General features: G+C 37.9%; 1 protein-coding gene and 1 long non-coding RNA gene across 3 annotated transcripts; one reads left to right on the top strand and one right to left on the bottom strand.

Moving 5' to 3' along the window:
• Positions 1-22,783: 22,783 nt before the first annotated feature.
• LOC140533290 (uncharacterized) lies at positions 22,784-45,590 on the bottom strand. 2 transcript variants are annotated; one of them, XR_011976866.1, is made up of 3 exons: positions 45,494-45,590; positions 38,619-38,778; positions 22,784-23,402 (listed from the first exon to the last, which is right to left on the bottom strand). It is a non-coding gene; the product is annotated as an uncharacterized lncRNA (long non-coding RNA). The 2 variants fall into 2 exon arrangements; XR_011976867.1 differs by lacking the exons at positions 38,619-38,778; positions 45,494-45,590 and adding an exon at positions 23,680-29,592 and having other exon boundaries at positions 22,784-22,944; positions 23,314-23,402.
• Positions 35,128-47,480, top strand: TMEM229A (transmembrane protein 229A). Its single transcript, XM_072652845.1, has 2 exons — positions 35,128-35,550; positions 45,106-47,480. Exon 2 carries the CDS (start codon positions 45,398-45,400, stop codon positions 46,772-46,774), a length of 1,377 nt encoding a protein of 458 aa, XP_072508946.1. The 5' UTR covers positions 35,128-35,550; positions 45,106-45,397; the 3' UTR covers positions 46,775-47,480.
• Positions 47,481-72,089: the final 24,609 nt, after the last annotated feature.

The raw sequence follows: 72,089 nt of genomic DNA on the forward strand, positions 1-72,089 counted from the left end.
AATGGCATATCACATTTTTGGTTATTAAACAAAGCACTTATTCTTTGAGTACTATCATGTTTATAGACGGTTCATGTTCATAGTTTAAAAACTGTGTCACACAGTATCTTCTACCTCCTTTTCTGCCACTCCACCATCATCACCAGTGAAAAAGGAGGAGTACACGCAGAATTGAGGTTCATTTTGTATTTTGTTTTGTTGCGTGGGTTATTCCCATTACAAAAGTCCAAAAGTAAAGGTTGGATCTGGATGGGGTAGCTTTGCCACTATAGAACTTCTAACAGGATAATAACTCATCCAGGATAATAGAGAGGTGGTTTATCCTTAGATCTAGACTAGAATATCATAATCTATAGGGAATCAAAGTTATAGGTGATTCAAACACCAGTAGAGAGAAATTTGGTGGATTCAGACATGTCAGACACTCAGAGCAACACTCACCAGCCTGTCCTGAAACAGATTAAAATATAACTGAGAAATATTTAACAAAATAAATGAAAAGGCAATAGAACACATATAATGTGTTAATATGTGGCTTTCTAAATTGATATTCAGCCCACAGGAATCCTCAAGTATTTGATACAAGTGGGCTAGTTCCAATGATGACCTTTAATCAATAACTGACATAAAGAATACCATGAAGGAAATTATAATCAGAAAAAAGAAGTGGCATGTGGTTGTTAACAAATGGTAGCCAGGTATAATACTGATGTCTTCTAAACATAAAAAGGTCTTTAAGAAAAGACTCCAGCACATTGGATGGGTCTTCTGAAAGGAATATTTAGGAGAACAAGGTCAAGAATCATACACTACGATTTCAAAAGACTGAGGGGGCTTGGTTAACAAGAGAAAAGTTGGGCTGAAAAAAGCTTGACCTTTAGTGAAATTCAAGTCTAATATTAATTAGCAATGTTATATGATTCTCAAAAAGTAATGCGATCTTGCAGTGCATTAAGTGAAGCAGAGTTTTCGGGAATAAAGAGGTGATAGCTTCACTGTACACTGCCCTCATCAGATGACATCTAGAGTATTGGGTTCCATTTTGGATACCACAGTTTGGGAGGGCATTGAGAAACTGATAAATATCCACAGTCATGAGCCCAGATCAGCAAGGGGCCATGACTCCATGCCACGAAAGGACTGGGGGAAGGAACCAAGAAGAGAAGACTCAGAAGGAATATGTTAGTTGGCTTCAAGGATTTCACAGACTATCCTATGAAAAAGGGATTCAACTTCTGCTTGGTCCTAGAGGAGAGAACTGAGAGCAATGTATGGAACTTACAAAGAGCCAAAATTAGGTTTAATACAATTTTTAAAAATCTTTACTATAATTTCAGTTATCTGCAAATAGAATGAGCTAGCTTAGGTTTCCTCCTCTATGGGGTCCTCAAACAAAAGTTGAACGGTTCATTTCTTGATATGTTACAAGGAAGATTTAGAGAATAGGGAAATGAACTGAAGTAAATGACTTTTAATGTCCCTTCCAACTCTGAAATTCTATAATTCCACAAAATCATGAATAGGGTTTTATTCTGCATTAACAGAGGACACGAGATCACAGAGCCTTTGAAGTATTGAGACATAGGTGGGACTAGATGGCCTTTGGATCCCTTCATACTGATATTCTATAATTAGGATTCTAGAAGACTTGGCAAAAATTATAAATACCTTGATCCACTTCTTTCAAAAGAGGGTGTCATTTGTTATTCCGATGCCACTAAACAGACTGGCTTACGCAGTCCCTTCCAAAGCCTAAAGCCACAACTGCTCAATGAATATAACACCTTCTCAAGTAGCTCCATTCTAATTCGTGTTCGTACTGATATAGAAAGTTTCCCATTAAAACGCCTGCTCCAGTTCTCTTTCAACACCTTCTCCCCACATATATCTTTCCAGAAGGGCCTATCAAAAATTTCTTTAGTGACCTTCCCTTTTGCAAGGTAACTGTTATTTGGTGTATCATATGTTTAGGGATTAAAACAAATAGTTCTTTCCGTCTGATATGTTTTTGGAAACCAGAAGGGATTCCTAAAACAAACTGTATATAAATTATCAAGGTGGTAAGAAATGCATGTGGAAGTTTTTACACACAACAGGTTGATAGTCAGCATTTTACTTGGCAAATGTCTTATTGCTTGCAAGGTGGTGGGCAGTGCAGAAGAGGCCGCCTCCTTCACTCTGTGTATTCACTCCATTGCTACTTTTTGGCACAATAATAATTCACATCTACATAGTGCTTCAAGGTTTGCAAAGTGCTTTACGTAACATTATCTCCTCCAACGATATTGAGGGCCAGGGTGGAGCGCTGTTGACAAGATCAGGAAAGACCTTTGGGGAAACTGTTCTTTGGGACTGTGCTTATTATCATCCGGAATGGCTCTCCATGCCCCCCAGAAGTTGCTATCTCCTGAGACAAATGAGAGAATTACTGAAAACAAGGAATATGTAAAATAGATGCCCTCTAGGCTAACGGTCTTTAAAGACAATAAGACTGGCCAAATCACTGGGACAGGAGATTAGCAGAATCTCATGTAGACTTGCAGTTTCTGTCTATGTATACCCTAACCCTCAGATCAATAAATGGAATTGGTCTATCTTTTCCCGCCTCCCATGTCTCTTTTTTCCACATCACCAACCTGTGTAGGGACGCAGGCCGTCCTCTATGCAACAACTCAGTAAGTTAGGTGTTTCATCTCCACTTTACAGATGAGAAAAATGAGTCTCACAGGAGATGACATTCACAATGACACAGCTATTAAGGTGTCAGATGGGATTTGAATACAGATCTTCCCCACTTGAGGGTCAATTTTCTCACCACCCACCATACTGTACTGTCTCCATAAATGGAAATGGACATAGGGGTAATTTCGGGGGGGGGGGGTTGTCTTCTCTTTCCATGGGTCTAAATAAATGTATCACAGCCTCTAAAAATAACATGAGAATAAACATAAATTCTCATTATTTCTGTAAATATTCCCAAAAAGTCTATATTTGGTTGATCATATAATAGAGATAAACATGTTATATAATGCAGGGTAACTTGTTAAAATAAGCCCCAAAATAGACTTTTTAAAAAGTGAGCCCATTGGTCTTTATTTATATTTTCCAAACTTCAATTATCTCATTAAATGGATTGTTTTATATTCTAGGCAGCATACCACTATAGCATTTAGACTCTCTTAGTATCAATTTTGGCTCTATTTTAATGGACTTATTTTTAACAAAATTCATAATGCAACATTTTAGGGAGAATCCTATTTCCCAGAAATAAGAAGCATTTTATTCGACTCCTTGAAGAGAACTTGTATTCTACTGAGTCATTTTTGTTTCCTTCAAGATTTAAAAATCAGTGATGTTTTGGAGACAAAAATGATGAAGTAGGCAGATAAGAGAACAAATGGATCCATTTCTCCTGGCAACATTTTATTTTTTGCTTGTTGATATCAAGTTATCTAGACTTTCATTTTGGATAACATAGCAAGGTCAAAGCTTCTGCTAAGCACTCCACTTTACAAGGGCGTGTTTTCCATTTCCTTAAAACAATCCTATGCTTTTCAGAGTATGTGAACTCACCTTCCTTTGTTTTACCAAAAGTCAATGACAATCCAAGACTCTTGGCAATTAAGAAGTCTGCTTTTGATGACAAGAAGATGAAAGAAACAGAATTTGATTGGCTAAGAGCTAGAAGAGACTGGGTCATCTTTGGAAAGGGAAGCTTTAGGGCTTGGTTTGGTTGTGAATATAAGATTTTACTTGTCTCAATATGTCTCTACCACATCCCAGAAAAAGGAAGAGGGACAGGGAGGAAGAGGAGGAGAAGGGAAGAGAACTAGAACAAGATCTAAAAGAGAAAGACAAGAACAAAGGAACAAAAATATGATGATGATAATGATGGTTGTGATGATGATGATGACGACGATGATGATTTGAATCCAATTTTGTCACTTCGGGGAAAAAAAAATCATCTTTCTAAAACTGAACTCACTAATCAAGTCATTTAGTACAGTTTCTCAGTTGCCCCCAAAAGACATAGTTCTTGAAATGTCTTAGTACATCAAACACTCAAATTCTGTTTAGTTTGTAACAAATGAATGACTAGAATACATTGCCCCTGCTTCTTCCAACCATACAAATCTTTCACTTCTTTAGTACCTAGTCAAGCCTTTCCTCCTCTCTGAAGGGAATTTTCCTATATTGCTTACCTTGTACAGATGCTTTCAGGGTTAGTTGCTTTTCAGTTGTGTCCAATTCTTTATGACCCCATTTAGGGTTCTCTTGGCAGAGATACTGGAGTGGTTTGCCATTTCTTTCTCCAACTAATTTTACAGATGAGAAAACTGAAACAGGGATAAGTGACTTTCCTAGGGTCACACAACTAATAAGTATTTGAGGCTGGATTTGAATTCAGGTCTTCCTGACTCCAAGCCCAGTATTCTATCTACTGTGCCACATATCAGTAAATCAAACAAGCAACGTCCTTAAGAAATTACACAAAAGAACATTCTGGTCTTCATCTTCACAGAAGTACACCACAAAAATTCTAGCCACAAAGTCTGAAGGCCACTTTCTTCACTAAGTCTGTAGGTAATCCTATTTGGAATAGTTTGACAGATTAAGCAGTAATAGGACACAGCCAACAGCAGTGCAGCAGAGCTATAAGTAGTCCACCAAGGGGAAGCCAAACAAAATATTCTACAAGGCAGAAAGCAGAGCACTAGGCTCAAAGACCATTTTACAACAAACCTTTTAAGACAAATTCATTTGAGGGTCTTAAGGAGAAACTTTTGACCTTTAGAATAAAAGACTCCATGTAGGAGAGGAAATCCCACTATTGCCAGAGGATGGAGTAGGTTAAACCTGGAAGGAACTCACTTAAGGAACAGTTATATAGGAGAAGGAACTGCTTCATCTAAAGTTCAGAACCCTGGGACAAAATCCATTGTAGCCCACCCTACTTACAATTCTGCAGCAATCTGTGTTTAAATTATTCTCTTTATCTCAAAATTCTTCCCCTTTTTCCCTTCCCCCAATTTAAAATCATCTGTGTGGGCCCACCCCCCTCCTTAGTCAGCCATTTAAGACTCTTCCATCAGCTCACCCACCCTACTTGTTGATCCTTATTTAATACCACTATTCAACACAAAACCTCTAACCAGACTTTTCTCCTTATAAGCTCACATGTACCCATGTTCATTCTCAAGTACACAATGCTGTTCATCCTATCACCCACTCCCATCCCACTGGCAGTTTTATTTACATGCATATGCAATTGACCTCCCTCCTTTGACTGTGATCTTTTGAGGTCAGGGACTATGACTTATCATTTTATCCTTTATAGTTCCTAACATAATCTCTTATACACACTAGATGCTACATATTTATGAAATGAAGGAATGATTGGAATACTATCCCCACCTTCTCCTAATACAAATCTTTCACTTCTTTCAAGAATTGTAGATCACATTGACATCTCCCTTTTCTAAATTCCTATGAAACTTCAAATTTGAAGCAAATGTGACCACGTGTAGCTTCTTAATGCATGATCTTCTCAAGTTGTTTTATATATGCATCTTAGCACATCAGTTGAATTGTGTGCTCTTACCCTTGGCCAAACTGGCCTCACTGTTGCTTGAATATTCAAGAATTGCAATATTAAAGAGTTTAAGAATTGTATTGTGGACTTTATATAAACAAAGATTCATACATCCCCCAGTCTGGAATTCCATAGTTTCTCCTTTCTACTTATCTAAATCCTATATTTTGTTGAATGCAAGATTTAGACCTACTGATTTTTTAATTCCTTTCTCAGCTTCCCAAACCATTGGTGATCTCTTCCTTTGACTTCCTCTGACTTCCTATACAACTATGTACAGATCTAGTCTCAAAGGTGGAAGAATATTCAGGACAAGAGGATTAACTCTAGCATGATGTTCACCTCCAATACCCTTGGAATGATGATGATGATCCATTTATGTAGTATCTACTATATGATAATATCTCATTTGATCCTCACAACCCTGTGGTACAAGGACTATTATTAGCCCTATTTTACAGCTGGGCAAACTGAGACAGGTTAAGTGACTTGTCCAGCTAGTAAATTTAATATAATCGAAATTATCCATTTTATACCTCATTGTTCTCTATCTCTTAGTCATTTCATAAATCGTTCATCTATCCATAAGTCTGATGAGTAATATATTCCATATTCTTCAAATTTTCTTGTAATATCTCTTTACATCTAGTTCATGAGTCCATTCTGATCTTATCTTGGTAAATGGTGTAAGACAGGTGGGGAACTTGAGGTCTCCAAGTCTTATGTGGCTTTCTAAGTCCTTGGGTGTGGTCTTTTGACTGAGTTCAAGTTTTACAGAATAAATCTTTTTATCAAGGGGATTTGTTTTGTAAAGTTTGAATTCAAAGGGCCACACTTGAGGACCTAGAAGGTCACATGTGACCTCCAGGCCAAGGCCAGGTTCTTCACCCCTGGTGGAAGATATTGGTCTATGTTCAGTTTCTACCAGACTGCTTTCCAGTTTTCCCAACAACTTTTACCAAGTAATGAATGAATTCTTATCTCAAAAATTTATATATTTACATTTGTAAAATGCAATGTTACTGTATTTATTTGCTGCTGTAAATTGTATGTCTACTCTGTTCCACTGATCTACTTTTCTATTTCTTAGCCAGTATCAGGTAGTTTTGATATTTACTGTCTCATAATATAGTTTAATCTGGTGACACTAAACCTCCTTCCTTTACTTTTTTTATTAGTTCCTTTGATATTCTTGACTTTTTATTCTTCTCAATGAATCTTATTAGTTTTTTTTTTCCAATTCAGCAAAATGATTTTTGGAAATTTCATTGGGATGGTATTGAATATATAAATTAGTTTAGGTAAAATTGTTATTTTTATTATATTGACTACCCAAGAACAATGAATATTTCTCCAATTATTTAAATCTGATTTTATTTGTAGAGTTTGGGTTTGGTTTTTTTTATAATTTTGTTCATATGGTTCTTAGCTTTGTTTTGTCAAGTATACTTCCAGGTATTTTATACTGAGAGAGTAATTTTAAATGAGTATCCCTTATTCTTTCTTCTTGTAGGGTTTTGTTTGTGATATATAGGAATGTTGGTGATTTATATGGATTTATTTTATATCACGCCATTTTGCTAAAATTATTGTTTCACCTAACTTTTTAGTTGAGACTTTGGGATTTTCCAAGTATACCATCATATCATCTGCAAAAAAAAAGTGGGGAGGGGGGTAGTTTTATTACTTCATTTCCTATTCTGATTCCTTCTATTTGTTTTTCTTCTCATTGCTATTGCTAGGATTTCCAGTACAATACTGAATAATATTGGTGACAGTGGGCATTCTTGTTTCATACCTGCTTTTCCTAGGGAGGCTTTTAGTTTAGCCTTATGACAAATAATGATTGCTGATGGCTTTAGATAAATGCTTTTTATCAATTTAAGGAAAAATCCATTTATACCTATACTTTCAAGTGTTTTCAATAGAAATGAGTGCTGTACTTCATCAAAAGCTCTTTCTTTATCTATTGATCTAACCTTTTTAATTTTATTATTGATATAATCAGTTATAGTAATACTTTTCCTTCTGTTAAACCATTCCTGCATTCCTGGTATAAATTCCACTTGTTCAAAATGTAAGCTTAGTAATATATTGTTGTAATCTTTTAGCTAGCATTTTATTTTGGATTTTTGCATCCATATTTATTAATAAAATTGACTTTTAATTTTCTTTCTTTGTTTTTATTCTTCCTGGTTTAGATATCAGTATCATATGTGTTTCATAAAAAAAGTTTGGTAGGATCACTTCCTTGCCTGTTATTCCAAATAATTTATTTAATAATAGAATTAGTTGATTGTTAATTGTTTAAGAGAATTCACCTCTAAATCTATCTACTCTCCTCTGCTCAGCCCTCTGATCCCCACACTGTTCCTTAGATGAAAGTTTTTGAGGTGAAAATTCTTCAAGTGAAAGTTCCTGAGGCCCTAAGGTGAAAGTTTGTGAGATGAAAGTTTTTGAGGCTTAGTCTTCTTCCCAATGGAGCTGTCCCCAGAGCCTAATATTTCTTGATTCATCTGAGTCAGCCTGGAGGCATTTACACTTCTATCAGTCCAAACCTCAGTCCCTAGAGTTTCATCCTTCCATAGGAATCTCTCAAGTTGTCTCAGAAAGACAAGTGCTTTACCCTTTTATTTTTGCTGGTCTATGTTCATTTTAAGGCAATGTACTGTCTGTTATGAAGGAAATTTGGAGAGCCTGGAATTTTCTGACTATACTGCCATCTTCCCAGAATTCCTCTGACTTCACAATCAATTCCTATCTGATACCTCCCTGGCCTGCTGCCTTTAAATCTGTTTGTAGTAATGGCTAGAGGCAATTTGGGGTATAAGCACTGGTCTTGGAATCAGGAAGACCTGAGTTTAGATCCAGTCTTGGGCATTTACTAGCTGTATGACTCTGGGCAAGTCAATTAGACCCATCTGTCTCAATTTCTTCATCTGTAGAATGAAGGTAATAGTACATAACCACCCCCTCCAAGATTTTTAGGAGAATAAATTGAGATAATATTTGCATATTCAATTACAGGATTCTCCTTAAAAAAATGAAGAATAACTTAAACAGCTGGAGGAATATTCAGAACTTGTGACTGGTCCTTTCAATAAAATAAAAATGATAATACTTTGAAAATTGGTTTACAGTTTTAATTCTATACCAACCAAATTTTATCTGTTATACTTTGCAGAATTCAATAAAATGATAACAAAGTCCACTTGGAAAATTGAAAGAGGGGACGGAGCCAAGATGGCGAAGTAGAAAGACGCACGTACACATAGCTCCAAACCCACAAACCACAGAACGGCAGAGGGGACTAACCCAGGGCGAATTCTGCACCCAGAGACCACGGAATATTGGAGCGAGGGAGATTTCTGTTCCGGAGAGACCTGCAAACCTCTCACGGGGGGTCCTTTGCGCCGTGGACTGGGCGCCAGGGCGGGTAGCAGAGAGCAACCATACCGCGGCAGCGACACCGTGAGAAAAAGATCTGAGAGGGCTACGGGACGGGATCTCCAGCGGCCACACAGGTCCTCCCACCAACAGAGGGACCAGAAAACCTCTCGCAAAAGGTCCGTCTCGCTGCAGACGCGGTGCCCAGCCCGGACCTGCGGCGGCAGCGGCGGCGGCGGCCACGTCTCCGAGAGGCACAGATCTGAAAGGGCTCTGGAGGCGGGATCTTCAGCGGCAGCACAGGCCCCCCCACCAACAGGTGACTGACGGGGGTAGGTGAGAGAGTCTCTTTGCCGGGTTGAGAGGGGAGTGAGGTGCCCCCAAGGCTCGGGCCCCCCCCCCCGGGAGGTGGGGGCTGAGAGGCGGCTGCGGACGGGGTCTCCCCAAGCGAGCGGGAGCCTGGATCCATTGTGGAAGGTCTGTGCATAAACCCCCTGAGGGAATTGAGCCAGAGAGGCGGCCCTGCCCCTGACCTCAGCACCTGAGCCTAATTTAACACTGAATAACAGCCCTGCCCCCACCAAAAATCCTAAGGCGGGAAGCAGCATTTGAATCTCAGTCCCCAAACGCTGGCTGGGAGGACCAGGAGGCGAGGTGGGTGTGAGAAGAACATTCAGAGGTCAGGCCACTAGGTGGAGAAAATGCCAAGAAAAGGGAAAAGAAATAAAACTATTGAAGGGTACTTTATCGGAGAAAAAACACTTCCTCCCTTCCTTTCTGATGGGGAGGAAGAAGGCTTGCCATCAGGCAAAGACACAGAAATCGAGGATTCTGTGTCCCAACCCACCCAATGGGCTTGGGCCATGGAAGAGCTCAAGAGGAATTTTGAAAATCAAGTTAGAGAGGTGGAGGAAAGACTGGGAAGGGAAATGAGAAGGATAAGGGAGAAGCATGAAAAACAGATCAGCTCCCTGCTAAAGGATAACCAAAAAAATCTTGAAGAAATTGGCACCTTGAGAACTAGCCTAACTCAGCTTGCAAAGGAGGTGCAAGGGGCCAATGAGGAGAAGAATGCTTTCAAAAGCAGAATTAACCAAATGGAAAAGGAGATTCAAAAGCTCACTGAAGAAAATAGATCTTTCAAATCTGGAATGGTACAAATAGAAGCTTTGGACTTTTTGAGAAAGACAGATATCTCAGAACATACCGCACAGATTCGGAAAATGGAAGATAATGTGAAATATCTTATTGGAAAAACAACTGACCTGGAAAATAGAATCAGGAGAGACAATGTAAAAATTCTGGGACTACCTGAAAACCATGATCAAAAGAAGAGCCTAGACATCATCTTCCATGAAATTATCAAGGAAAACTGCCCTGAGATTCTAGAACCAGAAGGCAAAATAAATATTCAAGGAATCCGCAGAACACCGCATGAAAGAGATCCAATAAGAGAAACTCCTAGGAGCATTGTGGCCAAATTCCAGAATTCCCAGGTGAAAGAGAAAATATTGCAAGCAGCTAGAAAGAAACAATTCAAGTATTGTGGAAATACAATCAGGATAGTACAAGACCTGGCACCTTCTACATTGAGGGATAGAAGGGAATGGAATAGGATATTCCAGAAGTCAAAGGATCTAGGACTGAAGCCAAAAGTCACCTACCCAGCAAAACTGACTATAATACTTCAGGAGAAAAAATGGTCTTTCAATGAAATAGAAGACTTTCAAATTTTCCTGATGAAAAGACCAGAGCTGGAAAGAAAATTTGACTTTCTAACACAAGAATGAAGAGAACCATGAAAAGGCGAACAGCAAAGAGAAATCATAAGGGACTTACTAAAGTTGAACTGTTTACATTCCTACATGGAAAGACAATATTTATAACTCTTGAAACATTTCAGTATCTGGGCACTGGGTGGGAGTACACACACACACACATGCACACACGTACACATACATAGAGACAGAGTGCACAGTGTGAATTGAAGAGGATGGGATCATATACTAAAAAAAAAAAAAAAAAAAAACGAAATCAAGCAGTGAGAGAGAAATATTGGGAGGAGAAAGGGAAAAGTTATATGGGGCAAATTATCTCTCATAAAAGAGGCAAGCAAAAGACTTATTAGTGGTGGGATAAAGAGGGGAGGCAAGAGAAAAACACGAGGTCTACTCTCATCACATTCCACTAAAGGAAAGAATATAATGCACACTCATTTTGATAGGAAAACCTATCTCATAATACAGGAGAGTGGGGAACAGGGGCACAAGCAGGATGGGGGGGAGGATAAAGGGGAGGGCATGGGGAGGAGAATGCAATACGAGGTCGACACTCATGGGGAGGGAAAGGACCATAAGAAAGTAGAAGTAATGGGGGACAGGACAGGACGGAGGAAAATATAGTTAGGCCTATACAACACAACTAGTATGGAAATCATTTGCAAAACTAAACAGATATGGCCTATATTGAACTGCCTGTCTTCCAAGGGGAAGGGGTAGAGAGGGAGGGAGCTAAAGAAGTCGGAACTCAAAGTGTTAGGACCAAATGTAATGTTCTTACCACTGGGTAACAAGAAATACAGGTTAAGGGGTCAAGAAAGCTATCCGGCCCTACAGGACAAAAGAGAAGATGGAGACAAGGGCAGGGAGGGAGGATAGAGGAGAGAGCAGATAGGTCACAGGGGCAATTAGAAAGCTTGGGGGGGGGGAAAGGGGAGAAAATTTGTAACCCAAAATTGTGTGAAAATAAATGTTAAAAGTTTAATAAAAAAAAAAAAATGAAAAAAGAGAAAGCAGTGTGGTATGGTAGAAAGAGCATTAGCTCTGGAGTCAAAGGACCTGTATTCAAATCCCACCTTTTCTATTTACTTTGTGACCTCGGGCAAGTCACAATTTCCTTGGTCCTCAATTTCCTAATCTAGAAAATGATGGTGTGGGAGTAGATGGCTTCTAAAGTCCCATTCAGCTTTGAATCTGTGATCCCTCCAGCTGCTACCTCCCTCCCAATAAATCATTTTTTATTTTGAATATATTTCTATGTACATATTGCTTCCCCACTTAGATTGGAAGCTCCTTGAGGGCAGAGAATGTTGCTACTTTGTCTTTGAATTCCCACCTTCTAGCACTGCAGCTGTTTCATTAATTAATAGGTGTTTCATTAATAATGATATATAGGAAGTCCTACCCTAACCAGCCCCTTCAGAAATGAAGTTCTTCCTTCCCTGAACTACCTTAGCAATCACAATTCAAAATATCCATCCAGCAACTAGATGTGACATTCATAAAAACACAAGAGTCGTCAGGCTGGAAGGGTCTTGGTCCAACCCCTCCCACTTTATAAATGGGAACACTGAAGCTCTGGAAAGATTAAGTGACTTACCCGAAAGTTACACAACTGTTAGTGGCAAAACCTTGAATCTGAGACTCCTGCTTACTAGTCCAGTGTGCTTTCCTCTATATTATGATATTTGTACTTGCTTGTACCATCTTTTCTACCATGGTTTTTAATTATAACTTAAACTTTGAAAAAAATAAAAATAAAAAAATAAAAATAAAAAAAAAATTTTAAAAAAAGAAAATTGAAAGATCTAGGATATTAAGAGAAATAATTAAAAGAGTTAAGGAAGGGAGAATAGTGCTTTGAGGCTTCATAAAATAGTATAAAACAGACTTCATAAAACTTTATAACAGCAGCTTACCCAAACCTAAGATGTTAAACACACAAACACTCCAGAGTGCTCACCAAGTCAGACTAAAATATAATTGGGAACTTTTTTAAAGAATACAGTAGAACATAATGTTAATATGTGGTTTTCTAAGTCAATATCAACAGGGATCCTTATGCATGGTCTGGTGGCCCCCTTTTCTACTTGAGTTTGATGCCATTTATCCAGAGTATCTGGTATTGATTTTAAAAATCTAGAAAATAGAGAGCTAAGTCAATGAAAAAGACTGGACAATGGAGAATCAAAAACAATGGAACTAAGAAACCTAGGGGAAAACTCCTTATTTGATAAATTCTACTAGGAAAACTGGAAAGCAACTTGACAGAAATTAGACTTAGGATACCTTACACCATATTCAACAATACATTTTAAATGGATGTGCAACCTTAATATTAAAGATCATAACATAAATGTAATTAGAAGAAAAGCAGATTATACCTTTCACAGGTAGGAGATATATCCTTAACCAAATAAGGGATGGAGGCAATTATAAAAAATAAATTAAAATAGATAGCTTTAATTACCCAAAACTGAACTATATATGGATTAATACATTTAAGATAAGATGGGAAATGAAGGAAAATCTTTGTATCAAAGTTTTCTGATAAAAGTTTGCATCAAAGATACATAAAGTTAACATATATGTGTAAGTATGTATGTAGAGATAGCTATATAGAGATATAAAACAAGCCATTTCCCAATAGATAAATGTTCAAAGGATATGATAAAACAGTTCTCAAAAGAAGAATTGTAAACTATAAACAATCATATTAAAGAATGTTCTAAATAACTAACATTAAGAAAAATGCAAATCCAAACAACTCCAAGGTTTCACTTTGTATGCTGCAAATAGGCAAAGATTACAAAAGATGGAAATAGTCACTATAGGAGGAGTTGTGGGAAGATAGAAGCACTAGTGCATTGTTGGTGAAACTGTGAATCAGTACCACCATTTTGGAAAGCAATTTAGAATTATACAAATAAAGTGACTAAAATATACATACCCTTTGATCCAGAAAAATCCACTCTAGGCTTACATAAGAAAATTCAGCAAAGTATTTTAGCAGCATTTTTTGTGATAGCAAAGAATAGCAAACAAAGTAGATGTCTACAGTTGGGGAAATGACAAAACAAACTAGTATACTAATGAAATGGAATATTATTGTGCTGTAACAAGTGAATATGATGATCTGATGAATATGGCAAAGCATATTCTGGAATTGATATAGAGTGAAATGGGTAGAGCCAAGAAAACAATATACATTATGACTACAACAGCTCAAGTGGGGGGAAAAAAATCACAAAAAAATAATCAAAAGTGAAAGTTTCAAAATCATATAGGAAAAACAAAGCTCCAAAAAAGACATATGAAAAGAAACTTCCACCCCATCCCTCAGCAGAAGTAGAAGATCCACTGACTTTGTCAATTGTATTGACTATGTTGATATTTTATTCTTTAAATATATGCATATTTAGCCATATGGACATATATACGTATTTGTACAAGTATCCATATTTGTGGTATGGAATGGCTGTCTGAAAAGCGATCAGGAGGTTTACTAGCAAAATTATGACAGCATAAATAAACAGAAATCAATAAAAATGTATTTTTAGAAAGATAACATTTGTAAATCATTTTGCAAACCTTAACGTACTATGTAAATGCTGGCTATTGCAAGTATCATCTTCCTAATCATTATAATTCATCTTTCTGCCAAAGCCTTGGAAGGGAAACTCCTTATTCTTTGACAACCCAGCTAAAACCCATCCTCTGAAACACAGTGGTCCAGACACAGCGTTGAGTTACCATGACTATCCGGTCCAATCAGAATAAAAAATCTTCTTCAGAGACCTTGACAATGACCTTCTGTGTCCCTCTTTTGAAGCTCTTACTAATATGAAAGCTATAATCACATAGGATTACCTATTAACTAAGCTAGTTCCTTTCATCTCCCTCTAAGCCTCTTCTTGAAAAAAATGGACTTTTCTTCTATTCCAAATCTTTCAGAACTATTTTGGATAAAACAATGTTCAAACACATTATCTTTTCACAACAGAAAAGAAGAAAGAAATGATTCATAGCAGGAAGGAGGGCAGAAGTTCGTGGGAACCAGCTTGGCCTCTGGGCCTGACTCTGATTGTAGAACCCAGATAGGAAAAGGAAACCAGTTAAAGAGCTCCAGATATTTGCTAGGACTCAGGAAAAAGAAAAAAGAAAAAAACTTGTTACAGGGCTAATAGAGAATACCTAACCAGCTTGGAGATAACATTGATCTTTAAAACTGAAAATTGGTCTTTAAAATTGTGGCATGGTGGAATCAGAGCAATTGGTCCCAATCCTGTTCTGCTACTTACTACCTTGGTAACCTTGAGCAAATAATTTTCTCTCTGTGCCCTATGTTCTCCATCTGTTAAATGGAATTATTTCTAGGATCTTTTATGGCTCCAAGTCTCCTGTTTCTGGAGACCATCATGATAAGAAGCAGTATGGTATAATGGATAGCACGCAAAAGTAAAGAGATAAAAATAAAAACTTTCTGAATCCCATATGAAGCATAGGTAGGTGGTGCAGTGGATAGAGTGCCAGGCCTGAAGTCAATAAGACTCATCTTCATGAGTCCAAATCTGGCCTTAGACACTTAGTAGCTGTGTGACCCCCTGGGAAAGTCACTTAATCCTGTTTTCCTCAGTATCCTCATCTGTAAAATGAGCTGGAGATGCCCAAATGGCATCACAAAGAGTCAGATATGATTGAAATTATTGAATATCCCCCAGGTAACTCCCTAAGATTTGTCTGTATCCCATCAGAGGGAATCAAAGAGCCTTGTGTATTTTTATTGTATGTCTATTATCATTTCAGACTGGACTCTAGGGCTAAGCTGTATGTCTACAATATAACTGTTTGTATATAGGTTTATGTTGAGATTTCCCATTCTGGGACAAAATAGTTTGCATTTTAAAAGGTTGGCTATCCTTTGGAAAACTCACTTTGGAAAAAGAGTGTAGAGAAAGAATATGAGGCTAGTCTGTTGTCCCAAGGTCACAGTATTAGAGAAAAAGATTTCCCTCCCTTGCGTCTTCTAGCAGGTACCAGGGATTTTTCTTTTTGTCTTTGCTTCCTCAGCTTCTGCCAGAGCACCTTGCCCATAACAGGAGGTTAATAAATGTTTGTTGAATTTAATTGAATAGAACTGCTGAGTGAGATGCTGTCTAAGAATGCCCTAAATGCTTTCATCAAATATGATCAAAAAGAACACACAGAAAATCATTTTCTACTAGTTAGAAATACATTATATCTTGTTTTATTTTGTTTTCTGAAGCATGCCGTCCTTACACTAAAAGCAAAACAAGTCCACTATGTTCTGACATTAAGGAGGATTCTAACAAGGAAATGGTTTTTAGGATCACTAAGTGTACTCTTGCTTTGTAAATATTCACGAGTTGAATTTGTATCATTTCTCATCAAATCACAAGTACATCACAGACCATAGCTGGATTCCATTTATTTCATTTTCTTTTAAAGGCTAGTTTCTAAAATAACAACAGATTTTGAATGTCTCATAAGTCTTCTTTTAAAAATGGCTTTGAATTTTCCAGTTCCTAAATAATTATATTAGCTGTACTTGGAAGAATAATGAGGCAAGGTTAATAACTGAATTCTCATTTCTAAGAAAAGCAGGTAAATAGGTTTAGTTCTAATATAATCCAATGGAACTAAGCTAATGACTCTGTACAATTATCAGTATTAAATAGATCTCTGAGCTTGATTATGTTAATTCTTTTATTAATAATCTAAAGATGCCAGGAGAGTCCTCTTGATTGGAACTCCAGGGGAAAAATTGGATTTCCTCTGCTGGTATGAAAAGAGGTGCTACAAACTAGAGAGAACACCACATAAAACATGGTCTCCTTGAAAAGGAAACATAGCATGTGGCTTTATATTGAAATATAGGACTTATTATGTCTAACCCTCAGGTTTTATTCAAGCCAAATTGGTAAGGAGCATACCATCATATTGGATAAGTACAGTGTAGTCAGCTTTACACACTTTTTAACAATAACTACAAAAAAGTCACATTATCCTAGCTATTATTGATTCCACTGAGTAAAGGTACTTTAGAGTAATCTAAGAGCATATATTTTGCTCAATATCTGTGCCATGACAATGGACAGATTTCATCCTCCAATAAATTTTCCCCTGGAGAGATATAGAATACAGTGAGGTCAATACAAAGAAAGGAGCCCAGGACTTACGAATGATTTTTGTGGTTTTAAATAAATGTATTTTGTTTCAGTATCCTAAATTTTAATTCTCAGTCTTCAATAAATATGCAAGAAATGGAAAATTCCTCCATTAATTCTCATATAAGAAAGATGAAGGTCTATCAACTGGTAGTGTATAAAACAAGTGAGTGACTATGAAACTCATTCATCTTGATCGTAGTTAGTCTTCTTACTCAATAAAGATATATGTCTATGTGTGTTTATTTATAAGAAATATGTTGGAAAGAGAAACTGGAAGACCAGATGGATTAGGCAGACTCAAATAAATTAAATCCAAACTTTTATTTTCCATTCATTTGTTATCAATGGGTGGTAGAGTTTGTTCCATGCAAATATTACATATCTATCTTAATGGAGATAAATAGTTTAGTTTATTCTAACCTTTCTTTTTCTGAAAGGAATACAAGACTATAGTGTAGTTCATGCGTGTTGTTCAATTCAGTGTCATTTCTATCTACAGACAAATTTTTTTCTCTTAGAAACAAATCCAAGGAGCCAACTCTTTTAACAGACCAAGAAAAAATTAGTTATTAGGAGATTCAAAGAGCAGAAGCAACCAGAAAGCCATCTGCTTACAAAGCAAGCTTATTTTTATTACCAGAGATTAATTCATTCATAGGTCATTTACAAATTCTTTAACTGAATCTATTAAAGAACATAAGCACAGAGGGTAGAAATTAAGTGATCCCCTTATTGCCTCAAAACTATAGGACACCATTTTATCTATTCATGGGGCATCACTTGCGGAAGGAAGAGGAAAGGGAAGCGTGGAAATGAAATAGAGCATCCATGTCCCAAATCACCAATGAACCCATTTTTCTGCATCAGACAAAATAGATAACTCTCTTTGATGATCTCTTGGAACCTTGATACACCAATAAACACAAAATGTATGAAAATTATGCACCGCCCCCAGTGGTACCTATGTAGTTTTTCATCATTTTCAGTTGTGTCCTACGCTTTATGATCCCATGTGGGTTTATTTGTTTGAATTTTTTTTTTTTTTTTTTTGGCAAAGATGCTGGAGAGGTGGAGCCAAGACAGCAAAGACAAGGACTTGCTATGAAACCATGTATATCCTTTGATCCAGCAATAGCACTATTAGGTCTGTACGCCAAAGAGATTAAAAAACAAAAAAGGAAAGAGATCCATAATGTACAAAAACATTTATAGCAGTTCCTTTCTAGGGGCAAAGAATTAGAAATTGAGCAGGTGCCCATCAATTGGAACAGGTTGTAGTATATGACTGTGATAGAATTCTGTTGTATTATATGAAGTGATGAGTAGGATGTTCTAAGAAAAACCTGGAAAGGCTTGCATGGGCTGATGCAAAGTAAAATGTACTGTGTACAAAGTAACAGCAATATTGTGAGATGATCGGCTGTGAGTGACTATGAACAGCTTAACTCTTCTTTAGCAACATAACAATCCAAGATAACTCTGAAGGACTTACGATGAAAAATGCTATCCATCCCCAGAGAAAGGACTGGTGTGGTATCTGAATACAAATTGAAGCATATCCATCCCCAGAGAAAGGACTGATGGTAGCTGAATACAAATTGAAGCATACTTGTTTTTCCCTAATTTTTCTTGAGTTTTTTGTCTGTTTTCTTTCACAACATGACTATTATGGATCTGTGTTTACACGACTATATATGTATTACCTATATTGAATTACTTGCCTTCTTAATTGGGGAGGGAGGAAGAGAATTTGGAACTCAAATGTTTAAAAATGAACATGAAAAATTGCTTTTACATGTAACTGGAGGAAAACAAAACACTAAATTGAAAAAAAAACAAAGATACTGGAGTGATTTGGCATTTCTTTCTCCAGATCGTTTACAGATAAGAAAACTGAGGCAAACAGGATTAAGTGACTTGCACAAGTTCATACAGCTAGTAAGTGTCTGAACCCACTACCTATATTGGTTTGGTTACATGACAGTCACTCTAGTATGATGTTGTAGTATTTTTGCTTATTAGTTTCTGGAAGATGTTACTTGGGTAGACGCAAAAGTCATTTGTTGTTTACTGAGAAAACAATCCTACCACATAACAGTTTTTTTATTGTCCAAATGGTTTTCCTTTATTTACTTTACAGTTTCCATTCTTCCTTTTCTGACTAAGATACAACTTAACAAATATTTATCCAGCCCTTCTTTTGTTTAATACCTTCTATATGGAGACCAAGGTGGCTGTTGGATAACTGAGGGAAGTTCCCATTTTAGATGAAAACACAATTCCTGTCCTCAAAACTTACCCCTCTGAAAGGAGTTAAGACACTATCCTTGAAAGCAGAGTTACAAAGCAAAGTGCTCAGTGAGATCTGAGGCAGAACCTACTAATCAATTCTCAAAAACCAAGCTGGTCCAATGAAGGATACAACGTACGAGGCATGGTATCTGCCCTAGGGAATCTTGTAGTCTCACTATGGAAATAAGAAACATGAATAAACCAACTGAAAATTAACAGTGTTAACATATTAACAAACATATTAATTAACAAACTAACATATGCTCAAATGAGAAATTATTTCTTCAAAAACTAAATATGCTTTAGGACTTTAGAGATCAGTATGGGCTACAATAGCCATGGAAGTTTCCTGAAGAGGTAAGCTATGTGTCAGGAGGATGGCAATGATTATACTCCTTGACATTTGTAGTTTTTGCCCCTGCCTACAAGGGAGCTGCAAGGTGGTACAGTAGGTAGAGCACTGAGTCAGGAAGACCTGAGTTCTAAGCCGGCCTCAGATACTTGTTTAATAGTTGTGTGACCCTGGGCAAACTATTTAACCTCTGTTTACCTTAATCCACTGGAAGAAATGGCAAATCACTGCAGTATCTTTGCCAAGAAAACCCCACAGACAGTATGGCTCATGCAGTCATAAAGAGTTAGACACAGCTAAATGACAACTTGCCTACAAAGGTTCCATTCCTCTAACTATAACTTCCTATGATTCCACTTCTTTCTATGTTTCAACTTTGCACTATACACTGTTCTTAAAATCCGTTTCCCCTGTCCTATCACTGCTTTGCTCTTGCTAAACCTCAGTCATGAATTATTCCCACCTTTTTCATGCCTATTTAGAGCAAATGAAGATGTTAGAGGTTGTCCCAAAACTTTGCTGAGTGGGTACGTTGCAAATTCATATTAACAAATCTCAACTGAGCTCTCATTGCAGCAAGGCTACTCTTTTTATTCCTCCCTAATTGAGTCCTTCCTTCATGAAGCCCTGTCCCCTCCCACCACTCTTCTTTCTCCATCTCCCTTATCTGAGAACTTTTCTTCTTACTTTACTGAAAATTACACTAAGACCATCCAATGTGAATTCCCTCTTCTTGTCTCCTATTTATCTCAAAACCCATTAGCATCATCTATTGCTCTCTCCTCCTTTTCCCCAGTCCAACAAAAAGACAGCCCCCTTCTGTTTGCCAAGGCAAAATCTAGACACTTGATCCTACCCCTTCTTGTCTTCTCCAGCAGATTGTATCCTCAATAATTCTCCTTCTCCCATGAACTGTCAACATATTCCTATCATCTGTTTCCTTCTCTACTACTTTGAGACATAGCCAAGTCTTCTCCATTCTTAAAAAAAAAATGACAAGGTCTCTATCAACCCCTCAAGCTATCATCCTATGTCTCTCTTTCCTTTCTCAAACATACTCCTTGAAAAAGTTATGCACACTTGCTTGCCTCTACTTCCCCTCCTCTCACTCTTTCCTTAAACCTTTGCAATCTGGCTTTAGATTTCATCACTAGACAATTCCCTCCAAAGTTAAGAATGATTTCATAATATCTAAATGTAATGGTCTTTTCTCATTCCTAATACTTCTTGACCCATCTGCTGCATTTGGTACTGCTAATGTCCCCATTCTCCCAAATACACTGTTCTCTCTTGGTTTTGGTTATTGTTCTTTTAAGGGAGAGGGACCATTGTCTCTTGGTTTTCCTCGGTATCTACATGATACTACCTAACTATGGATATTCTCCAAGGACCTATCCAGCCTCTCTACACCATCTCAGTAACCCCCAGCTGCTCAAAGGAATCTAACATTTTTGCATATGACTCCCACTTCTATGTATTCAACCCAACACTCTTCTGAGCTCTAAGCCTATATCATGAATTGACTATTGGACATTTTATATTGGATGTCTCAGAGACAACTTAAGTTCAGTATGTGTAAAATTGAACTCAACTCAAACTCTCTCCCTCTTCAAAGCTTCCCTGTTTCTGTAGAAGTAAGGAATGCTATCAGTATCTCAGGTACATAATCCTGGCATTATCCTGGACTCTTCATGTTCTCTCACCCCCTGAGGACAATAAGTTAACAAATCTTATGTTTATCTTCACAACTATTTTCACATCTGAACCCTTCTTTCTATTCATGCAGATACTGCGATACTTCATATCCTTATCACTCCTCACCTAGATATCGCAACACCTCCTAGCTAGTTTCCCTCCCACAAGTCTCTCCCCACTGAGGTCCATCTTACAAATTGTTGCCAAAGTACAGATCTCACCATATCACTTCCCAACTCAACCAACTCCAGTGACTCCCTATTATCTATGCCTATTCCTATCAAAATATAAAATTTCCCCATAATGCTTAAGGATTTGTGCAGCACTGACATTGACTAAGATAAAATACAAACTCTTTTGTCTTCTAAAGTCCTATGCAACCTAGCCCTAAACTACTTTTCCAGGCTTATTAGTTATCATTCCCTTCCTTGTGGTCTACAATCCAGTCAAACTGACCTTCCCTCTGTTCCTCACACATGATACTTTATCTCCCATTTTTGTACCTTTGCACTGGCCATCCATCATAAAATACATTCCTTCCCTATCTCTTCCTTGATAATCTGTAATGAGAATTCTTAGATGACACCAATTATCCTGTCAATATCATGACTGTAAAGATGTGGTCTACTACAAATATCTCTTTCAAAAACCTCCCTATCTTAAACAATTCTCAAGTCTTACAAATTATTAACAACCATATTAAAGAATGCTCCAAACTCTTAATAAGAGAAATACAAATCAAAATAACTCTGAGATTTGACCTCCTACCCAGCAAATTGGTACACACGACTAATTATGAGAACAGTGAGTGCCAGGGTGGTTGTAAAAAGATGGACATATGAATGCATTATTAGTACAGCTATAAATGGGCCTCAGTATTCTGGAAAGCAATTGGAAATTGTATAAAGCAGGTTATGAAAATGTCCATACCCTTTGACCCAGATACTATAAGAAATACCCCAAAGGGGTCAATGACAAAAAAGAAGTTTCTATACACACCAAAATATTTATAGTGACATTTTTGTGGTCATAAAGAACTGAAAGTAAAGTAGATGCCCATCGATTGGAGAATGTCTAAACAGATGGTTCGTTAATAACACGGTACACTACTGTGCTGTAAGAAACACTGAATATGCAAAGAGGAATGGAAAGATGTATGTGGACTGATGGAATGTGAACTAAACAAAACCATGAAAACAATGTGCACTATGACTACAAAAATGTAAACAGAAAGAACCACCAAATGACCAAAACTGAATACTGAAAAATTATAATGGACAAGGTGGGCCCCAAAGAGAGATATAAACATACACCTCCTCTCCTTCTTTGCAAAGATGTGCAGCTAGGAATGTGGAACTCTGTATAGAATGGCAGGCAGAATTTTTTTGACATATAGGGTAATTTTGCATAACTCATTTTTTCTTTCCTCCTTTTGTTATTCATTATGATAATGGGTGGCTGGGGGTCATGGCAGGAAGTATAGATAACACAAAAATAAAACATCAATAGAATTTTATTTTTTAAAAGCCATTTGTTTTATACTGATATCAAGTAAATCAAAGTATATCAAAACATACGTAAACTATTTTCAGAAAAAATTTTAACAATGGAAAAGTAATCATATGAGTTAGTGGTTGTTAATATTCTCCTTGTCACCTGTAACAAAGAAAAAACAATAAGATTCAAGACTTTCCGACTTCTGATATCCTCCCAAGACATTCTTTTGGATAGCCCAAAAGACATAACTTTCAGATAGTTTCTAATACCAATGTTCTTCCAGTGGTACTATATGGCTATAAATCAGAATACCAGAGTCTCTGAAGAATTAAAGGTAAAGGTCACCCCTCCCCATAATGTAAAGGCCCATGGTGAGATTGAGTGGACTGCCACACACTGTTGTTCTTAAGTCTTGTCTGACTATTCATGATCCCATTTTGGATTTTTTTAGCAATGATATTTGCCATTTCCTTCTCCAGCTCATTTTACAGATGAGAAAACTGAGGCAAACAGGGTTAAGTGACTTACCCAGGGTCACACAGCTGGCAAATGTATGAAGCTGGATTTGAACTCAGAACTTCTTAACTCCAAGCCCAGTACTCTATCCACTGTGCAATCTAGCAGCAACACACCAGCAAAGAATTATGCAAGAGAAATAATTTTTTAAAATGTCACCAGACAGATAAATGACTGGAAAATACTGGTCCTGTGGCAAGAATGAGGAGGTCTTGTATTACCTTATGGTCATGTTCTCCAAGATTAATGTGTATATCAATAGAATGTATATGTATATATGGAGTTCAGTGCCTAAAAATATTAACTTTTAAAAATATATGTCAAACATGCCAAGAAAAATACGGAAAGTGAATCTGCCCATAGAGCAGAAGTACTTACCCATTTTTGTGACCTTGACTTCTTTGTCAATCTGGTGAAACCTATAAACCTTTCTGTTTAATTAATGTTTCCAAATATACAAAATAAAATATACTGAACTACAAAGGAAATGAATTGTTTTGAAATAGTTACCAAGACATTTTTAAACTCATATACCCCAGGTGAAGAATCCTTGTAAGTGAGAATGATGAAAATGAATCACGTTAAATTTTAGCCCTGTGATTCACCCCAAAAGGCAAGCAGCCAAGCTCACATTGAGAAAGAGCACTGAACTTGGAGTCAGGAAAAATAGGTCCTGATTCCAACTCTGTCATTAATTAGTTTGGGACTTTAAATAAATTATTTACTTTCACCAGGCTTTAGTTTCTGCATCAAAATGAGAGGTTTGGGCTGAATTTTTAAGGTCTCATCCAAATCTGAATGCTATAACTTTCTCTGATAGCACACTTCCTTCTAACCCTTTACCCAATTCCATGAATTTCCTTGTCTTAGTTCTTACAGCATTAAGAACTCCTTAAGAAGATTTATGGGAAGACTTGGATAGAGTCACTGAGGATGAGAGAGCAAGGATGGAATTGGATCCACATTACTGGAAGGAACATTTACATTAATGAGATCACATCCCAGTATATGGACCTTCCTTCCTAATACCTCAGTGGGCAGCTTGTCTACTCCAACACTCTTTTTTACCATAAAAAAGGTTCCCTTCCTGGACCCTTTCTATATTCAAAATGTAATATTAATCTTTCCCCAAACTAACCCCTTTCATCCTTGGAAATCCATACTGATTATGTATCTCTTCTGAGTTGGATATTAATTCATCTCTGAACATCAACTGATCCTGCTTAACGCTTGCTCTGAGGGGATTCTGGGCTTTCTGACTCCACAGGATTTATCAAGGTCTCAGAACACAACAATATCTCCAATCTCCTTGCAAGGCTTCTTGAGGTTCCAAGGACAAAACACATTCAGTTCTTATACCTGGGCTTCTAGAGGTACTGGGGACACTGCAACACTGCCTTTGACCATGGAAAGAAAAACCTGAGTCATCTAATTATCTGCTGTCCTCATTGGGCCTCTCCCATTCCCCTGATACTGCCTAAACCCTAGGGATTAGCATACTCCCACCCTTTTTACTCCCAGCCTCCCAACCCAGTGACACCAAAATCCCAAAGAATAAAATCCTCCTCTTCCTGAGCTCAGCTCTCCATTTCCTCACTCCCATTCACCTCAATGATAAATAGCCCTGCAGCATTAGACTCCACATGTGTCCATCTCTTCCACTATGCCTACTGGAAGACCCACTCTATAATTAACAGAATCATTTTTATTTTAGACCTCTTCCTCTCCTGTTCTTTCCTTTCTTTGTTATTCACTGAGACCACATTCCGTGAAAGAACATTGAATCCCTGACCATCCTTTCTAGGACCATTATACCTTCTCTCTTACCTCTGACTCACTGGTCCCAGGAGAGAAATCAGAATACTCCTTACCATTCATTGCCACTTCCGAATTCTCTTTGAAACACCATTACTCAATAACCTCTCCTCCTTTGAGGTTCATTCCAGAATGAACAACCAAACCAGATCCTGGTGGCTGTTATTTACCAATCCCCAAGACAACACCCCTCTTTTCTCAATGATTTCAGGCCCTGGCTCCCAGTTTCCTTCTCTACCCCAAGAACTGTTCCTGTACTAAAGAACTTCAACACATGTTGATATTCCCTTAAACATCCTAACTTCTCAATTTCTCAGTCTATTGAATTCCCATGACCTCCTTTTTCTCAGCTGTACACTGAGATGGTCATACTCTTTTAATGTTTCATCACTCACAACTCCTACACTTCTGTGTTCAAAAACCCCAAAATTCATATCTGATCATAATCTTTTCTCATTTCATCTTTTTATGCCTTAATCCTCTTAAACTTATTTGTTTATCCTTACCATGATGGTGAATCTCTCTATTCCTAGAGACTTTTCCCAAGCCATAACTCCAGTTCTAGGTAAATTCTTTTCCCTTCGTTTCTTGGTGCAGATGGCCAACTACCCATATGTAATTTAATAAATAAATCTAAGAGAATTTCCTGAGGTTTGAGGTAGAATGACTATACCAAGATCACATATATAGTTGGTCTCAGGGATGGAATTTAAACTCAGGCCTCCCTGATTCCAAGACTATCTATAATGTCATGATGCTTCTCCTGACCTTGGATATATCAGAATGGTTTCTGTTCTTCTCTCCCAAACAAATTCTTTGCTGAAGCAACTGTTTCTACATCCACACCCATCCCCAGACACAGCAATCTTGATGGATTCTCCCTTAAATATCACAGCTCTTTGCCCCTCTGTCCCTAGACCTAAAACCTGTTGAATTCCTTTCCTATGTCCCATCCTGTGTCCCCTTCTTATCCTTAGATAGATTTCAGTAGATTGTAGCTAACAGAATACAAAATGTAACAAGAGATAAAGAACATATTGTAATTGAAAAATCCTTTGTTTTCTAATTATCCACATGATCTTTCAAAAGTAGCACAAAGATGGCTTTATGCTTGAAAGCCCAAAAGGGCCTCTCAACTCAAAAAGCATTTAAATCTCCCAGAGTAGGTGGACTAATGCTTCAGGCCTGGCCTTGTGCAAGAGAAATACATTTAGAAATTCACTCCCAGGCCCTGTCTGCTGGTAAATGGGCAGGCAGGGATAGCATTAGAAAACCAAATGAAAGGATCTAGAACCTGTTCAGAGAAAATCAACAAGCAGAATGGAAAACGTTGGAGAAGAGGCCCCAGGAAAATAGAACCCTAATGATGGGTCTGGAGAAAAGCTGACTCCAGAGAATGCAAATGACACATTTCTAATAGATGTTTTTAAAAGGTTACAGAAGGAATAGCAGTAAGTTATTTGTGATATGCACTGAGGTTGGGAGAAAATGTCAGCACATTATGATATAAAAGACTACAGTCTAGATTCAAAAAAAGAAGAGGAAAATGGGCCAAATTCAAACTCAGGTCTTCCTGACTCCAGGCCCAGTGCTGAGCTACCTGATTTTTTTTTTTACAGTGAATATAAAGAATCTTAACCAATGGGAAAAAGCTTATCAATTTTAAATCAGATCGCATGTTCACCTGCCTCATTTACATCCAATTCATAAGCAAGTCAAAACATCACCCTTGTGATGTCGTTGGTCCTCCTCCAAAACAAATGAACAATTGTTCACCTGTGGGTGAGTGAGTAGATTAGACATTTGCTTAAGATCCCTCCTAGTCCTTTGATTGAGCCTAATCCTTGAAAATGAACAAAATAACCCACTGGATAGTATGTATTTCTATATCCAATAAAAACATCAATGTTTTTTTTGCATCCTTGTAGAATAAACAAGTGGAAAGACTGCAGGCTTTGCAATTGGAAGACCTGGGCTCTAATTTCACTTCTGTGGCTTACTAGCTATGTGATCTTGGGCAAATCACCTGATCTCCCCAGATTTCAGAAGTTTCCTCATCTATAAAGTGAGAGGGTTGCACTACATGGTCTATGAAGTTGTTTTTTTCCATCTCTAAATCTAGACATTGTTTCTTCCACTCCTAATCTGTTTGCATACAAAGGTGACATAGTAAACTGTATGTTTTGAGTTCCTTTTCCTGCAAGAATGTTGGGTTTGAACTCATCAATCCACATCCTCTCATCTCTCTCCTTCTGATGGTTTACAAGGATTAGGATTTTGTAAAATATGGGACAGAATTCATTTTCCCAGATGCTAACTATGACAACATTAGCAGAATGCTCTAAGGAAAACCAGGATTGATGGCTTCTGGTTTCCAATGTAGCACTCAACCCATGAACCTTGGCTCACCTTCCCAATATTTCAGTCTGAGAGGATAGAAGATAGTGTCAGTCTGAGAAATAGAGGACATTTGGATGAAACTAAAATTAAAAAGGACCTTATGGGCTTCAAGTCCAATCCCCTCATTTCACAGATGGGGAAACTTAGCTTCAGAAAGTGACTCATCTGAGATTACCCAACTGAAAACCAGAGGGCAAGGGGACTAGAAATCTGAGGACCGTATTGTGTAAGATATTGATCTATGCCTAGTTTCTGCCATACTATTTTCCAGCTTTCCCAGAAGTTTTTGTCAAATAGTGAGTTCTTATCCCAGAAGCTGAAAGTATTTAGGTTTATCAAACAATAAGGTACTATAGTCATTGATTACTGTGTGTTGTGTACCTACCCTATTCCACTGATCCACCACTCTATTTCTTAGCTATTACCAAATAGTTTTAATGATTGCTGCTTTATAATATAATCTTAGATCTGGTATGGATAGGCCACCTTCCTCTGCATTTTTTTCATTAATTCCCTTGGTATTATTATTTTTTCTAGATCTATAAAATAATATTGGATTGGTATGGCATTGAATAAGTAAATTAATTTATTGTAGAATTATCATTTGTATTGCATTAGCTCAGCCTACCTATGAGCAACTGATCTCTTTCTAATGATTTAGATCTGACTTTATTTGTATGAAGTGTTTTGTGATTGTGTTCATATAGCTCCTGGTTTTGTCTTGGCAGGTAGACTTCCAAATATTTTATGTTGTCTACAGTTATCTTAAATGGAATTTCTCTTTCTATCTCTTGCTGCTGGCCTTTGTTAGTAATATATAAAAATGTCAGCGACTTATGTGGGTTTATTTTATATCCTGCAACTTTGAATAGCAACTGCACTGTAAGGACAAACAACTTTAAAAGACTTAAGTACTTTGTTCAAAACAAGACTGAATGCAATTTCAGAGGACCAAGGATGAAGTTTGTTATCATGCACCTCCTTATAGTGAGATGATGGATGTACAATGAGTAAGAAAACATAAGACATACTTTTTTTTTATTTAACCAATGTGGGAACTTATTTTGCTTGATTATATATGTTTGTCACAAGAGTTTTGTTTTTTCTTTTCTTTTCCTCTTACATTTGGGGAGAAGATGGGAGAGGAGAAAAGGATAGAGTAAGCCAAAAAAAAGAATTAAAATAGGGTCATTGGAGTATGTTTTAATGCACAGAAGAGAACAGAGGTAAGGTCAGAATGAATCACAAGTAGGACAGCTTTGAAAATGCATGTGGAATTAAGCTTTGCATAATAAAGACTCAGTTTCACTCACAATTCTCTTTTTCTCTTGGTCAGCTATAATATGGAAATGAACATTTTATTTGGTGGTTGTTTAGAATAAAAAATTTTAATAATGTAAACTCCTTGAGGATGGAGATTGTCTTGCTTTTTGTATTTATATTTTCATAGCACAGTACCCAGTACACAGTAAGTGCTTAATACAAGCACTTTCTTCATTCATTCATTCGCCTTTGTATAATACCTCTTTCTAAACAAAGCTGTGCCTTAGCAAATTAATCTGGCAGTAGTATAGACAATACATTGGAAAAGCAAGGGGGAGAAAAGGAAGCCAGTGCAACAATTCAAAAGTAACCTGCCAAAGTGATTTTTTGAAAGTGTTGGTCTGACCATGTCACATACATACTCTAGTGATTAAATACAAAATCTTCTCTTTGGTGTTCGAAACCATCCATAATGAGAACCTGAGGCCTCAAGGCCACATGTGACCTTGTAGGTCCTTGGGTGTAGTCTTTTGATGGAGTCCAAGTTTTACAGAATAAATACTTTTATTAAGGGGATTTGTTCTGTGAAGTTTGGAGTCAGTCAAAGGACCTCACTTGAGGACCTAGAGGGCCACATGTGGCCTTGAAGTTGTAGGTTCCCCACCCCTGATCTAGTCTTTCTCCTCACCTTTCTGGTTTTCTTATACTTGGCACCAGACCACCACCACGACTCCAGGCACTTTAATACAAAGACACTGGCTTCCTGATTGTGCCACATATAAGACCTTACACCTGTCTTAACTCTGGGCATTTTCCATACCTGGAATGGTCTTCTTCCTCCTTGTTTTCCTGGCTTCCTTCAAGTCACAATTAAAATTCTACCTTCTACAGTAAGTCTCTCCTAATTCCCCTTAATTCTAGTTCCCTCCTTCTGTTAATTATTTCCTATTTATCCTGTATATAGCTTGTTTGTACATTTTTGCTGGTTTATCATTTCCCCCATTAGATTGTCAGCTCCTCTAGGGCAAGAACTGCATTCTTCATGATGGAGGATCCTTGGAACAATTAGCATTTCATTTCTAGATTTCAAAAATAATTTTTAAGAGTCTTTTGGTTCTAGTCTAGGTGAAAATATCTTAAGACATCAAGCATTTCAAATCTAATTCTACTACTGCACAGCTAGGTATATGGCCTTATGAGAATTACTTAACCTCTGTTTCTGATCTTATCTATAAAATGGGGATAAGAAGGCCCTGAATACCTTCCTAAAAGAATTCATTAAAGATTAAAGTAAACAATAGCTGTGGAGGGAAAAAACTCTGAAAAGTACTGTAGTAAATGCAATAAACATAGCACTATCATCTGAGCATTGCTCCACTTCTTAAAGTGCCCGACGTTCAGACAAGTCCAAGGATGTTCTCGAACCATCTTTAACTGGCTGGGGCAGATTATCAAATTTTCAATGTGAGCATTTACACCTCTGAAATCTGGCAGTGCTATAGATCAGGGCTTGATTTGTTGATTTGTTGATTTCTGGACTTTAGAAAGAGATGGAGATATTATTAAGAATGAAAATTAAAGTTAAAGTGTGTCCCACATACATTTCCCTACATACATAAAAGCTGGTTGTTAAACATTTACCAGCATACCTGGAAAAGGAATGAGAATGTGATTTTGCAGTTGTTCTCCATAGGAAAGAGTTTTCTTTATGACAATGATAACCCCATTAGCACCTCTACCTGAATTCAATTTAAGTAAACAAACATTTATCAAGTCCCTAACATATATAAGGTACTATGCTAAACCCTAGTGATACAGAGATTTAAAAAGTCATGATCTAATAGGGTAAATAGATGTGTACAAGAAAAAGTAGGATAAAGATAGATAGTAATAGGGGTAAAATACCCTAGAAAAATCTGAGGAGGGGTAAGCCCCTTTCAGCTGGGGTGGGGAAGTGACTAGTCAAGAAAGATTCGTGAGAAAGCATTAACTAAATGGAAAATATCCATCCAGCTACATATGTGTATGTGTATATGCACAATACACACACACACACACACATATATAGTGTATATACATACACTCACACATACATATATACATACCTACCTAACAGGCAAAGATAAGAAGGTATTGAAATGTGGAACAATACCTACATACCAGAAGCTGGAGAATACAGCCCAGGGTCATGGAATAATCAGACATTTATTTTACCTGAAACATGGGTAATGAACAAAAGGTAGTATGAATAGTGAACAAAGTTAAATAAAGTTGAAAAAGTGGTTGGAGCCAAATTATAGAAGGCTTTAAATGCCAAGCCAAGAAATTTGTATTCTATGTTGTTGGCAGTAGAGAGGCACTGGAGGCTTTTAGCAGGAGAGTGACATGGCTAGACTGCACATTAGAAAAATTATTTTGGCAGCTTTATGAAGGAAGGACTGAAGAGGAGAAAAAATGGAGGCAGGCTCACTAGTTAAAAAAAAAATTATTCCAGTAATTGAGAACAGAGAGGATGAAGGCCTTAACATAGGTACCGGCTGTATGACTTGAGCAGAGGACAGAAGTTCAAAGCATATTTTGGTGGTAGAAGTGACAAGGCTTGGTAACTAATTGGATGTAAGGGGGAAGGGGTGGGAGAGAGAAAACTCCAAGATGACATTCCAGGATTTCTAAACTAGGTGAGTAGGAATTTTATGATGATGTCACAATCAGGAAGACAATATAATTGACCTATGGATAAATAAACAGCAAATATTGTAATTAACCCTGATAAAGGCACCAGCCTCTGCCCGTATGGCATTCCTGATATTTGGCCTCTGTAAAGTAGATTAATTCAGGACTGGTATGTCTAGACTGGCCCCTACACTCCAGAGTTGACTATGTTGTCATAAAAGAGAATGCCAGAGTGCCAGATGACTGTGAGCCCCAGCAATTCAACTCCAGGCAGTCTGCTTACATGGATGTTTTTCTCTGTGTGGCTATACTTTCATTTTCCTGTATTGGGTGCCAAGGGAAGTAAGTTCTATAAACTACTAGAAGTCTTAAGGCACAGCTGTACACTAAGATCCCTTAGTCAGGAATGACAAAATGTGACAAGGTCAGTGGTGACTATGCCTTTCACAACACCTTCAGGACTTCTCCCTAGTCCTCTTGGGTGTGGATGAGCCAGAGACCATGGGACTAGCATTCAAAAGTGGAAAGAATGAAGTAATAAAGCTATATGAAGGAAACTCCTCCTCCTCCTCCAGTCACAGAGGGTATGATGTGACAATCAAACATGGGGCTGAGTGAACTACAAGAATGATGTGATTAGCTTGTGGTACAGTAAAAACATGCCACCAGAATGACAGTAGCAATTCTATAAAACACACCTTCCTCATGGTAATATGATTGCTGCCTAACTACTGTTCTTTCCCCATCCACGCTCCAGGAACAAACCTTCCTAGGTTCATGGGAGTTGATCTTTAAGATCTAAGGATGGACCTTCTCAAGAGCCCTATCAATGATAGGGGATGCATTCTATATAGGTGGGAATAGAAGTACCTTTGCTTGAGAGATATCAGCACTTCTAGGAAGTTATTGTAATATAATATAATAATAAATAGCTAGCATTTAATATAGAACTTCAAGATTTGCAACACTCATGATATGTGGTTATATTCCCTTAACAAATAAGACAAATAAGATGTGACCATTAGGAAATGCAGTGTGATACGGCAGGAAGAATACTGAAGGTTAAATCGGAAGGTCTAGTTCAAGATTTGACCTTGTTCTTGTGTGACCTTAGACAAGTTTCTTCCTCTCTGGGTTGGAAATCTTTAAAATGATGGCATTGATCTAAATAGCACATCCAACTCTGCTGCTGAGAGCCTATTTGGGGATTATGATGCAAGGCAAGGGAGGAGACTGTTGGCCTATATCAATTAGTTCTACCAAGTGCCATCCTGAGCCAGAAAGAGATGACACTACTAGAAACATTTCATGTTGGCATAAATAAGGTTTTAAAAGACCATTTAGAAGCATATCCCCTTCCTGGAAATAGTTGACATTGCTGATATGGCCACGAAATGATCTAAAAGGTGATCTGGACTTGGGGTAAGGAAAAAAATGCTGAGCCATTGAGATGAATACAAAATCCCAAGTACATGAAATGGGGATCAGTCAGAGATTAAGACTTCTCGAGAGATAGCTAGAGTGGGTTCACTGTGCTTCCTGTGCAGGGTCCTTAAGAGCTCAATCAACAACGCCAATGCCCCCCCCCCCCCCCCCCAGAGACTATAAGAGGAGGCACTTAGGAAGGCAAGGAAGTCCTAAGAATGAATAAGGAGATACCATCCATACACCTTAGTCTTACAAAGTACAGCCTTATTGAGGCTGCTAAAGATTGATGTCTATAAGGTGGAGGTTTCAGAGGGGAAGGAAGCAAACAACTGAGTGAAGATCCTAATGATAGGATAAAATTCATATAGTACAGCTTCTCTCTTAATTACAAGTAAAGTACATTTTTCTTAAGGTGCAGGAGCTAAGGCCCACTGCATGGACAGGCTTGATAGGCTCTAGGCCTCAAAACTCAGTAGAACAATAGGATGTGCCATACTAAGAAAAGATCCCCCTGGGGAAGTAGTTACAGGGCAAAGGAAACTTGCTCTACAGGTCTGCTATGGCAGAACACCATTTCACAGGGCCAGGTCATTCAGGTCAAGTAACTATGGGTCTAGTCAGCATGGGCTCTACACTGGAAGCATAGCAAAATCTCTGCCTTGATCAAAGACAGGGACAATAAATGGTACAGTACAAGTTGGGATGGCTCTGGAGCCAGGGAACATTGGTTCAAATTCCACTTACTATCTGTTTGGCTTACTATCTGTTTGATCTTGGGCAAGTCAATTTCCTATGCCTCAATTCCCACCCTGCAAAATGAGTTAGATTAGATCAAGGGTGGGGAGCTTGTGACCTCAAGGTCACATGTGGTCCCCTAGGCTGTCAAGTGTGACCCTCTGACTGAATCTAAGCTTCACAGAACAAATACTTTTACTAAGGGAATTCGATGATCTATCTCCAAGGTTGCTTCCAACTATATGATCTGTGATCTTTCCCTGAAGCTGGTTCACATCATAGAAGTTGAAGCTTCATGTCTCCCAGGACAAACGGATAAAAATAACATGGAGCAGAGACATGTTCCACTCTGGAAGGGGAGAAATCATACATCTAACCACCTGGGGGAAAAGGGTAGGATTGTTCCTCTAGATCATATGCAAGTGATAAGGAGGATTACCCCAATTTGCATTAGCAACAGGAGACCCTGTGGTACCCAAGGAAAGGGTGATGCTCCCAAATAAACACCTGAAACTAAGCAAGTTCACCAAGATGAAGAGTCAACCTGGGAACTTACCATAAAGAAGTCTATTCCTGGAAACTTTTTTTTTTTTTAATGTAAGAAAATAAGGCTTTTGAACTCAGGTTTCTCAGACAGGTAGGGCATGAAAATAAAGGCACACAAAAACCCCAGAAATCTGCCCCCATCAGGACCCAATCACCTGTAAGGAAAGGAACAGAGGGAATAATTACAGCAGACATTAGTATTAACAAACCCTTTAAGTGGACAAGAAGAAATTCACAAGAGAGTTTTGTATATGAATGCACTGTTACCCAAAACTTCAAAGTGGGGAATGACCAATAACTGGCAGTTGTAAAGACCTTGGCAACCCCATGGAGTGTCAGTGAACAGAGGGAAAATACCCATACCCTTGTGGTGTGAACCAATTTCCCCCAAGTCCACATAAGTAGGTTGAATCGTGTGTCCTCACAAACTAGATAAAAGAATGGGGAAAAACAGATCTTAGAGGGGAGATACTATTACCACAATCAAGAAACTAGGACAGTGGAACTGTGAAAACAAAGGCTGGAGTTTTTGCCAATAACATTGGCAAGGTTGGACTAAATGAACACTGAGGTCTGTTCCAACTCTCAATTCTGTAAAGGACACCAGTCCTTTTCCCCATCAACCTATATAAAGCAAATTAAGTCAAGCTTCTGGGCTAGTATTTTCAACTTGAAGTTCATTCTGTAGGGCTAACTGTTGTCAAGAGAGAGAGCAAGGTGAGACCTCTCTGAGATAAAGAAATGAAGCTCACAAAGTCTGGCTACCTTGGGTGGCTTTCCCTCAGTTGTGGATGCCTCTAGGAAGATTCCTACGCACTGAGCAACAGTGAAAACTGATGGAAGTCACAAAGTACAATGTACATTAAATAGCTGCAGTACTGATGACTTCACGTCATGAGGTCATATCACAATGGCTACATCCTTAACAACACCTCTTCCTAATTCCCTATTCCTGAATTCACAGGATACTAACAGATGGTGCCATTTAAAAATAAGTAGATAGTTGAGAGAGAGACAAACAGAGAGAGGCAGAGAGACAGAGAGAGAGAGGAAGAGAGAGAGAAGGAATCTAAAAGGAAGGACAGCTTTTAATGAGAGATTGATGTTAGCCTTAAATATGCCAAGTTTAAGATGCTGGCAGGACATCTTAATGGAGATATTTACCAGAAAGTTAGAAATCTGAGACTGGAGTTCTGGGAAGAAATTGTGATGGGTATATAGATTTGGTAATCATATGCATAAAGCTGATATGACAGTGAAAGGGGTGCAAAGAAAAAAGAGCAGAAAGAAGAAAATCCTACATTTAGGAATCAGCAGTAAGATGAACAAACCAACAGAGAAAAGGAGAACCAGATGACAGTTATGTCACCAAGTCAAAGGAGGAAAAAAGTAAGTAGCCAGATGGGATTCTCATGTCAAGGACATTTGACATGAGAAATGAGAAAAAGCCATTGGCTTTATCGATTGACATTTGATTTGGACAGTAGCTCTAGCCTGGTAGATTTGTTGAGAGATGATCACTGAGTGTTAACAAAGTGGACCATCAAGTTCTTGTTTACAATAACTAAGCTTTAAGGCTTTCCTCATGGAAATTAAGACATAGTTGGGCACTCCTAAACTCATCAGACATGATTATCATTTTATGAACTCATTGGATTAATTGAGATGTTTTGCCTCCTCAAATAACTGAGAATACAGCACTGGGTGTCATACAACACCAATTCCTGATTCTGCCACTTATTGTCTATGTGATCTTAGAAAAGTTCCTTAACCCTCTAGACTACTGCCACAAGGATTCTTACTGAGCAACCTTGAATATGGCCAGCCAACACACACACACACCACACACCACACACACACCACACACATACACACACACTGAGAGAGACAGTATATACTACTATATAACTGCCACAGAAAAACTAGAGGTAGCTGTACTGGGAAGGGAGGGTAACAGAAAGGAATAAGTATTTATATAGCTTCTACTATGGGCCAGGCACCATCCTAAGTGCTTTACAAATTCTATTTATTTGATCCTCACAAAAATCTTGAATGGTAGGTGCAATTACTATCCCCATCTTATGCTTTAGGAAACTGAAGCAAACAGACTTGGCCAGAGTTACACAGCTAGTGTCTGAGACACATTTGAACTCAAATGTCCCTGTCTCTAAGGCCAGCATTCCATTATGCCATCTAGCTGCCTATCAGTGGTTAATTCATCCTTACAGGCTTAGTTTTGCATGCTACCCACTTAAATTTTCCCCATCTTCCCCTTATTAGATCCCTACGTATGCCTCTTTCCCAAAACATACATCATTCACCATTCCCTGACCCTTCTTCCAAATACCCTCTTCAACAACCAGCCTCCAAATTCCTCTACCCTTTCCCTAGGCATAGCTACCATAATGAAAATGATCAACTATTCCACTACTCTCATCTTCCATCTCCCCCCAGGAAATACCTATCTATTTACATCTACCCCTAGATATATTTCCACATTCTTACATTCCTATTTATGTATGAAACAAGAAGGGAAGATTAGAGGCAAGCAATGAAGATATGACTAATGAAGACTGATTGGATAGGTTTAAGAAGCAAGTGGTTGGAGTGGGAATAGTTGGTCAGTGATGCACATAGAAGATATGCAAATAAGCCAATAAGTGAAGGATATGTGATTTTTCAGATGTAGAACTCCCAGCATGGAAACTCTCCCTGTGATAGGGAGCTTCCAGGGTTAAAAAGTTAGTGTTAAATGTGGAGTTTCCATCCCATTCTATCTTTTTTTATTTTCTCTTTATTTATATTTTTATTTATTTATATGTTTTATTTATATTTTATCTGCTGTACTAAAGGTGCCTCTCAACCACTCGATATTAGTAAGCAATATAAAATGTACCCTTTACAAAAAATATTTCTTTGATTTTCCTTGAATTAAATGTCTTGAAAATACAATGTTCTTCTAACCCTGTTATGGACACACATGAGAGAATAATGAAAGACTCATAAGATGTTTTCAAGGGCATGATTGTCATTGACCTTATGATACAGTAGCATTATTTTGGTATCATTAGCACAGTGCCTAGCATAAAATGCTCGTATCCTCATCCTTTTCTGTGCCTGTGGTCTTAGCCCAATGCGCAAAGTTTTTCTCAGGAAAATATAATGCAAAGAAAGAAAAATACAGTCTAAGACATGGGTGAGGAACCTTCAGCCTCAAGGCCACATGTAGCCCTCTAGGTCCTCAAATGAAGCCCTTTGAACTGTGACATTGGGGTTTGGTCAAAGGGTCACACTTGAGGACCTCCAGGGCCACATGTGGCCTCAAAGCCACAGGTTACCCACCCCTGGTCTAGGAAAACCATACAAGTTACCAAGCATCTCAGAGTCACACCAAGTTCTCTCCTGGCCCTGGTGCTCTCCCTCTTCCCAAACCATCAGCTTTGTAGCCATAGACTATGGGCTAATTTAGGAGTGCGTGTTCATCCTTCAGTGCTGAAGACCATGCCATCAGAGAAATAATGGCATGACTTGCACTTGACTTTTGTTTTGAGTGAGAGAGGGCTATGTAGGTCACCAATCTCACTTCTCCTCCAGAGTCATCTGAATTCAGTGACCAGGTATTCATAAGGATGACTGGAAATGACCCAGTTGGGGTTAAATGACTTGCCCAAGGTCACACAGCTAGTGAGTGTCAAGTGTCTGAGGTGAGATTTGAACTCAGGTCCTCCTGACTCCTGCTCTAGTGCTCTATCCACTGTACCACCTAGCTGCCCCACTAATTTGGAAAAACAGGACCAGAAGTTTGGACTCTTTCTGCTTTTATTAGTTTATGTATGTCCCTCTCAGAGTGGGACAGAATTGGTTCCCTCATCAGAACCTTTAGCAACAGCTACTACTTTCTACCTCTCCAAATCAACTACCCAATACACTCCTTAATTCACAAGCAGATAGATTTCCTGTTTCATATTATGCTACTAAAAGTCAAAGCTGTTGATTTCTTCATTTATTGGCAGTCAATAAGCATTTATAGAGGACCTACTATGTGCTAGATACTTTTCTAAGTGCTAGGAATAAAAGAAAGACAAAAGACAGTCTCTGTTCTCAAGGAGCTCAGAGTCCTGAAAGTTAACTTAGAAGGATATTGCTTCCAAAACTTATAGGCTCACAGTCAAAATCTTATCTTGAATCAAACTACAGAGAAAGCAGCTCAACTGAAAAGTAGCTGCTGTTATTTCTTTAATAAAATAAAGTACTACAATGGACATCCTGCCTCTTAGAAGTCCAGAGTAATGAAGAGTTGCTAGGCATACTCCAAGGAAGTGGTTTTATTCTGAAAACCTCCCAGTATCTGAGAGAAGAGTTTGGTAAATATTACCAGTGATAGAACATGGTGGTGTTAAATTCATTGGATCATAGATTCAGAGCTGAAGGGATCTTTAGAGGTCATATAGTCCTACCTTCTTATCTTAGAGATGAAGAAAATGGGGCAGGTCACACAGGTAGCGAGCGAGTGGTAGAAGGATCCAAACACAGGCCTTCTTACTCCGATTCCAGCATTTTCTCCACTGTGCCAGCACCAAAGGTGCAGTATTCCCATTGACCTTCAGTACCATCCTCCTGAAATATCAATTCAGAGGTGAACTCAACAGTCTCTGATTCAGAAAAAAATCAATTAGACAAAATGTGACCTTAGGGTTTTCCATTATCTCTCGTGAATTGTGTATGCTCTGCACACATGTTGCTTCCCCTGAGAAAATATCAGCTCCTTGAAGACAGAAATTATTTCGTTTTTCTTTGTGTCTTCAGCACTTAATATACTCCCTGGCACCAAATAGGAACTTAAATTCTTGTTGAATAAGTGACTGGGAGTGAAAAGGGGTAGCAACCAGCAGCCAGATCCTAAATCCTCTGTGGACTCACCACCTCTTATTCCACTCTACTTCTTTCTTTCTGAATCCTCCCAAGACATACCACAGCTGTTCAAGTTCTCAGTCTCATCCTCACTCTTAGGCTCTCTCCACACTCATATCAAATCCCAAAATACATTGCTGAGCTCAGTACCCCATGGCTGTCAAAGTCTCTCAGCTGCTTTGGCTCTCCACCTCACACTAGGCCTCCTTTGTCTGAAAATCACTTAACACAACCACTTTCTCAACACTTTTCCTACTCACTCCAGAATGTACTCACTGAAACTGCCAACTCTCTTTCCATACTGCTATATTCATAGCATTCAGGCAACCCCCAGATCACCAGTGTTTTGGCTGCTTCCCAACACCCCTAAATACTGCCCCTTAAAAATGGTCATCACTTGTTTCCTCTCCAGCTGTCTACACAATGGTAAGGGATTAGGTCCTTGCTTGTGCCTTCCCCTTTCCATCATGTCTGCCAAGACTCTTAACACTGAAGGGATCTAGAAGTCATGGAGTTAACGCTCAAGAGGGCAGGAAAAAAGTACAACCAAAAGGAGACAAGTAAAGAGAATCTTTGGAAATTTTTCCAGGTATTACCCATAGTGTAATTCCCCAACAGTGCAGAAAAAAAGAAGGAAAGTGCTCTGTAAAACCATAGAGGGAGTATGAAGAGGAAGGATAAAGCAGATTTCTGAGCCATTTGAAGAATGATTCAAACCATTTTTTTAGAAATGACATAAGCTTTAAATGTGGTAAACCTCTTTGGAAATTTAGGGAGGAGGCATAAGTAATGAAAAATTTTCATTTGACAAGGAAGGCTCAAGAAAGCATTAAGGCAGATAAATAAAGGTTTGGAAGCACTTTTCTCAAGATCTGAGGGATATTGATTAAGAGAGAGAGAAGAAGAGAAGAGAAGACAGAGAAAGGGAGGGCAGCAAGGCCTAGGGAGAATGTTAAGACAATGAGATCTGTGACTGAAGGGAGAAGCCCTGAAAGGAAATTGACAAAAAATAACACATCAACAAGGAATAATTAAGGTTTGTGTTTAGGAGTTTTTATATGTTTCTTTAAATGTTGCTCCTATTTAACAAAATGAACATCCATTATATCTCATCCTAATCAAGATGTAAAACAAGCAAGTATTCTGGGGGGAAAAAAACAGACCAGGAAATGTTAACCTAATATACTACATTAAACACTTCACTGGTTATATAGAATTAGAATTCTCATGGCTTCCTTTGACTTGTCTTGGCAACATTTTGAAAAATGAATGAACAGAAGACTAAAGTACTTTTGCTTTGAGTTGGTATTTGAGGAAAAAATCTACTCTGTTCTACTCTAGTGCTTTACTGCAAAATGCAGATCACCTTAATTTAACACTCAGATCACTTCACTAATCTACTCTGTCAATGTCTTACCATGGCCTGGAAGTCAACTGGGTACCTATGTCAACAGAGTACAAGCTCTGACAGAACCTATGTCAACAGAGTACAAGCTCTGACAGAACCTACCAAACTAGAAAGGCTCCCAAGTATGATCATTAAAGAGAAGCTATATGTGAGTCATGTAGAAAGACTTATTACCATAGTTGTGTACAGAGCCTGTGCCAGGACACCTGAGCCATTCTCACTGCATGCTTATTAACAGAAGGTCAAGGGATTCTTTCTTGTTATTTTTCTAGTCCTTTTTGTTGCCTCTTTTTCCTTCTTTCCTCTTTTTTTTTGGCCAAAACACTCATCAAGACTATCTACTAAGGTTTGAAGAAAGTATAGTCTGCATTGATAAGGGAACTCCCCTGCCAATGAAGTTATAGCTACTAACAGCATTAAAATAAATGCATGCAATTTAATATGTGGACATCTAACTGACTACATTTATGACAAGTTTTTCCATGCTAAAATAATAATTTTGTACTTTGAAAGCCTGTGTTATGTGAATTTTTTCTTGTTTTCTTGATTAAAGTTAAAGAGATTGGCAATCAGTACCTGTTGTGCCTAGAAACTTAATTTGACTAATGGAGAAATAATTCCTGAAAAGGTTTCATCTAGCACTGCATTGTACATCTGCTAGGAAGTTTCATGTTTGAATTACCTAAAGAGTTTGTCCATATTTCTATGGGAAAGTGGGGCCTAGAACTGAAAAGAGATCTTAGAGGTCATATAGTCAAACACCCTCAGTTTCCAGAGGAAATTATATTATTTACTCAAGCTCAATAAAGTAGCAAAGGTGGATTTCAAACACAGCAATACCAAGAGTCTTCAATTTTCCTACTTAACTCAGAGTCATGGGACCTGATTTCAGATCTCTTGTCTCTGCCATTTTCTACTTGTGTGACCTTGGGCTAGTCACTTAATTTCTCCAGGCCTCAGTTCCTTCATTTATAAAATCAGAGGATTGAACTAGATAGACTCAAATCCTTTCCAGCTCTCTTGATGTATAGGCTTCTTTCCATACTGCCTCCATATCATTTCAATTAGATAATAAACTTCTTTAAAACAAAGATGATAGCATATATTTCTGAGAATCAGCATATGGCATATATCATCATATACTTAATTCAAGGATCTGTGACATTTTTTGGCATAGCTAGTACCTCCACTACTAGTGATCTCAACCTTCCCTTAATTTAGCAGATAGCTTTTAAGAGCTGCTAAGGTAGGAAGGCTATGGAGACTGGCATAGAATGATGATGGGGAAGTTAAGAGTTAACCTTGGCTACCCCTTACCATCCAAGTCAACAACAAAGATGCCCAGTAATGCAATAAAAACAGTTACAGAAAAGAAAAGAAAAGAAGTCACCACAGAATGATTCTTACAGAAAAAGAAAGAATTACAGAACAGTTTCTGTGGCAGAAAAATTGACTATCCTGGAGTCTTCCAAGTTTCTTTAAGTTGATCTCCAGACAATGGATGAACAGTCCATGCCCTGGATCCTACCCAAAACCTTCCCACCTTGATAGGACCTGACAAAGGCTTCTTTCTGCTGGCCCAGCCTTCAAGAATACAGAGTCATAAACCTGTCAAGTAGAGGTATCAGTACAGGAAGTTAGTGGCAGCTGGCACATAGTTGTGTTCAATAAATAGTTTTTGTTGCTTTTTTTTTTTTTTTATGATGATGATCAATTTTTTTTTATTGTTATTTGCTTCAGGTGTTTTGACAGCTTGGCCTGTCTACACAATGCAGCTGTTCTAATGTGTGTGCTAACAGGAAACTTTTGCCCCTGACACCTGAATGTCATATGCATGCACCAGTGTCTGTCAATAGGCAGGAAGGGGGTATTTTAACCATTTTTGAGAGGACAGAGGGGTTGAAAGAGTTGCATCTATGATTTCACTGGCAGTAGTAAATTCCCAGTGATGATACTCTACCAGCGCAAACAAGTGTGTTCTTTGCAACTTAGAGAGCATTAGATAGTTGAGTACTGGAGGATTTCAGGGAGTAACCATTTTTAAAAGTAATAATAATAATAGTTTCTCAAGTCAGTAAACTGACACTTTTTAAAACTACTTTTATATCATATAAATATTGACAACATAGAAAACATATTTTTCTCATATTTTTACTTCCAAATTTCAAGGAAATTCAACTACAAGGGGAAAGGGAAGAAAAGGAGAGTAAGGGGAGCAAGAATGAATGGTCTGGAAGAACATACTTCTAAGAATATGATTTCTCCAGATGCAAACTACCAAGACATTCTCAGTCCAAATGGTTGCTTAGAGATTAATAGCTGATCCTGGGACTCTGGTTTGATCTAGGGTTACAACTCAGTAAAAGACACTAGTCTTTTACTAAAATGCTCAAGAATCAGAATGGGTTAGAAAAGGATTTTTAATGTAGAAGCTGTAAAAAATCTGATCAAGACTCCTATTTTATAAATATGAAAACTGAGGCTCTGGGTAGCAAGTGGCTTGTCCATGGTCACACAGCTATGTAAATTGTGGAACTGAAGCACTAGACTGGCAATCAGGAAATCCATACTTTGCCAGGAACTAGCAATGTGACCTCTTTGGACATTTGTTTCTTTATATGTAAAATAGAGATTGGATTAAGATTCCCAAGGTCTTCTTGAGTTCCAAAATTCTATGATTCTAGTTTGGAGAAGTCAGTGAAGCAGAAACAATCAACAAGCATTTATGAAATGCTTAGTAAATATTAGGTGAAGAGGCAGGAGATTTTAGGTGATAAGTTTAAATTCCCAGCAACAGAGAGAGTGCTGAGCCTGGAATCAGCAATACCTGAGTTCCAATCCATATCTAGGGTTCATCCTTTGTTTTCAAAGACGATCATGACATCAGAGAAATGATGACATAAGTTACACTTGACTCTGTTTTGAGTGAGGGAGGGCTGTGCAACATCACCAACTTCACTTTCTTCTCCTGTGCCATCTGGATCCAGTGACCAGAGAGTCATCAGAATGACTGAAGATGGCTCAGGATGCTATGGGAGACCTTGGCCTCCTAACATACTACTTTATGACCTGAGGCAAGTCACAAACCTCTGCCTTGCCTCAGTTTCCTCATCTATAAAATGGGGATAATAATAGCATCTACCTCACAGAGCTGTTCTGAAGACAAAGTGAGATAGATTTTGTAAATGGTCTTGGACATAATAGTCACCTTGATCACAGTGGTCAATACTTTTTTCCTTCCTTTAACACATAACCACTTCCAAATTAATCACCCTCATTATCTATTCTACTTCTACCCTTTTTTCTCTAGTCCTGAAGGTAGGGCAAATAGCTACACATGTGGACATAGGCATTCAGGAAAGATTGCCCAGGTGGAGTGGGATACTATGCAATTCACTCTGAGAGGGTAAAAATCTCATAACAACTTCTTCAATTTTTCCTTTCCCCCTCACTGACCAACTAGGAAGAACAACAAAATTATTCAAGTTTGAGATCCAAAATCTAAAGGTGTCTTGGGTTTAGAAGAAGGAAGGAAAGGAGCTAAAGTGTCATACCTCCCAGTTCTAAAATCCATGTAGGAAGAAACTTAAAGGCTTAAAAGACTCATCCAAGCTCACCAAGCTAATACATGGCAGAGCTAGAATAAAGTCTAGATTCCCAAATGATCCATCTCCACAATTTAGGAACTGGGTGACCTTGGACAAGCCACAGATTCTCTGGGCCTGACTTTCCTGAGTGAAATAAAGAGACTTGGTTTAAAAAAAAAAAAAAGAAAGATTAGCCTAAAGACTAATTTTTCTCTGCCCCCTTTATTGCTGTAGGAAATTGGCTCAAGATAATAGAAGAAAAAAAAGAGAGCAATAGGAAGGGTTCCACCACCATCCCCTCATCAAAGAGTTATTCCAAGGCAAATTGATAATATGTTAAGAATGTGAATTAACAACTGGGAGAAAGGTTATCAGAAATTAGGGTATGTGGATGGGGTGCTACTCTATATGCCCTCTTAGTAGGACAGGACTGGTGGCTCATTTGCTAGGACAAATATTTAGGACAGAGTTGGCCTTCAGAAGGTACATTAAAAATAAAGTACTGTAGTTTGGTCTCCAGCCCAAAGCTTTGGTCTGTGGCACTCAGCCATTTGCCTCTGCCAACCAGGCCCTGGCCCCATTTCCCCCATTCCAGGAAATAGCTAGCCATATACACCTGTTAGGAAGTCTACATCTCAGGCATCACCTGTGCCTCTACATCCTTTGCTTTGGGTCTGTGTGTGTCTGCCTGAAGTAGGGGAGAAGAGACAGGGCAGAGCTAGGACCCTAAGAAGGAAGGGGCAAGACAAGGAAAGGAAGCCAGAAGCCAGAGTTCTCAGTAAAGAGACTCAGTCTCAGAAGCTGAAAGTAGGGGGTGGAGGTTGGGGGCGGGTCAGAAGGAAATGTGAACCTAGAGGGAAGGATGATGCTGGAGGAGGGGTAAGAGGGATGAAAAGGAAGGGATGTGAAGAAGGCATAGGGAGAGCAGGGGAGCGTGTAGCAGCTCACATTACGCTCCCAGTGTCTTGAGGGAACGTGGCGACGGCTGTGGAGTTGAAGCTGAAGGGTTTGTGAAATTCTCTGTATTTCTCCCCGCAGCCTGCGCGCCGCCTTCTGATTAGCTCGGGCCGAGCTCCCTCAGCCGACCAGCCGGCGGCATTAGGCCTCGTACTGTGAGCCCCGGGGAGAGGAGATCTTGCCCTGAGCCTGCTGCTTGAACCTTGTCCCGAGCCTGCTGCTTGGACCTGAGAGGGAAAGGGTGAACTGAAGCCCAGAGTCAACCCCAGCCCCGGGGGTTGGAAAGAGGAGCAGAGAGAAGGGAAGGAGGAGTGCACCTAGGCAGCAGGCAGCGCGAAGCCCCTCCGGGAGGAGCCAACTACAAGCCCCGGTGATGCAGCCGCTCCCGCCGCACCAGCCGCACGAAGGAGGAGGAGAAGAAGAAGCAAGAGGAGACTCGGGGGAGCGAGGAGGAGATGGAGCTTTCTACCTTAACCCCTGCAGGCAGCGGCCAGGAGCTGGCCGGGAGCTCTCCGCCTCGGCCCAACGGCTCCATTCACCCGATGGCGAGAGAGGCTCTGGGCCAGGCACTTCTTCGGAACTGATGACCCGCGGCGACAGAGATGCAGTGGGAGCTCCTCCGTGGCTCGGGGCGCCCCCAGCACCGGCCTGGAGCCCCGCTGGAGTCCACGGCAGCAAGACTGTCGCGGCCGAGAAAGCGGGGATCGGGCCCCCGGCTGCTTCAGCTTGCTCGGGGGCGCTGTCCACTGCTGAAGCCCCAGTGGCTCCTGGGGCCGAAGACTCCACACTGCCAGCCTGGATGCGCCTCTACTTCTACGGGATGCACGGCATCACCTTGGACGTGCTCATTTCCTCGGCTCGGGGTTTCCTCCACAGCCCCGACCTGAAGATGCTGGGCTTCTCCACCCCCTACCACTGTCTGCTGCACTCGCTCACCCAGTTCGCCCTGGAGAAAGTCTACCTGCAGCGGCGCCGCTGTCCCAGTACCTTCGCCTTTAATTTCCTCTTGTACCCCTCGGCCCACTTGGGGCTGCAGACCTTGGTGGGCAAGGCGCTGCTGCTGATAAGCCACGGGGGGCGGCAGTTGGGCGAAGCGGCGCCGGGAGCGCTGGATCTGGCTCTCCAGTATGTGCTGGCAGTCTATTACTCCCAAGTGTTTCTCAAGAGGTTCCTGCGCTTGCGGTACCGCCGCCCGCAGCCGCAGCCACAGTGGCGCGGCCCCCCTCCGCTGTCCGGCTCTCGGACAGCTGCGGCGCCCAGCACCGGGCGGCCGCGGCCCCGGGGCGCCGGGGTGATCGGAGGAGCTCCCAGCCAGGGTCTCCCCGACCTTCTCCGCTTTCTCTTCTTCGGGATGCACGGTTTCCTAGATGAGATCTTTTTCACTTTCTTCTTCAACCTTCTGGAACAGGAGGACGGGGCCATCAACGGCCACACTTCGCTCTGGTCTTTTTTAATGTACGGCAGCTGCAGCTTCGTGGTGGAAAAGCTATACTTCTACCTTCACTACCGCCGAGGCTGGGGGACCTGTAAGAGGATTCCCATCTACGTTCTCTTCATCTACACGTGGGAATTGTCTTGGGGACTGGGACTTCGCATGTGTGGGGGCTGCTCGTGGGACTACTCTCACTATCCATTGAATTTCATGGGACTCATCACCCTGATGTATTTGCCGGGTTGGATATTTCTTAGCTTCTACCAGGACTTGCTGTCCAATGTGTTGTGGCGTGTACAATATATACCAACTAAATGAAACAGGAAATAACAAGTGGAAGCCCCAGGACATTTTTAAAGGAAGTTTAAAAGGGGGAGAGGGGAGTGGTTTTTTAATCTTTTACTTTTTATACATTTTACTAAAGTCTCTTTAAACATGTTTTCTTTACCATCTTGATTTTCTGGGTGTTTTGAACCTATGGGTAATATACTACCTTGAAATATGGCACTTTGAAGATGAATTCTAACTCAAAGTATTTAATTCTTCTTTGAAAAATTTTACTACACACACACACACACTCTAAACCTTCCTACCTTAAAGACTGAAAGCTGTGATATACACACTTACTTGTGTATATCAGTGACAGTCACTAACCTTTCCTAAATGGGAAGTGCTTCAATGAAAGACCAATAACTTTCAAAAGATTTAGTGAAGTTTTCTAATTCTCCTTTACATATTAATCCAGACTGCTACTTTACATGTCATTAATGCCTGCTGAAATTCACTAACCTGTACACCTGAAATTGCAGCTCATAACTCTCAAAGTGCATCTGTCTAGCATTTAAGTGGAAGGAAACTGATAAATGTAGGAATACACCCTAAGAACAGGATCTGGTCTTTCCCAGCAGCTCAGACAGTTGACACTGTGTTAAGATATTTGATCTCCATCTTGGAAATGACTGCTTTCCAGTGTTGGTTAGCCTTAAACACCAAGTGTATTAAAGTTGATAAAAATCTTATTTTATTTATGCTTGATTTTTCCTTTTATAAAAAATGTGCCTATAAAACAAATGTATACCTCCAACAATGAGAATCTCCTTCAAAAGTACTCTTGCTCTAAGGTCCTGTTTCTAAGTTCATCTCAAATCCATGACACTATGATTCTCCTAAGGAGAAACAAATACCCAGAAGAATAAAGTACATATCATAAAATCATTGGATTCAAAATTGAAAAGAACCAGAGAGATCATCTATTCCAGCTCCTTGATTTTACAGATGAAGATACTGGGGCCCAGGAAAGGTTAAGTGAATTTCCCAAGGTCACATAGACCTACACGGTTATATAGACACAGATCTATCATTCTGGCCTATTCCTGCTCCATAACATCTTTGGAAGTATATAATTTTATCTGGGACCCCTAGGGTACATAGGTTAGGCTTGATGCATCAATGCTTAGAATAAATCAGTGATGAATTTTTGTGACTCAACTGCCCTAAATTAAATGGAGAGGGGAAAAAACATTGTATATAAACCAAGATAACTTGTTTAATTAAAACTTACCTTTCTGAGGGCTGTTAAAACCAGGGGGAAATAGACTAAAGTTTAACACAGGCCACATAAGAATAATCAAAACCATCCCACTGTTCATTACAGAGACAGGAAAATCTGAAAGTGTTTTTAATATGAATATTCCTTTATTTAAGCATATTTGTTTACATATAAATTCTTTGACTTTTCTTGAGTTTTCCTCATCCAGCCTCTGTAATACATTGAGTCAATAGGTAAAGTAAAATTTGCCATATTTGATTAAACCCAGTAAGATGTCCATGGCTCATTTTTGTCTTTGTACCCCTAGTACCTTTCATGCAAGTACTTGGTTAATATTTGTTTACTTGAAATGAACTGACCTACAAGTAAAAGGCATGAAAGCAAACTACTGAACCCTAGTCACCACCAATAGATATCACTGGGAGGCAGAAGGCTTCTGGTTAACAAAAAAAAAAAAGTTTTTAGTATAGGCAGCTAAAAGTCACAGTGGATAGAGTGCTAGACCTGGAATCAGAAAGACCTTTTAACACAACCTTATATGAGGAAGCATCTGTGATCACTAAAAGTTCAGGGAACTCATCCTGAAATCACTGTTTGCCTCTATATCTAGGGACAGGACAAGTGTTATAAATGTATGCCAGCTTCACTACTAGTCCTCTTTCATGACTGAACTACATAAACAACTTTAGCTTATTCACAAAGTCAATTATCCTCTTTATACCTCAGTTTCCTTATCTGTAATATGGGGCTAATAATAGCTCTTACCTCCCAGAATGGTTGTGAGGATCAAATGAGATAATATTTGTTAAAAGTGTTTTGTGAGCCTTAAATCTCTATATAAATACTAGTTATTATTATTGTTATATAGAAAAGTGAAGTTCATAGAGCCTACTCATTAGACTTCCTAGTTAAAATATCAGCTGGAGTATCCATCTATAAACAAAGCACCTGTGAATACAGTGTTATTTTGTTGTTGTTGGCAGAAGACCTGGATTCAGATTCCAAATCTGCTACTTACTAAGTGCCAAAATTTAAGGTTTAGTCACTTAACCTCTCCAGATTTCTACTTCTTCATCTGCAAAATAGAAGGGGCTAGACCCTTTCAGCTATCTGATCCAATGAGGTAATAATTCACTATCAGTGATAATCTTAGCAAATCTGGAGACAGTTCTTATGCAGGAAGTGGTCATCAGAATTGTGTGTTATCAGAGAGTCCTTGATCCAATGCTGTTTATCTTTGAATATGTTCAAATTTATGCTTGAATGCCATTTCACTGCTACTTTCTACCTACCCACACCTCAAGTAAAGCTAGAGAAAGGAAGTGATAAACTAGACAAATCTATTACTTGTTTGCAGCAGTAATGTTAGAAGTGTGATAAGGAAATATAGTGATCAAAAATATTTGCAATTCCTTGTGAATTTCAATTGTCCATATTATCTTTATCTCCTGTTACCAGTGGTTATAAGTTGTCTGTGTTACAGCAAGACTGTTTACAACATTCTCCTTGTTAAATAAATTGATAAGTGTAAGGAAATTGAATCTGGCACTGAGATCAGAAATATGTGCTAGTTCTGTTTTCCCAAATGCTGTGGCTTTCCATTTGAGTGATATGCTCTGATACAGTTGTACAGAGCTAGAGAATGTTGGTTCTGGGAAGGATATTAGAGATCATGCAGGATAACCCCTTCATTTTACAAATGGAAAAACTGAAATGCAGCTGGATAAAAACAACTCGCTTCGGGTCAAGAATCAAGTAAGTGATGCAGGTGAGGTTAAAACCCAGTTCTTCTGTCTCTCAATGGTGCTCATTTGTTGGTCTAAACTCTGCATTGTACTTCACAGTCCTAAACCAAAGAGCCTTCTGTCAGTCAATCAATAAACGTTAAGTGCCTGCTATGTACCAGACACTGTGCCAAGTACTGAGGATACAAAGACAAAACACAGTTCCTTCTTTCAAGGAGTTCACAGTCTAAAGGGGGAGACAACATGCAAACCACTATGTCTAAACAAGGATCAGGATAAATTGGAAATAATCAAGAGAAGAAAGTCACTTGAATGATGGTGGATTGGGAAAGGCTTTAATATTAGCTCAAGATTACAAGATAATAACTCACATTCATATAAAGCATTAAGGTTTTCAAAGGGATTTCCATATAACACCATGAGGTTGTTAGCATAATCATTATTTTTCTCATTTTGCAGATGAGACTCTGAGAGGTTAAATAATTTAACTGTGATCATACACCAAATAAGTGGTTCAGGTAACAAACAGGTTTTCTGACTTCTTTTCTATTATTCTTTAGGCTGTACCAAACTATTCCCCCTAAAAACCTAATAGAAATATTTGAGAAAATATTATCCCAGTGGCTTAGTTTGGCATGGAGATAATTGTCAGGGGTGTACTGGAGCTATCTCCTACTGTACTGTTATGTTTTCAGTGTGAGCATTTATATGTTGGAAGTTTGGCAAAGCTACGAATCAGGGCTTGAATTATTGTGTGTCTAGACTCAATAAAGTAATGGAAAAATGGTAATAATGCAGATTAAACAGAAAAAAATGTACCTTGTATACTTTTGTTTTTGGTTGGGGGAGAACTAGTTGTTAACCATTTACTTATATGTTTCTGGAGGTAACCCAACTTTCTCAAAGGTTATGCCAGCAGAACTTAAGTTTCGGATGATTCTACTAAGCTACAAAGATTTCAAGTATGCACTGACTGGTGACTGTATCTAGTTTCCAAAGACCAGGCTAGCTAAAGAAAGAGAGATATTGTTACCAGAGAGTAGGTCAATAATTGATCAGTTTTTGGCACTGATGGCCCCTTTCAATACTCAGAATAAGTAGCTCTTGTGAAAAATAAAACATATTAAAACAATATATGTGTATGCGGTTTTAATGAATATTTGTTTAAATTCAATAGGCTGGGTAAAGTTTGGAGGAGAAAAAGATGCAATGATGAATATCCTATTCTTAGCTGATAGCATGGACATCAAAACATGAACATATAAAGTGATATAAATAGCACTCAATCCCTTTCAAATTCATTTTAAATCTCACATTTCTTAAAAGGATTTCAGGATTATAAATTTGGAACTGAAAGTGACCTCAAAGGTAACATTCACATTTGGGTGTGATTACTCACTGTCATAAGTAGCTAGGTGGCACAGTGAATAGACTGCTGGAACTGGGGTCAGGAAGACCTGAGTTTCAATGTGGCCTCAGAAACTTACTAGCTGTGTGACCCTGGGCAAATCACTTAACCTTGTTTTGCTTGATTTCCTCATCTGTAAAAATGAGGAGAAGGAAATGGCAAAGCACTCCAGTATCTTTGCCAAGACAACCCCACGTGGGGTCAACAAAGAGTCCAACATGACCGAAACCACTGAACTACTAACTCTCAGAAATTATGTCACCATGAAATGTCATTTGTAGTAATATGTGCAAATACAAAACTCACAAATAACATGATCATAGCTTGACTAAGACTGACAATAATGTGGTTAATTCAACTTCTAATATTTTATGTCAATATTTAACAGTTCTCATACTTGACCATTCACTGAGTGAATACAGCTTAGGAAGTCTCTTGCTTTGTAGGAAATATAACTAAATGAATAAACTTGGCATTTTAATAATGCAATCTTAACTATTTTTGAAATGATATGCAGAATCTGCCTGTTTCTACTTCAGGGGATAGGAGAAAGAAGTTCAAATAAACAATTGGCTTCATTTTCTTTTTCAGTAATATATATATGAAATTGATAAAAATGGAAAGGAAGTTAATCTTGATTTGGAATGACAAACAAGCCACCACAGTGTCATATCTGAAAGTAGTTTTTAAAACCTATTTTTGCCTTTGTAGAAAGGCAGTAGCATAAAAATACACTGAGTTTTAAATTAATTTTACATATCTTATGCATTAAAGCACTGATATGTGCTATGCATTATATATTCCATTAAGTTGTTTTTTCTGAGTTTGCTTTGTTTTCAGAAATGGTAAGACTTCTTGCCATTCTGCAAAATACACGTGGTGCTATGCTGGGAATTTTTTTGAATATTTTATTTTTTTCCCAATTACATGTAAAAATAATTTTAACATGCTTTTTTTTTTAAAAAAAAATTGCATTCCAAATTCCTACCTACCTCCCTTTCCCAGAACCTGAGAAGGTAAGAAATTTTATATAGGTTATACATGTTCAATCATGAAAAATATATAGAAATCTGTATTAGTCATGTCATAAAAGAAAACACAGACAAAAAAATACCCCACAAAAATAAAGTGAAAAAAGCATACTTCATTCTGTATTCACACTCTATCAGTTCTTTCTCTGTTGGTAGATAGCATTTTTCATGATGACTCTTTTGTAATTGTCTTGGATCATTGGATCATTGGATCATTGTATTGCTAAGAATAGCTAAGTCATTCACAGTTGATTATCATATAATGTTGCTGTTACTGTATACAGTGTTTTGGTTCTGCTCACTTCACTTTGTGTCAGTTTGTATAAGTCTTTCCTGGTTTTTCTGAAATCATCCTACTCATCATTTCTTATACCACAATAGTATTCCTTTACAATTACATACCACAGCTAGTTCAGTCATCCCCCGATTTATGAGCATCCCCTCAATTTCCAATTCTTTGATACCACAAAAAGAGCTGCCATAAATACTTTGGTACAAACAGGTTCTTCCCTCCTCCTTTTTAAAAAATCTCTTTGGTGTATAGACCTAGTAGTGGTATTGCTGGATCAAAGGCTATGCATACTTTTATAACTATGCTGGGAATTTTTTAAAGTCTGAGCTGGCCCTCAAGGAATTACAGGGAATAGACATGTTAGGTACACAGATATGTATAACATAAGGTATGATGAGAGCAAAGGAGAGATCCAGAGAAAGTGCCTTAGAAAAATGAGAGGACAAAGAAAATGCTTTCAGCTGAAGGTATCAAGAAAGAATTCACAGAGGAGATGGTGCTTGAATAGACCCTTAGAGGAAGATATTGGATCCTGAAAGACAGAGATGAGAAGGGAATTCTTTCCAGGAATGGAAATGTGGCTGTCCTACATGGATGCTTGGAGGCAAAAGGGATGTAATATCAACTGAATAGCTTGATTCCAGTTTTTCATAGAATATTTGAAGTTAGCAGTAAAGGAATAAAGGCATAAAGACAAATAGAATCCATATTGCGGATGATCTTAAATGTCAGGCTAAAGATTCTGCATTTTTCTGTAAGAATAGGGAATCATTGGAGGCTTTGGGGAGAGTGACATGGGCAGATCAATAATTTGGAAAACTACTTTGGTAGCTGTATAAAGAATAAATTAGAGATAATAGAGACACAGAATCAAAGAGACCAGTAAGGAAGCTATTAATAATAATCTGGATGAAAGGTGATGAGGGTTTGAACTCAAGGATAGCATCATGAAAAGAGGAAAGACATGCATAGAATTTATAGATCTTGGCAACTGATTAAATGTGGGAAATAAAGAAAAGGGAAGAATCAAAGATGATCCAGTGTTTTCAGCCTGACTATATAGGAGGATAGTAGTGCCATCAACAGGATGAATAAGTTTGAGGGTGAGAGTAATTGATATACCAAATTTGAGTTGCCCAGAAGACATCCAGATGGAAATGTTTAGCAGATAATTCCTGTAAGAGTGAAGTTCAGAGGAAGGTGAAAAAGACTGACTACATAGATTTGGATAAATAAAGGCAATAAATAATTAAAACCACAAGAGTAAATGAACTCACCAAGGGAGAGAATGCAGAGAGAAAAAAGAGCTGAAGACAGGCATAGGGTACACCTACACTTATCGACAGAAGAAGGAAGATAAATAAGCAAAGAACAAAGATAAAAAAGCAATTAATAACAGGGGGATAAAAGAAATCAATATCACAGAGATCACAGAAAGAGCATCCAGAAAGGGGGCGTTAGCAGTACAAAATGCAGGAAGTTCAAAGAGGATAAGACCTGAGAAAAGGCCATGGACTTTGGCAATCCAAGTTTGACTTGGACAGAGTTGTGAGCCTGAGTGTCCACTAAGATGCAATCATAAAAGTGCTGAGAAAGCGGACTTTGGGGTATTTGGGATCAATACTGTGCCCTTGAGAAAAGATTTGAAGTAGCCACTGTGGAGGGGGTGAGAGCACATCAGAGACATAAGAAAAGATGATCATATAGCGATAAGGATCTGATGTTTTTGTACCTCCATTTGTTCATTCAAGTCTCTTGTTGTGACTGGAATGCCCTCACCCTCTGCCAGTTGAAATCTCACTCATTCTTTAGGTTCAAATACTACTTCTTACATGAAACTTTGCTTGTACCCCCAACCAGAAGGAAGCTACCCCATCCACCTCTCATAATACCTCATTTTTACTTCTCCCAGATATTTATATTCTATTTTGCGTTATATATAAGTTATCACCTATACTAGACTATCAGCTTCTTGATAAGAACTATATCTCATTCACCTTTGTATCTTCCCTTGAGAAATCTCTTGAACAAAACAGGGACTTAATAAAACCATGTCAAGTCAATGGTTAAATACTGAATGGAGTATCCTTTGTCTCTTTCCCTTAACATCCTGCCCTGGTAAGAAGTATTTCTACTGCCAACTTTCTCTCTTCTTAGCCTTAGTGCTAAGAGCCAACAAAAAAGTGGTAGTTTTCCTTGTGGTCATTTATTCAGTAGAATTGGTATTAATCCAATTTTATTTAGAATCAGGGAACTGCCCATCATTAAAAGTAATGACCTTGCAGGCACAAGCCACCAGTGAGGAGTGCTTTCTATTTCTGATGGAAATTCTTTATTGGTTTTATGCAAAAACATTCTAATATTATCAGTCAATCTACTTCTGGGGTAGAACTGGCTATACAAAAGCATTTAACTTTCTTCTTTGCCCTTTCACATTTTAGCTTCATAGAAGTTTTCTTTTTTGCTAAGACTTCATGAGGATAAAATGAGCCAGAAATTATAAAATATATGACTGTTTAAATTCACTATTTATTAAGATGTACTGTGGCTTAGTATATTACTAGGATAGTGGAAAAACTAGACTTGAATCCTGATCCTAACGCTTTATAATTTTTATGATCATGGACAGGTCATTTAATCTCTCTAATTCTCAACTTTTTCATCTGTAAAATTGTAATAAGAAAATCTATAATACCTATCTGATAGGGTTACTAAAAGACTTTAATGAGATGTTGCTATATGTAAAATATTTTAAGTACTATGTGACAGTTATGGTTATTAGTCACATCTCTCAGTAACGTGTGAAGACTTTTAGAAATTAATACATTGTCTAAATCCTGTTTCTCTAGGAAAATGCAATTTCTTTTCAATGCAGTGAATATTTCTAGAAACTATTCTACTCCTTTGTTTAAAAAAAAAACACATTTTGTGTGGCTCTAGTCTACCACTGCAAGCTAATTTATTTCTTTTATAGCACCTCATTTCTTGAAATAGATCAGCTGACCTCAGAGAACCTCACCAGGATTAGGATAGAAAAAAAAGACTGTGATGCCTCCAGAAAGAGTTCAGTCTAACTGACTGTGGCAGCAGTAATAGAAGTGTAGTAGACAAAGAGCCAAGGCTGTATTTCAGCCAAGAAAAAGACCTCTCAGCATAGTAATTTTAGCCTCTTCCATCAAAAGGAGATACTAGTTATGGTTCACATCAAATGATTTCTTATATAAGAGCTAGAGGCTTTTCCTGACCCCTTCCTCCTCCAGTTATTAGCACTCTCTCCCTCTTAAAATTATTTCATATTTATTTCCTTGTTGCATGTTACATCCCCCTGATACAATGGTGCAATCCTCAGGGGCAAAGAATTTTTTATTTTTACCCTTGCATACCCAGTGCTTATTCCAGTGCCTTATACACAGTAGGCACATAATGTGATTATTAAATTGCATTGAACAAAGATTCAAGAAGACCAAGAAGAGACTTTAGAGGCCATTTAGTCCAAATCTCTTATATTATACATGAGGAAACCAAGGCACCGACAGATTAGCTGAATTATCACACATGTAATAAGTGTCTGAAACAGGATATGAACCCAAGTCTTCCTGACTCCAGGTCTAGGATCCTATCCACTATACCATACTTCCTCTCATGAAATGAGGGGAGATAAGAGGATAAAAAGGAAAGTGGTTTTATGAGGAGGGACAGGAAAGAAAATCCCACCAACTCTCCGCATAGATAGGCAGAGCATTTGTTAAGCACTTCTTGTTTGCCAGAGCTATGCTAAGTGCTAGGGTTACTAATATTAGCAAGCAAGACAACCTTACTTGTCCTCAAGGATCTTCGGTTTAAAAAGGAAGATCATACATAAAGAGGTGATGGAAAGTGGGGAGTGGGGAGAGGATGGTGAATTCCAGTAGATATATGGTATTCTATAATAGGATTTAAAGCTGTCTCAAAGAATTTTGTACTTTTTCTAGCTCCACAGATAATCCTTTGGTATTAATTTTGGTAGTAATGTCACTTTTATTAAATTGACCCAACCTGTCCAGGAACAATTAGTATTTCTCCAATTATTTAGATCAAGCTATAACTTTAGGGTAGGGGAAGAGCTAAAGTGAACTCATGCCCAATTCTCTAAGGAACCTCATTTTTTTCCAGAAATGTATTTAAAGTTATCTTAAAGGAAACAAGAAGCCACCACTACCCAACATCCAAAAAAATATTCAGTCAGATTCTAGTTCCTCAAAATGTAAGGTTTTACAATATTATGAACTGCAGGAATTCGCAATGACTACGACTTTCAGCATGAGCAAGCAAAAAAAAGAGTGTTTTCTAGGAAAGGCCTATGCATACTAGGGCAGATGGTAAATCAGATTTATGGCTGTTCAACCATGATTTTTATAGCATGCAAAACCTAAATTCTGAAATATCTTCATGTTCAGGGAATACCAGAAATTCTTTCACTTTGAGACAATAGAAAGAGAATTGGTTTTGGAGTCAAGAGATCCGTGGACAAATCCTGCTCATGATACTTATTATGTTCATGACTTTTAGACTTAACCTTTCTCATTAGTTTCCTCCTCTGTAAAATGCAAGAGTTGAACTAAGCTGTTTTTGAGGGTCTGTTCCAGCTACAGTCATGATCCTATCTGTGCATCTGAGATCATACTTAAAAGAGAAGCTCAAAGTTCTCTGATGGAGACAGAAAAATCAAGATATGCTGGAAGACAAAGGATTAAGAAAGAATTAATTTTTTTTAAAGATAAGAGCAATTTCCTATTAACTTCTTCCATTCAAATATCCCCTAACTCCATTTAGAAATGATTATAAGCACCCAGTTGTAAATTTTCCTACTTAAGTGCTTTTACTTCCTTTTTGAATTTTTTAAAGAGCTTGTTTATTCAAATACTCCAGAGGTTAAAGCTCTGGAAATTTTTTTTTTAATCTCAGACACTCTGTCTCCAACACTTTATGGTAGCTGACACAGGGCCTTAGATTTCATCTCTGCTTGCAGCCAATTTGCATGATGTCATGGACGAGGCTTGAAGATATGAGACTTTATGATATTGTTCAGTAGCAGGATGTCAATTTTCTCTATATTAGCAAAGAACAGATGTCGTGAGCAACCACAGTTCCATCAAGATTACAGGATATTCATCACCATTTTGAGAAGTATCTAATTCTAATACATTTCTTAACCATCTATAAATAACTTCAAAATATGCTTACGTATGCTATGCTTTTCATTTCATGAACTAACATAACAACAAATCTCTCTATCTTGAATGGTTGAGAGATTTCTAAAAAAAATCAAGAAATCAATTTTATCACTTTAGCAGCTTTACGCTAATTCCAGTGACTTATGAGGCAATAGAAAATGATGGATTTTGAGGCGGTTATACCTGTTGTTTGCAATCTTAACTCTTATCATTTTCCTTCCAAGTAAAACAAATGCACAGAAAAGTGACAGGTGTACACAAAAGATGCACATCTATAACGAGATCCTTGGGTCTGTTTTCACACATTTCTATAAAGAAGCTACAGCATCCAATAAAAATAACCTCATAGAAAATGACCTGTCAAGGCTAAATACAAACACATGAAACAATTAGATGGATGTGATATATGTTGATTCATCACAGAGTCAAGTCAGGACCACAAAAGCTACTTCTTTAGAGTAATACATTTATAACAATGCTAAAGAACAGTTGTTCACTTCCTGTCCCAGCAAGTATTCCAGGTACAGAAAATATTTACAGTTGTTGCAAGGTAGTGAATAAAACAAGTCTGTTATTCCAAAGGACCACTGAACTTTACTACATTATTTTTAGTTACTAAGAAATTCTTGAGGAGGCTCGTTCATAAAAGAGCTTGGATTCATGCCAAAGAGTTCAAGAAGCTTTGGGCTGGAAAGGGAAAGGAGAGACCATCTAGCCCAACCCCATTTTGAATCATGAACATCAACAACATACCTGACAAGCACTTACCCAGATTCTACTTGAGATATCCAGTGACATTAAATTTATTATCCTGTGAGTAAGCCCATTCAATTTTGAGGAAGTGCACTCATCGTTCAGAAGGTTTTCCTTATACCAAACAATATCTTCCTCCTCTTTATAAGTTTTTTAATTTTCATTTTTTATTATGGACTTGATAAATTTCAATGACTATGAGCTTTTTAATATACAAAAAAACAAAAAAGACTTTTATATGAAATTATGACCTTCTGTTGCATTGTTTGTTTTCAAGTGAAATGCTCTGCTTGTCTCTGACCCCTTCTGAACTTCTGAGTATTTTTAATGTTTCACTGATGTTTCTCTTTCTTTACTTCTTTTTTGCATCACTATCACTGCCCACCTACTATGACACCCAAACTCTCACAACCACCAAAATTCAAACTCTCCCTTTAATTAAATAAGTTTCATCCAGTAAAATAAATTCATGTATTGGCCATGTCTGAAAATGTATGTGTTGTTGTGAACTTCTACCCAACTAATGGGCATCTGTCTTGTTCATAATTCTTTGCTATAAGAAAAAAAATTGTTTCTGTGAATATCTTTGTACCTACACAGATCTTTTCTCTGTATCTTTAATTTCTTTGAGTTCTTTGCCTAGTAGTGGTATCACCAAGTTGAGTAGTATATACCATTTAGTGACTGATTGGCATTCCAAATTTCTTTCCATTGGTTGGACCATTACACAGTTCTATTAACAATGCATTAGTTTACCTGCCCTTCCATAGTCTTTCCAACAATTACCATTCTTTTTTCTGTTAACTTCGCCTACCTATTTTCTACCCATTGTGCCTAAGTGTGCTTTCTAGAACCAAACAAATCTACTCCCTATTCCATATGAAAAGCCTCCAAATACTTGAAGTCAGCTCTCATTATCGCTATTGATCTTCTATGTTTCAAGTTAAACATTACCACTCATTTCAACCAGTCTTTGTATAGCACGGTTTCCAGTTCTCTCCCCACCTGGTTGTCACCCTCTGGACACATTCTAGCCTGTCTCAGAAATGAGAGGGATATACACATACATATATTATATATGCACATATATGTACACATATATGTACACATATATGTATATACATTTATATATGTGTGTGTGTGTGCTAAATATGTTCTCATCAAAATAGCGTTTAGATTGGCAAGGGTGGGAAACTTGCAGCCTTAAGGTCACATGTGGCCTTCTAGGTCCTTGGGTGTAGCCTTTTGACTGAGTTCAAGTTTTACAGAACAAATCCTTTTATTAAGAGGATTTGTTCTATGAAGTTTGATTTCAGTCAAAGGGTCATCCTTGAGGACCTAGGGGGCCACATGTGACCTCAAGGCCTTAGGATCTCCATTCCCGGTAGAGGAACTATCATGTCCCTCATTTTAGACCCTCTGATTCTCTTTTGTTGTTATTGTTAAGTCATTTTTCAGTCATTTACAACTCTCTGTAACCCCATTTGGGGTTTTCTTGCCAGAAATACTGAAGTGGTTTGCCATTTCCTTCTCTAGCTCACTTTACAGAGGAGGAACCAGGGCAAACAGGGTTAAGTGATTTGTCCAGCATTACACAGCTAGTAAGTGTCTAAGGCTAAATTTGAACTCAGATTAGTCTTCTTGACTCCAGGTCCAGAATTCTGTCCACTGCATCATCTAGCTGCCCTGTCCTATATTAAGCATGCTAATTTTTAAAAAAGCCTATGTATTCTATAATACACTTCTATTATTAGAGCCATGATAGGTCACAACCTATAAGTTGGTTTTATTTCCTACATTTAGATTAATATTACAGTTTTCCTCTCTGATTAGTGATAGTTAACATTTACCCAATACCATTGGTGGTATCAATACATTACTATGGTAATAATGATAACGTCATATTCTTCTCATTTAAGAACTTTAAAAAGGTTAACATAAGAGAAAAGGAAAGTGAAAGAATATTTTATCCTCTTTATCTTGTCATTTTTTAAGTACATACATAAACTGTCCTCTTTTTCCTTTTTTTACAGAGATGGAAACCTATGAGTATGTAACAAATACATGTGATGTCACACTTTTTTTTTTGATGTCTTGATTGGTTTTCCTAAACTGGGCTTTTTCCCTCTTTTATTTTATTCTTTGTTATAAGGGATTATACTCAAAGAGGTGAAGAGATAAATTGGGAAATGTAGGTGATGCAAAACAGTAGTTGTCAATAAAACTGTTTATAAAACCCTTGCATAATGACAAGCTCATAAAAGAAAGAAATTTAAATGACCTAATTGCTAACTATATTCTCATTAGAATGGTTTTGTGAATTGTTCCAATTGCTATATTCAGCCAGACTCATTAATTGGTCCATCAACAGAGTAGTACAGCTTGGCATCAACCTGAATGTGTCAAATGTGCTAATGCTGGTAAATGCAGATCAGAGGTCATCAACCTTTCAGAAGTGAGGTGACAGTCTACTGATCCCTGTGCTTGGGAGGTAAATGTATTATTGAAGATGGAATCCAGGAGGGAGAAACAGAAGGCTGGAGACCCATCCCTAAGCCCAAACATTTAAAACCTCTCTATTCCAAACATTGTACCAAATTCATTTAGGGTTAATTTTTTTAAATGCATATACTTACCAGAAGAGTTAAGCCTATCTGTTATTCACACTTTTCTTTTACAATGCACATTCTTTTAAAATCAATATACATTATCTTTTTTTCCCCTAAGGTCACCCATTTTCAGAAATTCCCTGTTATTGTTAAGGAGATCCCCATCCATTTAGTCACCTCGACTGTCCCAACCTCAATGTCATTTTCTATCCTTTTCTTTACTTCACACACACACACCCATCCACATATCTAATCAGTTTCCAGATCTTGTTCATTCTGTTTCTATGTCTTTGGTATCTTTTTCCTCTCTATTCATATAGTCTCTGTCCTAGTTCAGACCCTTATCACCTCTTGCCTGGACTTTTGCAATAACCTCCTAAATGGTATTCCTGTTTCAAGTCTTTCCCCTACTTCAAAATTGTATCAAAATGATTTTCCTAAAGCACTGGTCTGAACATGTCACTCTCTACTCAATAAACTCCATTAGCTAAGAAAACATAAATATATTAGGAGTGCATGCTCACAAAAATGTTAATAATAGGGCTACAAAAATCAAAAAACTTCAGAGATGACTGAAATAGAAGACAAAACAAATCAAAATGGAGCAAATTTTTAAAATTTGGTAATATTTTATATATATAAATATATGTGTGTATATATAATATGTGAAAATGTAAATTGAGCACAGCAAGTTTTTAAAACTGAAACATAAAGTGATTTTACTCATTTTCTATCTTTTGACTACCCCAAGAATCTTTAACAGCAGCATATCAACCCTCCCTCTTCTTAAGCTTTGCTGTATCTTTTTTCCCCATCTCCCTTTTTTCATCAACTTCAACTGAGAACTGAAAAAATTCCCTCTGGACCTCCAAATGTTTTCTTCTTTTCTCATGACTCGAATTATTCCCTAAGATAGGATGAAATGTAGTACCATCAAATCAAAAATGACTTGGGAGTCAGAAGACCTTTCAAATTCCAGCTCTGTTACTTGCTACTCATATGACCATGGGTAGTTCACCTAATGTCTGAAATAAGGTCATGGGTAAGCCACTAATATTATATATCTTAATATCACATATACATATATATTAACATGTTAATACCCCAATATTAAGCCACTTAATATGCATTAAAATGTCTGGAATCAGTTTCCTCATCTGAAAAATGATAGGGTGAGATGAGATGGACTCTGAAGTTTCATCTAGCTCTGCATCTATTCTCCATTAAATTATGCAGTCCTTCACTTGGAAAACTAAAAAAAAAGAACAAAGGGAAATACTTTTCATTTCTCTGATTCCATGGAGTACAGCTAGATGTAAGTAAGGCAGAGTGGTCAGGGTTCGGTTCTAGGGAGGAAGATTTAGCGGGCATAAAAAACACTTTCCAAGATATTCTTCTTCCTTTTTCTGGGTGCATGTTCTAGGCCAGGAGTGGGGAGCCTATGGTCTCAAGGCCATATGTGGCCCTCTAGGTCCTCAAGTATAGCCCTAAAGTCCAAATCAAACAGTTTGGATTCAGTCAAAGGGCCTCATTTGAGGGTCTTGAGGCCACAGGTTCCCCATTCCTATGATCTAGGCCACGGATGACTTAAGCCAGTTGAGTGGTTAAAGGTGGAACTGGAAGAAAATGATACCAGTCATAGATCATCTAACTTTTAGTAAAAGGAAGTTTACTTAACAATGACGTGAAAGGATATTCAACAAGGATATATCAGTGGCTCAGTTGGACAAATCTGCCCTTTGCCTTTGCATTTGCCATGATGGCATCTGTCAAGCCTGAGGAAGCCCTGATTCCCCTTGGGAACTGGGCTGTTCTATTTATATCACCTAGAGCCAATGTCAATAGTTCAAGGCTTAGTCCACTGCAATTAAGTCTCAAGTAGGTTATAATTTCCTTTTAGGGAAAACCTAGACAAGTCTATGTGGGATAGGTGTTGCTCCTACCCTACTCCATCATAACAACAATAGAGATAGCCTTATCCCAGGGAAGTCTTCCTCCTCTTCAGTAGCTTAGATGTTTTATAGTATCCCAGGATATGCTTTCTCCTCAAACACAATAAATAAGCAACAGATGGTTTATGATTTCTTTCCTTCCATCACTCCACATAATTTTCTTTCTCCTTTTAGTGGATATATAGATAGGGAAGAAAAGCAGGAAGAAAAAAATAACTCAGACCATTAGAGCAGGAAGGAACTTCAAAGATTGTGTAGAATAAATCTCTTACCATGCAGATGAGTAAACTGAAACATCGGGAGTTTTAGGGTTGAAATTTTCCTCCTATTTTTTTGTGAGTGTCTATTAGGATCAGATATTAGTGAAGTTTGTAAGTAATCAAGATTCTGATGGACAAGTGAAAAGTCATACACTCCTCTGGAGTTTGGTACATACATACTTTTAAACTCCTTGTATATATTTTATGAACAGTGTTCAAAAACACAACATGATAGCAAATGATGGTATGACACTCATATGATGTAATGGCATTATTATGTTCTAGAGAGTCTTAAAATTCTATAATATATTTTCTGCTCATATGCTTCTCTTTCCCTCCCTTCCTCTCCCCAAAATTAAATCCCCTAGGATTTCTTCTTTGAAATGACTTATAATCAAGATTTTGTGAATTTTAACTGTAACCAATTACTGAATATTTAGTGAATGATATTTTCCTCAATGAGGATTACTCCTCTTGATATTCAAAATCATAATTCAGCTGATTTCTTCTTTCTACATTAATTATTTCTGAATTCTTATCTGGTTGATTGCACTGTGATTTTAATTCTTACAATGTAAAGAGAATGAGCAGGTCCATTAAAGTTTAGAGTCAACATATAAACTTAGATTTTTCATTCCAATTCCTTTTAAAAATTCATTATAGGATCAAAACCAATAAATCTTTACATTACTATTTTGATGAGTCTGAAGTCTTATGGATAGGAGTAGTTCCTCTGAAGATTCAGATAGCAATTCAACTATGTCTGTTGATCCTATCTAACTCGTGCCCATATCATCCCAAAAACCTCATATAGGGAATCCACCAAACATGCTTGAAACCTTTCTTTGAACGTCTAAATCACATTTCAAGAATGTCAGTGACACAAAGTGGGATGTCTATTGATTGTCCCTTCAATCTTGCTGTATTTCTAGCCCATCTCCTTTTCCAATCAAACATTTCTGATGATATGTGTTAGGTAGTTTTTCCTAATGTTTTTCAGTCTCCTCAAGTCCACCACACAACTAGTAGTTGCCCTTTGACTGACCCTCAATTTTAGTAATTATGAAGACTGTGATTTTCCATGACTCATAGTCATATATCATCACTGGAACTATATTGTTGTACAGAGCTCATGTAAGTTTTCCTGGAAGAGAGATTGCTTCATAATCCCTACTAGGTGATCACATTCCTTTTTCTCCTTATAGTTCAAGATCTATCATCCTATGAGAACTGTAATCCTATGCCATTAAGAAGAAGGCTGACCTTGAAGCCAGGAAGACCTGATTTCAAACCCTTACTCTGATACATATTTGGTGTGTGAAGAAGAACAAATCACTCCATCTCTCAGTGTCCTGGCAGGTCAGGGTTAAAGAGTGGAAAGATCACTATCTCTGAAATTAGAAGACATAGGTAGGTGCAAATCCTAGCCTTGATAATTACCACTTGTGTGACTTTGGACAAGTCACTTACCCCCTGGGTTTCAGTTTCCTCATCTTTAAAATGAGTGGATTGAACTAGATTCTTGTAAAGTCCCTTCCAACTCAACATCTGTGCTCCTGTGATCCCATGTGAGCCATCATGGAAGCATTATTCAAATAGTAAATGGAGCATAGAGGTTAACTCTATGTTCTAGAAAACTGTATCAGTCAGAAGGTAAGCTGAGGCAGATCCTCCCATTCTGGAAATCCTTTTTGTACTGACCCAGCAAGTGCCTATGAAGTGCTAGGTATTGTTATACTAGATGGTAGGTCACTAGATGATGGGGGTGGGAGGATCACTGCAACTCATGGAGAGTATCTACTAAAGCATAGAAGGGCTTTCATCAACTTAATTGGAATAAGTGTACTCAGTGAGGAAATCTGGAGTTTTTACAAGTCTGAAGTATTATACACATCTTAAATATTACATATTGGACCAGACTCCATATAACTACATATATATGTATGTATATGTATATACATACATATATATGTATGTGTGTGCATGTATATGTGTATTGTATATGTATATATACATTCATGTACATGTATGCACACATAATGCACATATACATGTATACATACATATATATTTTTATTTGTATGTGCATATATGTATATATCATATATATATATAATTTGCATTTGCCTTAATTCCAGCGCCATTGCTTAATATAAATCCCTAAGAAAATTTTTGCCAATTGCTTTATATTCACAGAAAGGATGAGCAATCTAAAAAATTAATGTATGATACCATAACTGGGAAGAATGCATTCAAAATGCTGTTTTGTTCTTTATCTTACACAAGAAACAGCTAAGGTTGATAATAACAGAAGTTAGGTACTGCCTTCCTTTCTTTTAGCAAAAGGGAGTAAGTGTATGTATTTCAAGAAAAAGAAAGTCTCTAATTGAGAAAACTTGTGAACAGATTTTCCACAGCATTCAATCTGTTTTGTTTTGTTTTTTTTTAATGAGTGAATTCTTATTTCCATCACCCTACTGGAACAGCTTTTTCATTAATGATCTCCTTATCATTAAGCACAATTGCCTCTTCTTTGATCTCATCCTCATTGGTCCCTTTGAATCATTTGTCACAATGGACTATTCCTTGCTTGATATTGTCTCCTCCCTTAATTCCCTTTGATTCTATATTATTAAAGGTCTCTTACTTCTTTATATACTCCTACTCAGACTTTTTTTTCACTCCTTATTTTAAACATGATGAACTCAAATGTTCTGTCCTAGGTACTCTTTTCTCTCTCAATTTTCTCTTAGTGATCTCATCCAGTCTGATGAATCTAATTAACATAATTCTACAAATGACTTCTGATCTATACTATTAATTCCAATCTTTCCCCTGAACTCCAGGGTGTTAATAGTTCTAATTGCTTGCTGGATGACTCCATCTAGATGTGCCACTAGCACATCAAGCTCAATGTACCTCAAATTGAATTTATGATCTCCCCTACAAAATTCATTCTTCCTCCTCACTTCTCAACTTCTGTTGACATCCCCATCACCATCTTAGCCACCCAGACTTATACCTCAACCATATTTGCCTCTTTTCTCTCTCTCACTCAATCAAATTAATTGCAAAATTCTTACTGATTCTATCTCCACAATATCTCATCCATCTGTCACTTTCTTTCCATTGTAACAAACCTCATTTCTTCTTGCCTAGTCTGTGATAACTGTCTTTCTGCTTCCAGGCTTTCTTCTCTTTCCAATTTATCTTTTCTACATCTGCCTAAATAATTCAATCACTCTAGTCAGGTCACATCTCCACTAAAAAATGCTTTCAGTGCTTCTCAGTGACTACCAAATAAAGTATAAACTCATGATTCTAGCATTCCAGGCCTGCTTGAATCTCATTCAAACTTATGATTCTAATCTCATCTAATGTATTCCTTACTCTATCTCCTACATTCTTATGTTTACCTCTAATGTGCCTTCTGTACAACATTCCTCATAGCTAGAAGAGAATTCCCATGTCCTTTCCATTTTTTCAAGCTTTTTCTTTCCTTAAAGGCTCAATTCAGATGTTATATTCTCTGTGAAGACTTTCCTGTATGCTACTGCACCCCTCAAATTTATCATAGCATTTTGCTTCCACCTCTCCTCGGCAATATCATTATCCTCTGTATCATAATTATTTGTTTTCCCACATTTTAGGTGACTTCAATTTGAAAGGGAGAATATGAGAGAATAGCACAAAAAAATTACATTGGAGAATATGGGTGAGGATTAATAGAAGGACAAGAGGACTAGATTGCATTTAAAAAATTGTACAGCCCTTTTGATGATACCAAACTGCTACCAGACACAAAAATATATCTATTTCCATGGACTTGCTCACGATATGTATATTCTTCTGGAGATGCTATGACGTTGTAAACCACTAAACACAATGATCTCCAGAAAATCAAAGTTTCCGGTGCCCCAAGAGACAATGTAGATACAGGTAGTGAGCGCATCAGTTTCAACACATTAGTAATAATGATGTGCACCCAAGAAGAGACAAAAAATATGAAATCAAGAAAAGATGGGGTAAGAAAAGAAAAAAGAAAAAGTATCTGTCATGTAGCAAGAGCAGATGATAATAATACTGATATTGTAAGGAATATAAAAAATCCTAGAGAAATGTTTCCAGTACATTGGATAGCCCCCCTATGGAGGAATTATAGGAGGAATCTCACAAGATAAGGTAAAATATGGGCTGTGATTTACACTGTTGGAAAAAGGACCTACGAAGAGAACACAGATCCATTGCAGTACAGAAGCAAGTCATTGTATTCTATTACATTGTGAATTCCTTGAAAGTAAGGTCAATATTGCTAGGCAATTTTCTGACTTAAGGAGCTCAGCACAGCACCTTATCAAATGGTAGGCACTTAATAAATCTTCATTGACTAGAACTGAAGTGAATTGAATTATATTAAATTCTTAATTATAGTGAACTTGTCTACTCTGATTCCTTAGCCTTCAGTTTCTTTTGTCTGCTATGGATCTTTCTTGAGCATGAAGAGACGTTACAAACCAAGTATGACTATAAGTAACAGGCTTAGTTTCAGAAACCATGTCTGAAAACATCAATCAATCAACAAGTGTTTATTAAGCACCTCCTATTTGCCAGGCACCAAAGTTACAAAAATAAGTGGATTAATCCCTACATGCAAGGAAGTAAATCTATCAGGAGAGATTAAAAAGTCATACATAAATATAGATAAAATAAATATGAAGATAATAAATATATTTATAACAATAGGACAGCTAGGTGGCACAGTGGACAGAAAGTCAGGACAGCTCCTCTTCTTGAGTTCAAATTCAGCCTCAGACACTTAGTAGCTCTGTGACCCTAGGCAAGTCACTTAATCTTGTTAGTTTCCTCATCTGTAAAACGAAGGAAATGACAAACCACTCCAGTATCTTTGCCTCAAAAACCCTAAATGGGGTCATTAAGAGATGGACATAACTGAAATGACACATAAGAATAAACATAAACATAAGAGAAGAAGAATAGATAATAAAGAATAAGTACAAATATCCATGGTCATTAAATGCCTGCCAGTTTGAGAGAGGGCATACTAGCAATAGATCAAATTTCATTATTTTAGAGTTATATTTTATATCTCTCCATATATTCTACTATATAATGACACTAACCTTTTTGATGTTTCTCCCACAAGGAAATCCCAAATCCATTTCCCAACTTGGCCTGTCCTCCATGCCTGGAATTCCTTGGCTTCCTTCAAATCTCAATTAAAATCTTCTGCAAGAATCCTTTCCCATCCTTCCTACTGGAGTCTACCGAAGATAACTCATACAGGGAATCAAATGTTAAATTTGAGCATGAGCATTTACACTCTAGAAATCAGGAAACATTACAAATCAGAGCATGAGCTATTGTTTTGGTGTTTGCCTCCAGGGGTGGGAAACCTGCCATCTCAAAGGTACATGTGGCCCTCTAGATCCTCAAGTGTGGCCCTTTGACTGAATCCAAACTTCACAGAACAAATGCCATTACTGCAAGGATTTGTTCTGTAAGACATGGACTCAGTCAAAAGACCGTACCCAAGGATCTAGAAGGCTATATGTGACCTAGAGGCCCCAGGTTCCCCACACCTGGTCTAGACCTTTAAAAGTGAAGAAGAACCTTATAATAATGCAAATCAAAGTTAAAAGTGAGTGATTGGACTTTTTTCCAGAGAATAAGTTATTAAACATTTACCAGCACACCATAGCTTTAGTGTCTTAACCTTGATATTCTCTCCAATTTATCCTGTACAATACATTCTCTTATATATAATTTTTTTGTATGTTGCCTCCCCATTGGACAGTGAACTGCAAGACCAAGTATTGTTTCTCTCTTTCTTTGTATCTCCAATGCTCTACACAGTTCCTGGAACAGAGTAAGGGCTTCATAAATGCTTTTTGACTAACTTACATTATACCATCATAGCTGATGCAGTGGATAAAGTGTGGGATATAGGGTTAGGAAAATCTGAGTTTGAATCCTGCCTCCAATACTCTTCTTGTGACTATGGACAAGTCACTTAACCTTTCTGTGTCTCAATTTTCTCATCTGTAAATTGGGGATAATAATAACATCTACCTCTCATGGTGGTTGTAAGAATAAAATGAGTTAATATACGTAAAGCACTGCATGAATGTTGCTGTCATTGTTGTTATCATTATTTTCTATTGGTTATAGGAATTACGAGAGTCAGTCAGGCAAAGTGTGTGGAGAGCTGGCCTTCAAACTACAAAGTCGTGCCTCTGAAACATACTGACTCTATGACTCTGGGCAAGTCACTTAAAATCTGTGTGCCTCCAGGGACTTGTTTAGACTTTAAGTTACAGAGAATGTCCCAATTTGTATTGGTAGAAAGTGTTTCCTTACCGGATAGTTGCTAAACCACTGAGGCCCCATCCCTGTCATCTACAGAAAAAATATTTTTTACTCACTTTCCTTTGTGTATAATTCGCCACAAAATTGGGCAGAATTGATGGGATATCTCTTTCGAGAGTATTTTTGATATGATAACATTTTGTTATTCAAAAGTCCAAAATGTATTTCCTCATAGGACATAAAATCTGAATTCTGCTTCAGATGACCTTAGAAGTCAACCTAATTTGTGATTGTCAACAATTGTTTTGAATATTTGTACTTCCCTCTCACCTTTTAAATTGGTGTTAATTATGTAGCTGCATTAGAATTATAATATCAATTAATATACCCTTTCCGTGGCTTGTACTGTGAGAGAAAGAAGCCCTGACATCTACTGAAGAGGAAATTAGAGCCCCTGAGTAACTATGAAGCCACTCCAGAGTTCATGGGCATGTGGATTGATCTAAGCCCAGAGATGCTCTGTGCCCACTCTCACCAGCACTTCTAACTGGTGCCCCCTGGCGTATAATCAGTGGTCTGTACACATTTATTATATCCATTGATGGAGATGAATGAGAAAAAGCAATGACATGAGTAGAAGATACTGAATATCACACAGTGATGTGATCTCTAGCTGGAGATTCTTAAGGGAGATGCTGAGGGAGACTCTGTAAGAACATGACACTGTCTCCCATGAGTGGGGATCCAGACCAATTTCTCTAATTATCATAGAGGAAACCCTGATCTGTGTGGGGGTATCCCTAATCTAAAAAATTTTGATGTCTATAAAATTTGTTCAAGCCCTAATGTTGACCACAGCCTCTACCCCATATTCTGTCTTTTCTCTAGGAAGCATGAGGTAGATTCAAAGCTAGAGAATTCATGATGAAGAAAGCAAGCTACAAACATTTATTATGCATCTACTGTATGACATGCATTGAACTCATTTCTCAGGATAAAAGATAAAAATGAAACAGTCCCCAATCTCAAGGCTAATCATGGGAGGCAACAAGTAAAAATGTAAGAAAATTCAAAATAAAAACAAAATGAGGAAGGGATATAGTTTGGGAAAATTAGGAAAACTTTTGTTTAGAATTTTGTGCATCCGCTGAGTCTGTAAGGAAATAAGAATTTGTGACCAAAATGTGGAGTCACAAAGCGTTGGACGCAACTGAAAAACAAATGACTGAACAACAGCAACTTACTTTCCAAACATCTTCACACCATGTTGTCTGAATGTCGCCAGCCATCACCCTCTTTTCTCCATCACCTGAACCTTGAATTCTAGATTCTGATAGGTGGACTTTTGTCTTAACTTGTCTGGAATTAAGACTCCATGCTGTTTCCTAGTCATCTCCTCTTCATGCCATCAGGAGGGTAAGTATTCCACTTACTCACCCTTGTCAGCCTTCCTATTCCTCTTTCTGTGTTGTATTTTCTTATTAGAATGTAAGTTCTTTGAAGGCAGGGGCTATCTTACTTACTCATATTTGTATTTCCAGCACTTAGCACTATGCCTGGCACATAGTAAGTACATAATGAATGCTTTATCTATCCATCCATTCATCCATCTATTAATCTATCTGACTTATCTATTTATCTATCACCTTTCTACTGAGCTCTCTGAGTTGTTGATCTGCAACAGGGAAGGAATTTCCACAGTGAGATTTTTCCCACAATGATAAAATGACAAGACCCAAAAATATACATATATTCCCATAACTATGAGAAAGTTTAAGAAATAATTTTAGAATAATAAACCCAGTTTACTGTTTTAAGTAGGAGAAATGAAAAGGAATAAATGTCTAAATCTGGGTTTTTATTTTTAAGGGAGGGAAAGCAGGCTATATTAAGCAATGGAGTTTTTTGAATTTTGTTTTAAACAAAAGTATTATAGAGAATAGAATATGCTCTGAGAGAAGAGCCATCTCACATGTAAAAACTGAGTCAATGAATCAGTATACATTTATTATGCCCTTTATATGTACAAGCCACTGTGTTAGAAGCTGGAGATACAGAAGCAAAAAAAGAAACCATCCCTACTCTCAAGGAATTTATAGCTTGTTGAGTCAAGCAGGGAAAGTCAATAGCAAACCACTGCAATCTGATAAGCCTTTATTAACTGTCTCCTATTTGCCAAATGCTGTGCTAAGAATAAGGACTGGACCTGTGATTTCATCAGTATTAGAAATTCCTAAATAAGAAAATTCCCTCTACCTATGTAGGTTGGTACTTTATCTGCAACTTATAGTCTGAGAGTTGCCTAGAGCACCAAGAAGTTAAGCACCAAGAGGTGGCTTGACCAGTATCACATGACCACTATGTGTCCAAAAAGAAGGCCTTCAACACAAGTCTTCCTGACTTTGAGGCTAGCTCTCTCCATCATATCACACCCTCTCTCTTCTTACAAAGACATATGGCTAAATAGACCCTGCCTTTAAGGGCATTATCTTCT

The sequence above is a fragment of the Notamacropus eugenii genome, chromosome 3 (assembly GCF_028372415.1).
Source record: "Notamacropus eugenii isolate mMacEug1 chromosome 3, mMacEug1.pri_v2, whole genome shotgun sequence".
Taxonomy (NCBI): Eukaryota; Metazoa; Chordata; class Mammalia; order Diprotodontia; family Macropodidae; genus Notamacropus; species Notamacropus eugenii.

Coding starts and splice junctions, on each gene's coding strand:
- TMEM229A (XM_072652845.1), top strand. CDS start 45,398: ATGCAGCCGCTCCCGCCGCACCAGCCGCACGAAGGAGGAGGAGAAGAA.